At 59.5% G+C, this 69,579-nt stretch overlaps 1 protein-coding gene across 2 annotated transcripts; it reads right to left on the reverse strand.

Moving 5' to 3' along the window:
• Positions 1–29,771: 29,771 nt before the first annotated feature.
• On the reverse strand, positions 29,772–55,234 carry THBS2 (thrombospondin 2). Of its 2 annotated transcripts, none has more exons than XM_045843932.1 (22): positions 55,186–55,234; positions 52,653–52,801; positions 50,646–51,202; positions 49,338–49,422; positions 46,660–46,856; positions 45,619–45,759; positions 44,867–44,963; positions 43,367–43,534; positions 42,975–43,151; positions 42,180–42,353; positions 41,508–41,635; positions 41,283–41,438; positions 40,626–40,844; positions 38,568–38,675; positions 37,739–37,898; positions 36,925–37,043; positions 35,967–36,201; positions 34,846–35,073; positions 34,167–34,438; positions 33,606–33,703; positions 32,467–32,606; positions 29,772–31,525 (listed from the first exon to the last, which is right to left on the reverse strand). In XM_045843932.1, exons 2-22 carry the CDS (start codon positions 52,717–52,719, stop codon positions 31,518–31,520), a joined length of 3,534 nt encoding a protein of 1,177 aa, XP_045699888.1. In that variant the 5' UTR covers positions 52,720–52,801; positions 55,186–55,234; the 3' UTR covers positions 29,772–31,517. The 2 variants fall into 2 exon arrangements, with proteins under 2 accessions (XP_045699888.1, XP_045699889.1); XM_045843933.1 differs by lacking the exon at positions 55,186–55,234 and adding an exon at positions 53,769–53,894.
• Positions 55,235–69,579: the final 14,345 nt, after the last annotated feature.

The raw sequence follows: 69,579 nt of genomic DNA on the forward strand, positions 1-69,579 counted from the left end.
TCCGCTCGCTGCCTTCTGCCTGCCCGCCCTGCGCCGGGCATCACCTGCGCTGACCGCACGAGAACGACGCGTGTGCTCGGCTCCCCGCCCGTGTGGACGCGTCTTCTCGGCAAATGCCGGCGTCCAAAGGCTCCCGGGGACTCAGCACCACCGACCCGTACGCAAGCGCCCTTCCTCCGCACGTCCGCGCTGGGCCGAGGCCGCTGCCTGTCTGGGAAGGTGCTGACGCTGGCGAACCCACAGCCGCGTCTGTGCTGCACACTCGAATACTCGTCCGTTCTGCAGACAGGGCCGAAACTCAAACCGTTCCGAGCTCACCACGTCCAGGAGCTGGAGAGTGTGTTAACGGCACGACAGCCATGCTTACATCAAGGTGTCCCCGGAAACAACCCTTGTGTGGCCTGTGCGGTCTCCCTAGAGCGCAGGCCAATGCTCGAGCCGTCTTTTATCTCATTCATGGCGATGGGAGGTGCCTGTGTTGAAACATCAAGAATTAGGAAGAGGAAACCCGTTGTTTGTTAGTGTCGCTGAAGTTTACTTACGTGACAAAAATATGGGAATCACTTTGAACACACTGGCGGAGGGTGCAGCTCAGAGAAACTACGAAGGCAGAAAGGGCGCTGCCACTCAGGGCCCGAAGTGATGTATGAGAAGCCGCGCACACCGGCATGCGGACACCGGGAGCCCCGGCGCCCCCCGGGCGGGAGGGACACGGGGCAGCACCCAGCTGCCTCCAATTACCGCCCAGCAGCAGGGCCTCTCGCGACTGCCAGACCGGCTTTGTGCCCGAGTTCAGGTTCCTCCCAAGCCCCTTTCCAGCTACCACCCCCCCCCCCACCAAATACCTTGGACAAAGCAGCATTCCATGAAGTCTAAAAACACACAGAGGGAAGGAGCGTTCTGGGAACGGGCGGCGGACGGAATGTGAGAGCTCCTTCATGTGGTCCCCAGCGAGCGTGGAGCGCGAAGTTTCCACTGGAACGCTCACACTCCCGGTCCCTCCCAGCCGGCGCTTCTGGCGGAACTGCCGTATAAACATACATGCTGACTGGGCTCTTTCCGAAGCCCCCGGGGCAGGGCTGTATTTCCACGTAAAAGGAAGACCACGAAGAGAAAGTTTGCTTAACCCACTACAGATTCCCGGCCCCCAGAGCATCTGGTCCGAATTCACTTGAAGAGGTGGAGGTCGGCGGCGCCCCGGGAAGCAGCTGTGACTTACTTTTGTTTGTAGCGTGTTGTCCGGAAAAGTGAGCAGCTGTTTTCCGATGCCGACTTCCATTCCCAGCACCACGGTCTTCTGAAAAACTGAGACAGCAAACTGTTGGGAACAAGGAAATTAAGAACTAAATGTGACCTTAGTAAACAGAAACGGCATTGTAGCCAAAAGGAACTAACAAGGGAGACAGAGTGTAGGATGTAGTTGAGCAAACGTCCTGTGTCCTGCAGATATTCTCCCCTGGGGCTGCTAGATAGGCAATGCTTTGTTTAGTTTTAAAAAATTGAATTTTACCCTGTTCCGGCGCGCGTGCGGTCTCTGTAAGCAAATAGCTAACTGCCACATCAGCTTCTGTGAAACGCTTGCTTGCTTGCTCGCGCCAAAACCCCTATATAAGAACCTAGCTGTGAGCGCTCGGGGCGACTCTCTGGTCTGCAGCCCCTGTGGGTACCGTGTCTCCGGACACTTTGAGAGTTCGCCCCTGTGCAGGTTAAACTTGGCCAATAAAGCAACATCTTTGATACCCTGAAAGTCTCCGACATTTGTTTTCGCGTTTGCTGAATGCAACACAAACGGGGTAAGAAATATGTGTACTTTCAACACTGACATAATTGCTTAGACTATATTTAAGTTTCCCAGCAAGAACAGGCTCTGGAAATGGCTTATTTAAGGGGTGAACTGCTAAGAGCCATCACCCCACACACTGGTCTTCCTCATCAACTTGATTATAATTTAGGTCAGAACAACGTTGCGGGGGCTGGGGAAGCCGGCAGACCCTGCAGCAGCAACCAGACACAGACGCGCCCCCCCCCCGCCCCCCGCCAGGCCGCGGTGCGAGGTGTCGGCCGGGAGGGCCCCGGACACTCGCTGAGCAGGAGGGAAGGGGTAGGAACAAATAATGAGACCTTGGCGGGGTGGTAGGTGAAAGTGTATCTTCAAGAATAATTTATAACATAAACATCAGCACAACACACAGCTTTTCCACCAAATTAAACAAAGAAGTATGTGCGAGACTATGCCGTCAATACTTCAAGAACTCTTAAAATTTTTCAGAACGTTCAGACGACATTTCCCCCCAAATCAATGGGAAATCGCACTCCCACTGGGGACTGAGACTCACGGGCAGTTGCGGAGGTTGGCGGGACGTGGGGGCGTGTCCTGGAGGAGTCTGGGAAAACCGGCGCAGGCCCAGTGAACACAGTGCCCCCTCCGCAGGCGTCCTCCGGCTGTCACCGGGACACCTGGAAGGCAGGGGCTCCGTGACCCCCCGTGACCCCCTCGACCCGCCAGGGTGACCCCCACTTTCACTGAGCTCAAAGGCGTTCCTCTAAACCCTAAACCTCCACGTGCTGGGACGGGCTGCGCCTGGGAGGCAGCAGAGCGGAGGCCCCGCCCCCGCCGCGCCCCAGGCCCCGCCCCCTCGGTCGCGCCGGGGCCTCCTCTCTGCACCCACGCATCTCCGTCTCCCTCTGCTTCAAGTCCCTCTGCACCCGGGAGGGTTTCCTTCGCAGAGCTGTTGGGTGACGGGCCGGAACTCCAGACGAGGAACGGATGTGCGTCCCCGGACACCCCGCGTGGAGCTCGGCTGCGTTTTCCTGGAGGCTTGGTTTCAGATTCTTCCCCAGAGGAAGCCCAGAGCTCCGACGGCAGCGGCCTCGGGGCCGGTTCTGGTGACGGTTCATGTCTCAGTTTGGAAGCGCCACCGAGGTCAGTGGCGCTGAGGTCAGCGCCGCCTTGGGCTGCTGGAAAAACCAGCTTGCGCGCTGTTCCGCCGCGCTCCCTCTGCTCCACGTGGGGCGGAGGTGACGACTAGCACCTGCTCTGGGACCGGCGGTGACGGCCTTCTGCGTCACTCACGGTGACACCCACCGAGGAAGAGGGGGCGGCGCGAGCTGCCTGACCCGGGCACGTGACCGGCCAGGAGGCGCTGACGCCTCGCCAGGACGGGTGGTTTTCAAAAGCTCGTCCCAGCCCAGAAGTGGGGACCCAGCCAGCTGTGCCGCCCAGGGCACCGGCCTCCTTTTCTCCTGCTGTGCGCTGTGGGGAGACAACGGGAGTGATAAAAAAAAACCACCCCTGTGTATTGTTTCTTCTGTTTATTACTGGGGCCCAAAATGGGGGGGATTATACTTGATTATGTTTCCATAGGAATTTCTTCAATTCAGATCTTTCACAAAGAGCACATATTGAATTTATTTTCCACTATGCTGATGCTGTGTAATACAGATTAATTTCACAACCTTTGGCAATAGTTTAAATAGTTTACATTTTATTTAATTCGCTTTTTGAAAAAGTAGGACCCACGGGGCTCATCAGAACAAGCATACTTCCATTGGCGAACGTCTCTGCCACCATGAAAGGCGCCTCCGGGGGCTGCGAGGCTGGCAAAGGTCACGCAGGCTGCCTGCCAGGGTGGCTGGGGCCGGCCGGGGGTCGCGGGTTCTCGGAAAGGCCGTTTAACCCTGGAGATGATGGGGGAAGTGAAGACAGAACGGGAACCACCTTCCCTACAGCACAGAGTCAGAACACCCCGAAGCCGGGGCCTCCTCCTCCTCAGCCCCTCCGTGTGTGAACTCGGGACCGCAGCCCAGGGGATGCAGCCCTCCGTCCAGGCCCGCCAGCGTGGCTTCTCCGCGTGTCTCTGTGCGCCGTCCTCCAGGTCTGCTCCCCCGCAGGCCGGCCGGGCCGAGTGCTGGGGGGGACGTGTCCTGCGGCCAGGGGGCTGCGTGTGGGGGCCACTCCCCTCGCTCTCTGAGAGAGTTTCACAGGGGGGACCGGCACCGTGGCTCCTGAGGGCACTCGGAAGTTTTACAATGCCGGTTCTCTAAACTAGATCTCGGGTTTTTTATTTGCTGGCGAAAACGAATTTGCTCCCCGGGCCGGACCCCGTGTTGTGTTAGGTGGAGAGTCATCGCCGTGCATTCAGAAGTAGGGATATCGTAGGAAACAGGAATTAAATCCCACGAGGACGGCTCACGCGCAGGACAGGCTGGCAGTAAGACACCCCCCCCCCCCCCGCCGTGCGTTCACTCCGGCACCCTCCGCTGCAGCCTGAGCTCAGCCCGGGGGGCGCACTCGCTGGGCCGGGTGGTCCTGCGGGGGCCGGGCTCCCACCCCCCTTCGGTGCAGGGACCACACGCCCTTCCTTCCCGGCCATCGCCGCCCCCGCCCCCGGGTTTTCCTCTTTCGTTGTGGGCGCCCCTTGCAGGCTGTGTGTGTGGTTCCATTGCTCTCCCCCCGACTGGAACGCAGGCTGTGGTGGCAGGAGTTTGCCCGATTTGTTCATGGCTGCAGCCCACTTCCGAGAACAAATACACGTTAATTGAAACACTGAGGTTCTCCGTGGTCTGCTACACCACAGGCGGCCAACACAGGGCCCGAGGCCGTGTCCGGCCCTCCACCTTGTTGTATCCGGCCCGGCACCTGGTTTCTACCGGGCGACAGCGCTGAGCTCTTGCTTAACTGTTAAGGAGCAGTTACATGTATGTAGTCCTAAAATTACATTCGGCCCTTGGAAGGCAACCTCGAGGCTGATGTGGCCCCCGGTGACCATGAGTTTGACGCCCCTGCGCTAACCCATCATTTCAGGCTCCCGGCAGGCAGTTCATGGGGGGACGGTGCCGCCCACACGTGTGTGGGAAAGCTCCGGGCTGAGCTTCATGCTGAGCCACGTAAGTGAGTCACCAGCAACTGAGCAGGCGAGCTGTGCTTTTCCCCATTTAAAAGGACACACAGCACCACAGGCCCTGCACGCAGGAATGAGTCCCGAGCTGCGTCAGCATGGCAGGGGTCACGAGCCCCATTCGATGGCAGCTGCGTCTCCAAACGCTTCAGAGCCAGGGACACGGAACAAGCAGATGGTTTCCAGACATCAATCAGAGGAGCCGGCGCTCCGCAGGCACAGCTGTTCTCTCTCGTGCTCTGACACGCACACACGTCAGAGGGACTCATCGCCACGCGGCGTGGGGCGTCTGGGACGCCCCACCCCTCACGCCTGCAGCGACACCTTCCCCGCCGGAAGAGAGCACCCCTGCGCCGGGCGGCAGCACCGGGTCGCCCACCGCGGGCGAGGTCAGAGCCGACAGGGGGCGGTGTGGTTGCCAGGGTCAGAGAGGCACAGCCACCCCAAGCAAGTCCCGCCCCCACCCCACGCCTCTGGCAGAAACTGATACGTAAACAAGACGTGTTTTTAAGCAACCAGGCTCGGAACTGTTTGTTTTATTCCCCGAAGAGTGGAAGGCTCATCGGTTTCGTGCAAACCCCACGATGACTCTCCTGCGGGGAGAGTGACACAGCCCGTTGTCCCCCGCCATGGCCGTGAGCTGTCCGCTCATCTCCTGAGCTGGCCCCGCCGCAAGGCCGCCGCACAGCTCCGCACCGGCTGTGAGGCCCGGCCAGACAGCTCGCGGGACAAGCCCTTGGAAGGGTCTTCGAGGGTGCGACCCAGGGAGGAAAGGGGGTTCAGACTCAGGGAACAGGGCGGGCAAGGGACTCCAAAACTGTGTCCAACAGACGCCACAGCCTCACACGCCTTGACTATCGGCAGGAACATGGCGGTTGGTGCCTGATGTGGCCGTGAGATCTTTCCCACAGGACGACATCTGTCACTCGGCCCCCCTCGCGTCTGTGGCTGCTGCCGAGGTTCCTTCAGGGCCATCGACAGCCCTGCACTCCTCCTGCAGGGACAGCCCCTCTGCACCCCGGGCACATTTGGGGGATGCCCGCCCTGCTGCCCCCATGTCCTCAAGTTTGGGGTCACGTTCTGTCCCTCGTGTCTCTCTCTATAGCGGCTAGACGGTCGTTCACGTCTCAGGCTCTCTGCCCTTTTGCTCCCGACCAGCCCGACCTTCCCTCCATCTGACCAGCCCAGCAGCTCAGCCACGAGCTTGGGCGAGCGAAGGCAGAGCACCACGGGGGCCCACTGCACGTGGGGATGGGGCCGCCCTGCGTGGGGCCACTGCCCTGGGGCCCCTGGGAGCGGCGGGAGTCAGGGCAATCCGAAGAAGTGATGGGGACAGCAAGAAAGTGGCTCGTGCTGCGGAGTCACCGTTTCGAGAATGAGACACAGACCCCTGGGCTAACCTTGCCCGGCTCCTCTAGTTTAAAGACAGGTTCAAGACTCCGGCCAAGATGGAGGCATAGGTAGACACACTGTGCCTCCTCGCACAACCAAGATAGAGACAACAAAAATTTAGAAGCAGAGTAACAACCAGAACTGACCGAAAATTGATCTGAATGGAAGTCAGACAACTAAGAAGTTAAAATAGACCCATTCATCCAGACGGATAGGAGGGGTGGAGTCGGGCAGCTGGGTGTGGGTCGAGGTGTGGAGAGCAGAGAGCATTGGGACCGGGCACGTAAGGCATCCGGGGCACGCAAGACCGCAGCGGGTGGACCCTGAGCACGCAAGCGGCAGCTGGCAGACCCAGCGAGGCGGTGATTGTGAAGCAAGGCACTGCGCGCAACCCAGGATCACAGCGCCGGGAAATAGAGCCTCAGGGCGCTGATGAAAACACCTGTGGGGGTTGAGGCAGCAGTGGGAGAGACCCCCAGCCTCACAGGAGAGGTCGTTGGAAAGTCCCACGGGGTGCACAAGCACACCCACACGGGAATTGGCACCAGAGGGGCCCAGTTTGCTCTGGGGAAGCAGTGGAAGGGATTGAGGTCCCATGGAGAGCGGAGCAAGTGCCATTGTTCCCTCTTGGACCCCGCCCCCACATACAATGTCACAACCCAGCAACTGGGGTGCCCCGCCCTGGGGAACACCTAAGGCTTCCCCCTCAAAGTAACAGGTGCGACCAGACCAAAGGGGGGGACGGCAGATGGCTCAAACAGAATTAAAAGCCCTGCAGCCAGTTTTTTTAAGCGACCGAGAAATAGCCAACCTATCAGATGCACAGTTCAAAGCACTGATGATCAGATGCTCACAGAACTGGTTGATTTTGGTTGCAAATGAGATGAACAAATGCAGGCTACAGTAAGTGAAATGAAGGAAAATGCACAGGGAACCAATAGTGATGGAATGTAAGCTGGGTCTCACATCAATGGAGTGGACCAGAAGGAAGAAAAAACATACAACCAGAAAAGAATGAATAAATAAGAATTCAAAAAAATGAGGAGAGGCTTAGGAACCTCCAGGACATCTTTAAACATTCCAACATCCGAATTATAGGGGTACCAGAAGGAGAAGAGGAAGAGCAACCAGTGGAAAAGGTATTTAAACAAATAATAAAGGAGAACTTCCCCAATCTAACAAACGAAATAGACTTCCAGGAAGTCCAGGAAGCTCAGAGAGTCCCAAAGAAGTTGGACCCAGGGAGGAACACACCAAGGCACGTCATAATTACATGACCCAAGGTAAAAATAAAGGAGAGAATCCTAGAAGCAGCAAGAGAAAAAGAGACAGTAACCTACAAAGGAGTTCCCATCAGACTGTCAGCTGATTTCTCCAAAGAGACCTTACAGGCAAGAAGGGGCTGGAAAGAAGTATTCCAGGTCATGAAAGACAAGGACCTACATCCCAGATTACTCTATCCAGCAAAGCTATCATTTAGAATGGGAGGGCAGATAAAGTGCTTCTCAGATAAGGTCAAGTTCAAGGAGTTCATCACCACCAAGCCCTTATTTTATGAATGTTCAAGGGACTTATCTAAGAAAAAGAAGATAAAAAACATGGATAGTAAAAGGACAGCAAACTCACAATTATTAACAACCACACCTAAAACAAAAACAAAAACCAACTAAGCAAACAACTAGAACAGGAACAGAACCATGGAGATGGAGATCACATGGAGGGTTAGCAACAGGGGAGTGGGAGGAGGAGAGGGGAAAAGCTACAGGGAATTAAGTAGCATGGACAGTAGGGAGAAAGTAGACAGGGGGAGGGTAAGAATAGTGTGGGAAATGTAGAAGCTAAACAACTTATGACCCATGGACGTGAATTAAAATGGGAGAAGGCGGGTGGGAGAGGGTGTGCAGGGTGGAGGGGAGTGAAGGGGGGAATGGGACAACTGTAATAGTATAATCAATAAAATATATTTTAAGATAACTAAATAAGTAAATAAAAACGGGTTCACGGTGGAGCGAGGCCTGTCTGAAGGCCCACGGGAGAAAAAGTCACGTGTGAGCCTGAGGCCGATGCGGACAGTGTCGCCGGGACCTTGGGAAGCAGGCCTGTGCCCGACGCCCCAAAGCAGGAACAGGCTCTGAGATTCACTTGAGTCTTCGCCGAGTGCGCCACCAGCCAAGCCCCACGCCACACCTGGACTGTGCGTGAGGGTGCGCAGGACAGATCCCGGCTTCTCAGGGCATCCGGGGGAGGGGCAGGGAGAGGGAGGGAGGGGAGACTGAGAGAGACCAGGTGGGGGTGGCTGGGCAGGGGGGGCAGTCGCGACTCTCAGGAATGGGCCTAAAACCAGGGCGGGCGGGGCTGCCAGAGGATGGGCTGGGGGCGGTAGCTTAACCAGGGTGTAGTTTTTTTCTCCTACTTTTTCACTTCTGGTGGCTTTAAGTGTTGCCTATATCTGTTAAACATCCATTTACTTAAAAAGTACTTCTGCTGTAGTTGTTCTCGGCAAGAACGTTGGTCTGATGCAAACTACGTCATCAGACTCAGAAGGAACGATGCTCCAACCAAACTGTGATTCTCATCTTCTCGTTACTGAAGAAAGTGTCAGTATTCTCACACACACACACACACACGACTGAGTCTCACACACGCACACACATGACTGAGTGACAGAGAGTCTCATGCACACATGACTAACAGAATCTCACACACACACATGACTGAGTGACAGAGAGTCTCACGCACACACGACTGAGAGACAGAGAGTCTCACGCACACACGACTGAGGGACAGAGAGTCTCACACACACACAACTGAGGGACAGAGTCTCACGCGCACACACGACTGAGGGACAGAGAGTCTCACACACACACACGACTGAGGGACAGAGACATGGCCAACGAGTGGCGTTGCCTGGTCATGGCGATAAGCACGTGTGATGCAGGTTTACGTGAACTGATGGGGGAAGAGAATCTACCTGGCTCATTAAGGATGTATTTCCCATCAATTTTTACTTTTATACTTAATAATCAGTAAAATAGGTGCTACTTTGTTTCCCTAAGCAATTAAAAATAATAGTATTTGTAATAACATTAGACACTTTTAAAATATGTCATCATAATGGCATTATATTCTTTTACATTATATTTTTGTATTTACATGTATTTCTCTTGAAGAGGAGTGTGGTGCAGTATCTACAAAATAATTTCTATTCTCAACTTATTACATCAGGATAAAAACTGAATAAGGAAATAGAATGGAAATGGAAATTTTAAAACGTACGATAATTAAAGTTTTGACAGTAAAAGAAAAGCCTTTCCTCGTGTTTCTTAACGCGAATATTGTGATACCAAGTTGCTATGGCATTTAAATGTGCCTGTATGTATTTCCAAGCGATGTGCTAGCTTAATTTAAAAAATCAGTATCATTTATTTGCCACTGTTTAAATTCACGAAGCAGAACTTACACACGACCTACGAGTGCCGTTTTGTGACACCCTGCTAGGTCGGCTGTGAGCCCGGGGCTTGGAGGAGCTTCCGCCGGCGCTCCGCCCCCGGCGGGCCGACGCGGGTACCGCGGCTCCTTCTCGGAACGCGGGGTCACCGCCGCAGGTGGCGCGGGCCACGCGCCAGGTGCCGTGCCGTCCAGCCGTCCAGCCGCCCGCCCGAATGACTGCACGCCCACCTGCCTTTCTCTCCCCCTTGCTTTCTTTAAAACCAACTATTTTTGCTGCAATACATCCTTGAAAAAGGCCTCAGGAAGGTCCAGCGGCGGAACGAGGTTCTGTTCCGTTCTCACCCGCCGGGCGGTCGGCCGGCCCCGGGGTTCTGGGCTCGCGACCGCCGCCCTGGGGACCTCTTCCAGCAGACGCCACCCGCGGGAAGCGTGGCGGGAGTGCGCTCTGTACCTGTTCTGGCGTTCTCCCCCCACTCTCCGTTTTGGGGGCTTCTCTCTTCTCTTTTTGTTGTGTAAACTCACGCCGATGCGCTAGGCTTGCGGCACTGTCTGTGTTAAATGTCCGCACAGTTCCTCGGGTCCGTGAACTTCCTCCTGCCTCCTCGCCGCGGCCCCTCTCCTCTGCCCCGCTCTCTGCGGCGCCCGCTGCAAAGACGGCGGCCTTCCTCAGTGAGTCCCGTGGGGTCTGCTGTCTTCCACTGAACTCTCATGCATTGTTTCTTTTCCCTCCACTTCTGAAATGCTTCCCTAGAATATTCAGTTAATTTTTAAGTGTATTTCTTTCCTGTGTCCTTGCCACGGGGGCACCTACACAGACGCTCCAGTCTTTGGGGGACTTCGGTCACGTGAGGGACCCCGTCTAGCGCGAGTTTTGTTCGGTCGCCAGGACCGCCCTACGGGCAGCTGCCTACGCCCCCTCTGGGCCAGGAGCGAGGCCAAGGGCTTCTGGAGTCACCCGGGGTCCAGACCGCCCATTTCCTCTCTGAGGAAGCCGGGATGAGTTAAGGAAAGCAACACCGATAACTGACCCCTGCAGCCCCTTCACGCTCCACGAACGGCCCTCTGGCGGGCGGTCGGCTGCGAAACCCGGGAGGCTGCAGAGCTTGTCCGGAGTCCAGGCCGCAGACCGTGGGCTCGTCGAGGACAAGCGAGCGGGACAAGCTACAGGCTGTGCCCCTGCACCCACCAGCAGAGCCCGCGGCGCCTGTCGGAGGTGCAGACAGGAGGGAGGCCACAGCCCCAGGGCCCTGCTGCCAAGGCGCCCCCTCCCGGGGGGCCTTTCCCTGCTCTCACCCAGCGAGGCCTGCGGGCTGGAGCCCGAGGGGAGGGGTCCACGGGTGGAGGGACGCCAGCGCCTCGCCGGGCGGAGCCTGGGAAGAAGGCAAGGAGAGCGAGCCGGGCCGGCTTTCCCAGGCCCCGCCGCCCCCTGACCCCAGAAGAAAAGCGGTCACCCCGGCCGGCCCTGTCCATCGGCCGGAGGCGCGGGGAAGAACATTCGTTTTTTGTTACAGAGCCGACCGTGCCAGCGTGTGATGTGCTCCGTCTGGCTCCTTCTGCTTCGACTATTTCCTTTTCCAGTTTTCAAGAAGAAAATAAAAATCTCTCATACTAAGTTCTCACACTGTAATTCCTGGAAGTCATTCTGGACTCAAGATTCCTTTGTCTGTTAAAAAAAAAAAAAGAAAAGAACATTTAGATATTTCCTGCAGCTCCGGGACCAGCTCCAGCAGCCGGGGGTTTCAACCGCCTCCTGCCAAGAGTCCCAGCGACGTGGCAGCCGCCGGAGACCCGCGCCGTGTGGGCTGGGCCCGCCCGGCTCCCGGAGGCCTGCGGCCCCCAAAGAGAAAGGGGAAGCAGCCGCCAGCTTTAACAGTGCGAGGCCTGATGAACCCACATGCAGACAGCACCCAACTGGACACGTTTCACCAGAGAGATCAAGTTGGGTCTGCAGCTCCCCGGGCCCCAGGTTAACCCGCAGCCATTGTCCAGTGACCCTCACTGCAGGCTGGCCTGGGAGCTTTCCCTGCGGCCGCCTCCAAGCGGCAGTGGTTGTTCAGGGCTGTCATGGTTTATGACAACCAACCCCACTCTCCCAAGGCCAAGGTCGCAGTTGGTGAGGAGCTTGCAGACCACGCGGCACAGACACGCAGCCCCGCAGGCGCTCAGGCCCCCCTTGGCCACGCCCTCTCCCTCACCTGCTCCTCTGGCCTACATGACCCTTCACCCCTTCTCCCTCCTCAGCCAGCCCGGGCCTCCCCCTGCCCCCTCTCAGCTCTTCACTGCACTACCCTGCTTCCTGAGATAGTCTCCGCCCTCTGAAGGAGGCACTCCCCGCAGGTCTCCCCCATCCTCCAGCACTGGTGCCTCGAACCTGCTCCATCCCGGGACCATGGATGGCCCCCGTGCACCGCCCCCCAACAGCAAAGCCCTCTGTGTGCAGAGCCTGTTCCGTCAGCCACCCGGCAGGGTCCCTCCCGTGTCTTTGTTTTCCTGCAGGCCCGGGAACCTGGGGCAGGCAGCCTGCAGGGGTGGCAAAGGCAGAAAGGGGCCTGGTTCCGGGCGGCTCAGGAGCCTGAGCATGAGAGCCGGGTCCCAGGAGGACGAGGACACCTACAGTGACCACAGAGTGGCCCAGTTTTGCCGCAGGTCACAGAGTGGGGGGTGTTTTACGGTGAGTACAGCCACCTGGTGAGGGATTTGCACCCAGGGCTTGCCCCGGGCCAGGCTCCCTGGGGAACCACCTCAGGCAGAGGATCCCCGGCGCCATCCTCACCACTTCCCTGATGACAGACTGGTGCCCAGAGCAGGAAGGGACTTCCCCAGAACCCCACAGTGAGTGAGGGCCAGAGTGCGGCCCCCACCCAGAGAAGCAGCGGGGTCCCCGGGCACCACAGTGGAGCCCGTCGGCAGCAGGAGACTGTGTCATAGCCGTGGGTGATGGGGTCCCTGTTCCTGCCATTAAAACGCCCCCTGGAGCGCTTACGGATGGGAGCTGCGGCCAAGCTGTCCCGCCAGCACACGGCTCCCAGGAGGACGGGGCTGCAGAACGACCGCTGCTCTTTTGTTGGGTCGGTCACGGCGAGCCTGGTGGCGTTTACAGTTCTGAATAAGCCCCTCTCCGCTTCCAGCCTAGGGGATGCGAGCTCATTGTCACCGCTCTCCAGCCACAGCCCCAGCGTGCCCGCACCTGCTCCTGAGCTGATAAAATGCTCGTGTAAAGCAGCGTGGCTGCCCACGAACTGCCCATCCAGATGTGCCGGGAACAAGAAGGAACAAGAATTTAAAATAAAAGGGGGTCAGAGAGAAAAGAATAGACACTTCCCACCAGGAACTGCCCATTTACGGCGCGTTCCTTCCCGAACAGCCAATAGGACTGGGGCATTCCCCATCCAATCAGAGAGATGCAGCTGTGACCAATCAGAGCAGCTCCATTCTGGCCAATAAGGGCAGTGCCTTTTGGGCGTGCTCTGCGGTGCTCTGGGCAATCCCCCCCGTGGGGGCTCCGTTAGGTGAGTTTCCCAGACGCAGTGACAACGTAGTGACACCGAAAGCCTCCAGGATGCGCCCAGGTGGCCCTGGACCCGAGCCAGGAGCAGACCTCACCCCATCCCCCAGGAATCATGGAGCGTCTTGCACCAAACATCCCCATTGCAGCTACTTCTTTCTCTTGAGAAAAGCAAAACGTTGGACAATTTCAATTGGAAATTCAAAGCTGCCTCTTCCAACTTTGCTGAGAGCCCGGCGCCTTCGGATTCTGCGCTCCCGGGTTCTGCGTGGTGGGGCGCGCCTGACCTCGTGCCGGCCCCTGCCGCGCGCTCACAGTCCCCGGAAGACCCGACGGGGACCGCACTGCACGGGACCCCTCAGAAGCATCGGATGGCCATCCTCTGGGACCGGGGAGGGCGGAGCCCAGACCGGAGGGGGCTCCCATCGCGCTTTCGCCTGCAAGTTCACCGCGGGGCCACTGTCCACGCTGTTCTCCGTCCCTGCGGCTCCTCCCCCTCCACGTCAGACGCCATCTCCTGGTGGGGCCTTCGCTGTCGCCTCCTCCACCCTGGCTCACCCCCACCTCCTCACTGGGCTTTCTTTTCTTCGTGGATTTGACCGCCCTGGAGTTCCCGCTGCTTGCACAGCCCCGGCGCTGTCACCCAGCTCCCCTGTCTCACTTCCCAGTGGCATGAGGACGGGGACCCCGAGGGCCTTGCTCACGGCTGCACCTGCGACCCTCACCTGGCAGCACCCGGCACAGCAGGGTGGTCAATGGGTCTCCCTGGAGTGAGCGACTCTCCACAGACATGCGGCCACGCAGGGCGCCGTGCTGAGGCCCGCAGAGCGGTGGCCAGAAGCGGCGCCCAACCCCAGCGCCGCAGACCTGGGACAACTGGACCAGCCGCCGCACTGCTAGGCGGCATTGCCACGGCGTCTCAGGAGGCCGTCCTGGCGCGGAAGGTGGGCTTGGGGGAGGGGTGTCGGCATGACCGGTTTCACCAGAAGAACGGGGCCGGCGTGGGTTCGTGTAAAGAGACTGGAAGGAAGTGGTGGCTGTGCAACCTGATGTCAGATTGGCGGGCGCCAACCAAGGGTCGTTGGTGCCAATTCAACGCCGGCAGGAGTCCCCGGCTTGGAGTGCAGCGAGGAAGAACACCTTATTCCGTACGAACCAGCACGGCTGGGAGGAGGCCCTGGGGCCAGGCCCCTCTCCAACCAGCCCGCTCTGCGCTGCGCTGGTGAGTCAGCTGGGGACGCGCTGGCTTCCGCCTCGGATGGAGAGGGAGAGTGCGCTCAGAGTCAGCGGGGAGCTGACTCCCACCGACGGAAGTCCCCGCTCCTAGGCCCTGATTGATCCGAGCTCATGCAAATGAGGACTCCGAATCCTCACAGTTTGATTGGCCCAAAAGGTACTGTCCTCATTGGTGAGAACGCAGCTGCTCTGATTGGTCATAGCTGCATATTTCTGGATGGGATGAGGAAAGCCCCAGTCCTGTAGGCTGACACAGGATCCTCCGCCCCCGGGAACAGCGCGGGCAGGCGGCTCAGTGCCGGCTGCTCCCCAGCGCAGGTTGTGTGCGGGTTCCCTGCGCAGAAATGGCCGCGAGGCTGTGTTCTCATGTTTGAGCCCCGTGGGCCACCAGGAGCCCCTTCCTAGTCGGCATCTTCTTCCTCCGCGTGCACATGCGCATCTCTGGTGTCTGTGGGTTTCCTGAAGGCTCCGCCCCGAGCCCCTCTCGAGAGAGAGCACCGCAGGCACGTTCCCCTGCCCTGGCGTCAGCACCGGGCGAGGAAAGCGTGGCAGCCCGGCCGTGCGACGGAGGAAGGCGAGGTCGGTCGGTTCTGTTGCAAAGTGAGTTAAGAACGGGCAGATGCTCAGCAGTTTTCTCTGGACAAATTACACGGTTAGGTGCATGCCTGTACCCCGCATTTTGTAATTTCCTGAGAATACATCATGTTGCCATCTGTTTTCAATACCGTATCTGTAACCTTTCATAACATTTAAAAAATGTTTCCCCCTTTGGATGAAAAAATGAAATAAATACTATTCAGTTAAGACAAATTACTGGATTATTTTATGTATCTCCTTGGAAAACAGCTTTCTGTGGGAAGAGGACCTCACGGTGACGTGGCCGTCTGGACCGAGCTGTGGCCTGTGGGTGCATCGCTCGTGCGCACAGCGTCCCTGGGGACAGATGTGGGGCCCGGGCTCTGGGGACTGGAGCTCAGGACTGTCAGCAGCGAGTGACAAGCCACTCTCCACACTCGAGTCTCCAAAACACAGTCTCCCCCCGAGAGACAGGCTCTTCTGGGACCCCCTTTTAACTGGAGCTGCTGACCACAGCAGGGTGTGACCACGGAGCTCTGAGAGGTGACCCCACGCCCATCTGTGGTCAGATTGGCTAGAATCACATGGTCTCGTGGAGACAGCCGCTCGGAACCATGCGTTTCCATCTGTTTAGGACTTTGGTGTTGCTCGGTGCTGAGGAAGACGCAACGGTCTTTCACACTCGTTTCCCCACGAGACCTGGGAAGCCCGGAGCGCGTGACAGCAGCACTCGGCGGCATGCGTGTGCGGTCATGGGTGGACTTGGGTCCGTGGCCTTGTTCACTGGCTGGGGCCATGGGCTTCCCAATGTGTCGCCTCCCCGAGAGCGCGCGATCGGACCCTGTTTCAGTGACATTTTGTGATGCTGACGAACAATTCTCTTTCTTTCCCCATCAGTTAAAAGCTACTATGTTGTCATCTGTTGGGCTGCTCCCTCCCACTCTCTCCAGTGATAGAAGTGTCCCCGGGGCATGTCCTCACCTGCGGGCAAACCCTTGCCGCACCCTCGGCCACCGCCTCCCTCCCCTGTCCCCAGCACCTGCCATAGTTGCTCCGCTGCGCTGGAATTTCTGGGGGTCTCTCCCTGTGCAGGATCCCACCTGGGGTCCCAGAGAAGAAAAGAAGGCAGCAAAAACAGAAGAGAAGAAACACTCTGTGATGGAAGATTTTTCCACAACAAAGAATTAAGCTACGGAGAAAAACATGACTCTGTTCTCCAGGAAACAGAACAATATCGTTGGATCTACATCAAGACGTAGTCTCATGAAGTCACTGAAATTCCAGGGGAAAGGAACCCTGGAGGGATCTGTGAGTTTTCAAAGAAGGCCGTGCACAGGCTGGCCTCAGACTTCCGTCTGGGAACCCTCAGCTCCGGGAGAAAACACTGCCAAAGGTGAAGAAGAACAACTGGTCCACAACTTTTGCCTCCCGCTTTCCCTCCCGTGCAAGGCTACAGCCCCCGGGCTCACCATTTCCTACCTGGCACTCTCGGCAGGTGACAGCATCCACTGTCTAACCTGGAAGACAGGGCACCCAGGGAAGCCCCCTGCCCCATGTGCCCCCCAGCTCACTGCTCCCCTCCCCTCACTGTGCAGGGACCCCAAACCCAGTGACCCCCTCCCCCGGTCCCGACACCCCCTAGACCCCTGTGTCTGGAAACACTGTGCAGGGTGCTAGAATTTGGAAAAGCTCCTAAATCAAGTCATAGAGAGAATGAAAAGCCTATGTCACATGTAGACCAGCAATAACTGTCACGCACATGGGCAAAAAGTGAATGGATGAGCCCTGGCTGGTGTGTCCCAGTGGATTGAGTGCTGGCCTGTGAACCAAAGGGTCGCCGGTTCGATTCCCAGTCAGGGCACATGCCTGTGGGCCAGGTCCCCATCAGGGGGCCCACAAAAGGCAACCACACATTGATGTGTCTCTCCCTTTCTTTTTCCTTCCCTTCCCCTCTTTCTAATAATAAAGAAATAAAATCTTTTTAAAAATTTTATATTAAAAAAAGTGAGTCGATGAATGAGCACAGGGATGAGTGTCTGAATAACTACATGAGAAATGTGCGGAGGTCTCAATGGAAGATTTCACAATTTGTGCTTTTTATTTTTGTCTTTTCTGCTTCTAATTATTGTGCATATTTTAGTAAGTACCGCATACAACAGTTACTGGGCATGGTGTGCACAGACCGCAAGAGAAAACCCCAAGCCCTATAACTCAGCATGGGTTTGACAAACAGTACGGACCTGAAAATCTCCATGCGAAAGTGTTGGGAACTTGACTGATCGTTGGAGGAGCAGACCTGTCGCCGGGGGTCCCCACAGATGTGCAGAGAACACAGCTCAGGGCGTGACGGCTCATGCTCTAGACCTGGCGACCTTTGTCCTCGGCCTGGGACTGAAGGACGGTTTGCTTCTTTGTCGGCTCTCCCCTTCCTGCCAGCGAGGAAGATGAACATACCCAGATGACATAATGCAGAGCAGCCCCTCGAGTTCAGATAGTGTGAGTTTTCAGAGACGCTGGCTCCATTTTAATTCGATTAACGCAGAAATGACAACGTGAACATTTGAGAATCTTCAAGAATCCTCTTTCAGCCAAAAAATCTGTCTCACAGAAGATAATTTCCAACCCAGACCAAAGCAGCGAATGCTTGCTTATTCTAGAAAGAATGCATCGTGTGGAGATGGGACATTTGGCATGTTCTGGTGCGCATTCACCTCACAGACCCACTGGCCCTGCTGCACCAGCATGCGGGTTCAGGACAACCTCTCCCTGGGGGCCGGGAGGTCGGAAAGCACAGCCCCCAGCCCCGCAGAGGCAGGCCGGGGCCCCACAGCCGCGGATGGCTTTTCGGGATATTCCGGGATATTTGTAGGAGAGTCTCTCTGAGTGCCGTCTGTGCTTCCTTGGCACTTCCCAGATCGTGGGTCAGCTCACACGTGGGTCGGCTCACAGGCAGGGAGAGGGGGCCCTGAGGCCCGAGACGGCCACAATTCACGTCCTTGTAGGTGTGACTCTCGGTGCCTTACTGGGGACTGCCGCTGCTCACGCAGTAACGCCTGTGACGGTGCGCCCCACGCTCATTCTCCAGCTCCCTCCCTCACCATTTATTAGTCGCCTGCTCAGTGTCAGCTCTTTGAGGGGCCTGGAGGGTGGGCGGGCAGACAGCTCATGCCCAGGAGCCCAGTTCTCCAAGTAGCCAGGACGATTTGGGAATGAGGGATGACAGTCCTAAACAGGGACCAGTGCTCAGGACCCTTCTCTACACAGGGGCAGAGGCCAGGCCAGGATCCTGAGCTGGGGGCCTTTCTGTGGCCATGGAAACACCGACCCTGAGCCCTGACCCGCACGCAGGAGGCCTGGTAGGAGGGCTCTGCTTTTGGAGACACACTTTGTTTGCTTCGAAACCTCTAGTGGCGATGAGATTAGGGTGCAGGGCCTCACACTGTCAGGTCAAAGCTCTGCATGCCCCCAGCTTGCCACGGGGACCTCAGGAGGGTGTGGCCAGTACCGAATGACAAAGGGGATGGGCTCTGCAGGGTCCGTCCGTGTCCCAGTGACACCTCGAACGTCGTGCGTGGACATGTTTCTGCTGGTTTTCCTCTCCGTGGGGTACTGTGCCCTCCCCACCCCCACCCCGTGCTCACACACACCAATGTAGGCTTTCCTGGGACAAGGTCAGGGTCAGGTCTTCGGTCACCCCGCCTGCATGTCCACAGGCGTGCAGACCTGTGTGCACCGGGTCCTGCCCAGCCTCGTGGGCCGGAGCTGTGCTGGCCATGACCACAGTGGCGAATGTCTCCCGGGCGCTGCGACGGGCCAGCTCTCAGCCACGTCACCAGTCTCAGGAGGGACTCGGTGTGCTGGGTGAGGGGCCGAGATGACCAGCCCCGGACACCCGGGTCCTCCTGAGCTTGAGTCATCCCAACCGCACGTCTCCGGGAGCCTTGGAATTTGGTGTCTGACAAAGCTACTGTGAGGGATTTAAGGTAAATGTTGAAACTTGCCATTGCATAATGTAGTAAAACCTAGATATTTTCCCAGTAGCCATTAAGACAACCACAGACGATTTGCTGACTTGTCTTGGCGAGCCGCAGCACAGCTATTCCCGGCTCTGCGCTCGTCCTGACCAGCAATCTGGACTGACAAAGTGGGGCCGCTTCCTTCTGAAACCTAAGAAGCATACAAGACACTGGAGAGGCGATGCTGCATCGTTGTCGTTAAAATGCGCAAAGTTTGCCATTTATTCGGCCACAAAGGAAACCTGAACTCAAAATACACTCAAAATGGTGGCAGCTATCACTGAAGGTGCCCCAATAAGGAAAAAACAGCAAAACCTAAAACTTTGAACGCCTGGCTGCAGAAAAAGCGGGGGGTGGGGGTCGGGGGGAGGGGTCTCTGAAAGCCTGCTGTCCCCACGCCGCCAGCAACGGTCAGTGTGACTTCAGCGCAGACAGGACTGCGGAGGAGGAAGGCCAGGGAAGCGGCGCCTCCATCGCCGGCCGGCCCACGGGCATCACCTGCGCGGCGCAGACCAGAGAGCTGAGTCTCCGTCATGACCAGTGACGTGGCCGGGGTCACACGGAGGGGAGGTGGCCGACCTGTGCTCCTTACTACAAAACTGCTGGCCTCCTGCAGACGCGGACTTTTGTTCGTGTGAGGTAACAGCCCCAGAGTCTCAGGGTGCACGTGCAGGGTCCTGGCCCCTCGCACATTCGCTTCACAATGTTCCAGCTGCTGACCCCCTTCCAGGGCCTGTATCTGCAGAGCGGGGTGGTTCCACCCACCCGGACCGGCTCCGCTGCCACCCGGGCACAGTCGGAGCCAACCCCTGGCTCCGACTTTTACAATCAGATTGCGTTTGAACTGCCATCTCACGCCGCCTGGAGTGGGTTCGAGAGCAGCTGCCTCCTCACCGTTTTGCTGCTAAACTTCGAAGCAACCAGCAAACTGCGGAGGGAGGAGCGCGGACACCAGAGGCGGAGGCTGGCGAGGCCCCGAGCCCAGGCCCGGAGGACCGCTGGCTTCTGACCCCACGTTTGCTCGGAACCCGCTCGCCCTCGGGTTTCACGGTACGGTTGGGTCCCCCTGCCCTCCAGCCCGCCCCCATCACCCCAGGACGGGCCCCCGAGACTCGGGTCACGATGCCCCTGAGAGAGACAGGATGGAGGGGCTGCGGGTGCCGTCCTGGGCGACGCTGAGGTTGGGAACGTCCTCGAGTCGCCCTCCTGGGTTTCGACAGGTTTTCTCTGCCCGGGGACCCAGGCTGCCTTCCTGTCTCCGGGCTCGGGCACCCCCACTGCTCCCAGCGCAGCCCGTCGGCTGCGCCCTCTGAGTCCCACCAGGGCTCTCTCTCCTCGTGTCGGTCTCCCGCTCTCGGGCCCTCCTCCATCCCTCCCCTCACGGCACCCCGTCCTCGTGTGCCATCGGCTTCCTAGGTTCCTACCTAAGGAACCGCCTTGCTTTTCTCCTTCTCTCCGTGACCGACCTTCCTGAGAACAGGTGGTCCACTCTGGCTGCCTCCCCCCGCCCCGCCGCTCCCCTCAGCTCTCAGTCGTGGGTGTCCACTCCTGGCACCCCACTGGAAGTGCCCTTGGCCCTGCCGCCTTCAGCTCCGAGGGCTCCGAGGGCCACCTCACTTTCGTTGGCAAAGAGAAGCCGGGGCTGGAGCTGCCCCACGCTCCTGCCTCACTGCAGCCCGGAGTCAGCCTTCACGACGGCCCGGCCCGGTGGGAGCCTCTGGGGAAGATGCCGGAGCCAAGGAGGAGGGCACCAGGGGCCTCGGAGGAAGAGGAGGGAGCAATGGGGCCCTGACTCGGTTCAGCAAAAGGTCCTGAGCTCCTTTTCTCCTTAGAATGAGTCAGACCGGGTTGGGCCACACCCGCCTCTCCCTGACACAGGCGGTGCACACTCCCTGGGCTCAGGCTGGGGCTTGGCGGGGACACACGTGCATGTGGCATCTGCTCCTGCTCCGGCTCTGGCTGTCGCCTCCCTCGAGCAGCGATGCAGGGCCTTCCCCAGGAACCCGGGACCCTCATGCAGGCTCCAGGGCATCCCGCTTGGTCCTCTGCATTTCAGGATCACGAAGCCCTTTGGCATGGAGCGAAGCAGCAGGCCCGCCAGCAGGAGGACAACTCACCCAGTGCACACGGCTCATCTGTGTGAGCAAATGCCGGGGGTCTGGACACCAGCCCCCGGTTTCCCAGGGTGGTGAGAGATGACACCTCTGGCCACACAGGGCGGGCTCGGGCTGCCCGCTCGGGGGAGGCTGGGCCAGCCAGGGAGAATGCAGAGGCCTAACCCGGGGCCCCGCCCTGCCCCCTCAGTCCTTCCTGAGACAGGGTGGCCCAGGCAGCCCCAGCTCTGTCCCCCTTGCTCCCCGCACCCTCGTCCTGCCGTCATCCCCCCATCGTCCCGCCACGGAGCCCGGAGGCACTGTCGTCCCATCTCACAGGCGGGGAAAGCGACGCCCCCAGTGTGGAAACTGCTGGCGTCACAGCACAGCCGCCCCGACTCCGAGTCTGTGATCCACAGGAGCCCGGGCCGGGCTGCCCTCCGGTGCGAGGGCCGCCCCGGGGCTGGCGGGCAGGAGACAGACATGAAGACAAACCCGAGAGGACGAGGGAGGCTCAGCCTCTCGGGTCGTTTCTCCACGCCCTGCTGTCTGCTCTGAACCTGACCCAGTCCGCCAGTCTGTCCGACCAGCGTGTTTACGAGCGCGCAGGTCCCACTCTCTGTTTCTTTGATTAAGACGGAATGTCTGTAACATAACATTCACCATTTTATTTTTTTAACAGTTTGATGTGTTTTAATAGCAAACTTACAGAAACAGCACAGAAGACAGACAACGTTAAAAGCGTGCTTGCATGTAGGGCCACTCAGCTGGGAAAGTAGAGGGAATGATGGAATCTGCTGTGCCATAAAAATGCTACAAACACCATCTAGTTGCCGTCGATAAGAAATCTACTTGTTTTTAAAATTGCAAAAGTTGGCATTGTCTAGAAAAATTTATATTTTTCTAGGGTTATTTATATTGTTATTTATATTGTTATAAAGCCGAACTCCTTGAAATGTGTTCACTGAAACATCTTGACTTACATTATTGCTTTATGTCCCCGCATTTATGTTAAAAACAATCACACACAAATGAAAATGGAAAAACCGCCAACGCCTGATTTCTGTCCCCTGTTTTTCCACTTGCAATCATATACTTAGTTACCTTTCAACCCCATGGAAAAAAGTATCTAACATTCGGAACTACCAATAACAGGAAGAAGGGAATTTTTTTTTAAGAATGAAATGTTTCCCATCATAGTGGACTCTTAAGCACTCTCTCCATGTCTGTGGCGTGCCAGCTGGGTGTCTGCTGGCACACGTGTTCCACGTTTGGCACGGACAGCACACAGGTTGGTGTCTTCGTAGAGGCCAACCAGGTAGGCTTCGCTTGCCTCCTGCAAAGCCCCGATAGCTGCACTCCAGAAGCGCAGATCTGTTTTGAAGTCCTGAGCAATTTCTCCCACCAGATGCTGGAAGGGAAGTTTTCAAGTAAGTTCAGTCGACATCTGATAACATCTAATTTCACCATGTGCCAGTTTCAGGCCTGTAATGATGAGGTTTCTTCACCCCTCCAGTAGAGGGCGCACTTTTGCAAGCGGCTTTGGTAGCCAGTTGCTACCCCGGTGCTTTACCACTTTCGGGCAGTCTGCTTTGTAGGAACCATGGCATAGAGACCTCTTTACTTACTCCTCCTCCTAGGCTGAGGCTCACCTGGGGCTCAGCTGGAGCGGGGGAGGCGCTGGTGTTAGAGTGACAGCAGCTGTGAACGCAGAGATTCACCGTTTCAAGGTGGACAACTCAGTGGCGGTCCATTCGCTCACAACGTTGTAGAACCATCAAGCTTCGATCTAGTTTCAAAATGCTCTTATCGCCCCGAATAAACTCCCGTGCCATCAAACCCGGGGTGTCAAACTCATTCTCACTGGGGGCCTCATCAGCCTTGTGATTGCCGTCAGAGTGCCGACTGTAATGTCAGGACTGTGTACATGTAGCTCCTCCTTAACTAGCAGCGAGGAGCTCGGCGCTGCTGCGGGGTGGAAGGTGCAGGGCCGGATAAAACCAGGTGGAGAGCCGGGCTCGCCTGCAGGCCTTGTGTTTGCCACCTGTGAGGTAAACGACCATCCGCATCCGCCTGCCCAGGCCCTGGACCCCCGTCCACGCTGTGACCTGCAGATGCGCCAGTTCAGATGTTTCAAACCGAGGCCGTGACATTGAGCAGGTCCGTCACTCTGGTCCATGCAGGATTTCCTCCTGTGACGGCTCAGTGACGTTTCACTAGGTGGACCCACCACCACTGGTCTGTCCCTTCCCCTGCTGAGGATGCTCCCCGCGTCTCCACCTGCGCCCGTCCGAGCGCTGCCGTTGAGAATAAGCGCTTGTGGGAGCGACTCTTTCCGACTCTCTGTGCTCCCCTGGGGGCCGGACTGCTGGGTCATGGGGTCCAGCGTTTCTCCACGTTCAACCTGTAGCTTCAGGAGGCTCCGTGGGACTGGTTCCATGGCAGCTGAGCTCCTTCCCGTCCCCGCCGCGATCTGGTCCAGTCTCCACGTCCTCGCTCACATGGGTTTACTTGGCTTTAATTGTAGCTGTCCCAGTGGGTGTGAGGGGGTATCTCACTGTGGTTTCTACTTGCGTTTCCCTGGTGGCCAGTGATGTTGAGCATATTCTCATGTGCTTACTGTCTGCTTGAACAATGTATCTTCCTGGGGAGAATGTCTGTTTAAGTCCACTGCCCATTTTTTAAATGGGGTTTTGGCTTTTTTGTCCTTGGGTTGTCAGAGTTGTTCATATGTTCTGGACCCCAGACGCTCCTCCCACACGTGATTTGTAGGCATTTCCTGCTGTTCAGTAACGTGTCCCTTGCTGTCTTGGCCACGCCCTTTGACACACAGAGTTCTTTTTATCCTGAGAGAGCCCAACTGTCTCCTGCTTCTTTGAAGCTCGTGCTTCTGTGCCCTACTTGAGAGCCCACTGTCAAATCCAAGTTGTGAAGATTTACCCATGTTTTTATTTACGCCTTTAATTAATTTACTTTTCGCACTTTTGTAATTGTTCAAGTACAGTTTTCTGCCTTTCCCCCCACCCCAGCCCAACCCCCAGCCCTCCCCACTCCCTCCCGCCTCCACCTGCCTTATTGTCCATGTGTCCTCTATAATTGTTCCTGCAAACCCTTCACCCTTTTCCCCTGAAACACCAACCCAAAAGAACCTCTGCACCCCGATGTTCATAGCAGCACCATTCACAACAGCCAAGTGCTGGAAGCAACCTAGATGCCCATCAGTGAATGAATGGATCAAAAAACTGTGGCCCATTTACACAGTGGAATTCTATGCAGCAGAGAGAAAGAAGGAGCTCCTACCCTTCGCGACAGCATGGATGGGGCTGGAAAACATGATGCTAAGTGAAGTAAGTCAGGTGGTGAGGGACAAATACCACATGATCTCACCTTTAACAGGAACCTAAACAACAAAACAAAGAAACAAGCAAAATACAACCAAAGACACTGAAATAGAGAACCTACATGATCTCACCTTTAACAGGAACCTCAACAACAAAACAAAGAAACAAGCAAAATACAACCAAAGACACTGAAATAGAGAACAGGCTGACAGTGACCAGAGGGGAGAGGGGAGGGAATTTAAAGATTTACCCATGTTTTTAGCTGAGTTTATAGTTTTACTCTTGCATTGAGGTGGCTTATTTTATGTTAATTCGTATGCAGTGTGAAGTAGGGGTCAACTTTATTCTTGTGCAAGTGGAAATGTTGCCCTGGGGGGTCAACTGTGGTTGACAAGGAAGGGAGTAAAGGGAATCTGACTCTGAGCTCAGTGGACTGGGGGGCAGGAGCCTGCTGGCCTCGCTGGGAAGCCGCAGCGCTTACAGGCTCGTTCCCACATGGCAGGGGACCACCACCGAGGGGACGGAACCCTGAGAGTGCAGGACACCTGCCTGGGGCCCTGTCCATCCTCCGGTACCAGTACCAGCCTGCTGGGGGCACCGCAGGGGGAGGGCCCTGACCACAGAGGCCTGCCAGTCCAACTGGGGGGGGGGTCTGGTCCGAAGCCCACAGAAGCGTGGGACGCTGACAGGTTATTTTGTAAAAGCCCTTGGTCCTTCCCAGGCCCAAGGTGGTGTAATTCCAGGGACCCCTACTCTTGCCTCATTGGTCCGTGTGTTCTCTCGTCCAGGAAAACACTCAACCACGTGGGGCCAGCAGCCGTGGGGGCCGCAGCAGATGGTGTGGGGTCCACAGGACTCAGCTTTAATATGAAACAGAAGCTCCAGCCTTTGGCTTGGCCTCGCTGAGGGCACAGTTGGACTTTTCCATGGCAGACGGAGGGAGATGGGGCCCTGGAAACCCAGGGGCCTCCTTCCACATGGACAAACCACCCCAGCACACCACAGTCTCCCACGCATGCGTCCTCGGACTGCTTCCCTCGTGACCCCGCGGAAGAGCTCGGTCTCCACCGGCAGCAGAGAGAGGCCCCTCCTTCCTCACGGAATGGCCTTGGGACCACTCAAGACAGTGACTCAGCCACAGTGCGGGGTTTCTTTTGGATTCTGTGTCTTGTTTCATCAGCTCCAACACCACCCTGCCCCAAATACTGTAGCTTTGTAGGAAGTTTTGAAATCAGGAAGTGTGAGTCCTCCCAGTTTGTTTTTATTTTCCAGTATCGTTGTGGCTTTCTAGAGCTCTTGGACTGCACATGAACCTGAGGGCCATCTTTTCCATTCCTGCACCGAGGCTGTCGGGAGTGTGATAAAAGTTGCCCCACATCTGTGGCTCCCACCGGGCAGCACTCCACCCTGATGATGTTAAATCCGCCAACCTACAAACACGAGAGGGCTTTCCACTTATTTTGCTTTTTGTTAATTTTCTTCAGCTGTTCTACATTATGCATTTCAGAAGTCTTTCACCTTTTGCTAGGTATTTTATGATTTTGGGTGCTATCATAAATGGAACTGTTTTCTTAATTTCACTTCTCACTCCTTAGCGAAAGTGCACAGAAACACAGCTGCTTGTTTTCATGCTGACCTTGCCTCCTTCGACTCTGCTGAATCCTCCCTTTTCTCAGCTCTGTTGACACATATAATTGACATCTAACACTGTGTAAGTTTAAGGGTTACACCCATGTCTTTAGTCCCAGAAAGATATGGCATTTGAAAAGAGCTTGGGAACTAAAATAAGTTGCTTACGAAGCTCTTTGAATGAGAGGAGATTCTGCATTGTCATGAAGGATTTGAGAACAGTCAGATGTCATGCTCTTTATCAAACCTCATGTGACAGCCTGAAAGATCACTCGCTGCAAGAATGTGCTTCGGGGTGGGAGGTGGGGGTGGCTGGGGTTGGGGGAGTGGTGGGGGGAAAGTGGACACATCTGTACTTGAACAACAGTAAAAAAAAAAAGAGAGAAAATGAATGGGATTTGAAGAAAATAAACCTGCATTTATACCACACACACACACACACACACACGCACACACACGAATGTGCTTCAGGAGCTGCCGGCCGGAGCCCCGACATGCCTCCCTGTGCATGGGCTCAGGACCTGGCCCCAGTGGGGCCGCCAGCCCCTCCCCAGGGCTGATCCAGGCTCCCTGCGGCAGGCGTAGCAGAAACTCCGAGGCTGACAGAACCTGAGGCTGACCCCCCTTTTCCCCATCCTGGGTAGCCGGACACTTCAACTCAAGTGCAACTTTCTGATCTGCAAGACAAGACCCTCCCAGGAAATTGTTCCTAACGACAAAGTTGTGTCTCCAGGCGGCATGTATGTAGTATGTGTGAGTGTGCATAACATTCAATGCCATGTCAAGTATAAATCCCTGAACCATCCATGGTAGATATGCAAGTATAGTTACCACATTTCTTTTTCATCATTACATTTATGGTGGCGATATTGATAATAAAATTGAGTTTCAAGTGTACAGTCCTAGGATACATCACCTGGATGTTGCACTGGGCATCCCCCACCCAAAGTCAAGTCCCCTCCGACACCACATACTGGACCCCCTCTGCCCTTTGCTGCCCTCTTCCCTCTGGTTGCCTCCACACTGCTGCCTGTGTCTGCGTTTGTTTGTTTGTGTGTCCATTTCAGTTTTATGCCCCACACCCCAGCAAAATCAGGGGTTCCTGACTGACTGTCTGCGCTCGGCGTGCGAGTCCCAAGGCCCCTCCCAGTTGTCACAGGAGGCAGCATGTCACCTCTTCTGACAGCCGAGTAGCACTGCATTGTATCTATGTACCACAGATTTTTAACAGTGCAATTTGTTCCTGAAATCATATAAAAAATAAAAACAACTCCACTTTCTAAATAGGAAAAACCAAATGTGATCTGTCCCAACCAAGGCGAACTAAACAATTTTCACAAATAGAAAAGTAAATTCACTGAACAGCAAAACAAGCTTGTGTGTATAATAAATAGCAATTTTGAAAGTAAAGAAACGGTATATAAAATTAAGTGCAACGAACATTCATCGTACTAACACTTTTTCCTCTTTCTGTACTCGTTTCCTTTACGTTTTCATTTTCCCAAATCACCCCTTTGGATGACTGCCCCATAGCCTGAAGTCAAGGCCCAGAAAAACCCTGTGGGCAAAAGGAAAGTGGGGAGCTGGCGGCACCGCAGGCTTGGGGGCCGGGCGGGCTGAGTGTCCACACCCTGCACACAGGCCTTGCTTCACAGGGGCCCCGTGTGATGTCCTCTCACTGAGGCTGTGTCACGCACGGTGGGAAGAGGGTGTAACTGGGCTGGAAGCTACAATCACACACTGGGGTCACTCATAATGCTTTGGGCGTGTTTGGGTGACCAAGTCATTCTCTGGAAAAAGCAAAGTAAGTTTTTGGGCATCAGTATGGCTGAGAGACATGGAGTGAGTCGCCCTGGGAGGCAGCTGTGGTCACAGCCCTGCCTTGGCTCTCGGGGCCCAAGTGGCCACCAAGGGGTCAGGTTGACACGTGGCCCTCAGGGGGCCTGGCAGGCGCGCTGCCTGGAGTCAGTGAGGGTCAGAGGCAGCCGAGTGGCCGAGCGCCCAGACTGCTGGCAGGAATGCCTGGGAGTCCCCAGGGCTGGTGTCCTTGGGCTGCACTGGCAGTGACCTGCTCTGGTCCTCAAACCTCAGGCTGCCTGCCAAGGGGCTGCCCCGGAAGCTGGGGCTGGGAGTGGCTGGGCTCAGGACTGTCCCCAGGAAGGCCCGGTTGTCCCCTGCTCCTGCCCCGGATACCAGGGCCTGGCTCCCCTGAACCTCCATAGACTCTTTCCACCCTTGGAAGACCCCACTGTGCAGGCGTCTGTGTCCCTACTCCATGGGCCGGCCACCTGAGCGGAGCCAGGGAGCCATTTCCCTCCAGGCCACGCCGCTGCTGTGGCCAAAGCACCAGCCGGTGAAACGCAGACTGACGGAGGAAACCTGAGTGAGATGCTAAAGTGCACTGAGACCCTGGGAGGGACCCCCGTCCACCTGTGGGGGGCAGGGTACAGGCTGCAGCAAGCCCCTCCTGGACCCCCAACCCTCCCGGGTCACAGACGCCTCGGGTCCGTGAACGAGTGTTCCATCGTTTCATCACCGGCTCCTGGGCCTGACAGCGTGATTGCCCTGAGGACTGGCTGGCTTGTCCTCCGGGGGACTCCACACCTGAGTCCCCGCTGTCCCCGCCACTGCTGCCTGTCTGGGCAGCTGGCTTGTAGGCCACACTGAAGGCTGCAGCTTGAGGGAGCACCCTGCACAGAGACGGGGAGGAGCCAGAGCAGCCCCTGCGACCGAAGTCATCACAGGCCCGGAGACCCTCGTTCCTGGGTCAGGCCCCAGACACGCTGACGGAGAGCCCTGGAAGGCAGCGGTCCTGACATGGCCCTCCCGGGCCCCGGGGCCCAGCAGTCAGGGAACGAGCACATTACAGCGAACGACAGAGAGTGCCGAGTGTGTGGAAGGACGCACCCCGTTTTCACGCCTGACGGCCAAGCATCACTGTTAAACACATTCTTGATGCATGAGTAAAATGGCCATTACGCCCCTCCTTGCAGCTGCTCTAGTCCCCCTGAGTGACTCCCCCTACTCTCACCTCTGAATTTTTGGGGGGGCTCCTCAATTGACAGCAGAAGGAGGTCCAGCTTCTTCCTCCCTCTTAATGTCAGCAATCCAACCACATCAGACGGCCTTTCCTGGCCTTGTTGCTTCCCTGACTCGCTTGAGAATCTCGGCCAGACATGCATGTTTGTCCCAGAATCCCTCTCTCCCTGAGCTGCCCTCATGTTCTCAGATGTCCCCGGAGCCATTGGGCCTGCGGAGACCCCCGGACGCCGGTGCTGTCCAGCCTCCTCCTCGGGACCGGGCTGGTTTCCACACCACGTCGCAGTTCGACGTGTGTCCATCCAGTGGCCTCTGGCGGGACAAGGGGCTGGGGTGCAGCAGGTGCCAATGAGAGGGCCCCTCCTGCTGCCACGTTTTTCTGGACCTCTCCCGGGCTGCCTGCTAACGTTCTGGGCATAGTTCTGGGCTCCTCTGACAGCCGGACGCGGCGGGAGGACCCGAAACCCGAGTCACCCCGAGAGTGGCAGCCGGGCATGCTCGCAACCCAGGACGGGAAACCGCAGGCCTCCCGCTGGGGCTTCTCCTTCCCCGCACGCCCAGGGAGAGACCCCTCTTAAAAAAAAAAAGGAGAGAGATTCATTTATAGAAAATCTTTTTACAATTTATTTTCTGTTTTTAATCTTTGAAGTATAAACATGAGGCTCTAGCTGAATGCAGGGTGTCTGCGGCGAAATGTTGACCAAGTGAACAAATAAATAAATATTTACAGTCTTTGGCAAAACAGATGGCGTTTCATCAATCTGTATGAGAAGTCTGTTTAAAAAAACATAAATAATTTACAAAAACTATGGTACATTCTAAATATTCACATCACCCCACACCCTGTGTCCTTCGGCCCACGCCACCGACGTGGAGAACGTGTGCCCTCGCCGCCCTCGCGTGGCACGGCGTCTCCGACCCTGCTGTCTCGGGAAGGCAGGTCCACGCAAAAAGCAGCAAGTGCAGCAAAACGAAGAAAACCTCAAAAAAGGCAGCAAACATATCTTTAGCGAATGACATGTGCGCGCTCAGGCAAAAGCTATGGATTCTCTCTGACTGACACCAAAAGCAGATCACTACCGGTAGAAAGGAAAGAGCTGCCCCAGCCGGCCGAGCCCGGCCCCGCGGATGAACGCCCGTGGAGGGCATCCCGCGACTGAAAGCGACCAGTGGCCCTGCGGACCGCGGGGAGAGGGCGCATGCGCATCGGGAGGGCCGGCCGACCACGCAGCCGCAGATCCAGCCCCGCACTGCAGACCGCGCGGGGGAGGTGCGCGGCGGAAGGGGGGAGGGCGCCCGCGGAGGCAGCGCACGCTCAGGGTCCCCCCCGAACTCCCGCTCTTCCTCGCGTACCCCGCCCCGCCACGCAGCGAGCTGCCCCGACAACGCGGATGACAACGCCCCGGGTTTCTGACGGGAAGGCCTTCTGCGGTGACGACCGTCTGGTGTCACTGTGCACTGGGCGCGCGTCCGTGCGCCCCTCGGCAGATGGAAGAGAAGTTCCCGGGGAACGGAGCTGCGGTCTCGTTCTTCCCGCAAACGGCAGCCCGGCACCTGTGACTGGAGCCTTTCAGGTCGCGAAGCGCGATACCAGGTCGGGGCGGGCGCCCACGGGCGCGGCCCGCGGGGCCGTGTATGAGACAGCCCGAGGGAGAGCACCGCGCTCCGTCACACTGTCGCCCAGAGGCAGCCTCGCCGGGCCCCGTCTGGCCCGCGTCCGAGCCCTTCGGCAGGACATCCCTCCGCAGAGGACACCCCTCTCGGGATCGTTTCCAAAGACCCACGGAGCTGGCCCCTGGCGCCCGCACCCGCGCTGGCCCGGCCTCGTCCCTGCCGGCGTCACTCCCACTCGCGTGCGCCTGGTTCCGAAGGGACCGCACAGGACCCGTTCCCACGGGGCTGCCCCCACCCACCAGCGGCGGCTGCAGGCAAAGCAAGCCGTGTGCCGTGTCCTTCCGCGTAGGGTCCGACGGCGCCCCACGCACCGCGCGTCCCCACGCACCGCGTCCCCGTCAGGCGCACGCGCGCGCCGGCACAGAGAGGAACCGCGTTTTACACGTAAGCGTCAGGCCTGTGAGGCCAACGAGCAGCAGCAGCACCCTGTCGGCGGTCCCCGCACCCGAAGTCTGCGGCACCGTCGCTGTTTCCAGCGCCGGGTCGGAGTTCATCTCCGGGTCCCACTGGTGTGCGCCCTCGGGGCTGACGACGGCAGGGGAAGAGCCCCCCGGAGTGAAGGTCAAGGACAGAAGAGGTGCTGAAGCGAGAGAAGCCGCAGGACCGGGGTGGCCGAGGCGTCGGGGCGCCGGCATCTGCAGTGCGTGCGGGAAATGCGGCCGGTCCGGTCACGCATCTGCGGAAGACAGCGAGTGGTTAGGGGGCGGGGCCGTGGCGCTGCGGCGTTTCAGTTTAGCTGCAACCTCAAATATCATGATTTTGATGTAAAAAAAAGACATCACGACACGGCTGGATGGACGTGTGGATGCAGGGAAGGAGGGAGGGAGCCTGCCCAGCGGGAGAAGAAAATCACCAGGTGCGCGAAGGTAAATCGAGTTTGTGCTTTCTGCCTGCACCTGGCATTTGGCTTTAACTGCCGGGTGGGAGCGGCGTCTCCCAGCCCCCTGACCTCCTCTGTTCGACGGGGTGTGTCCGGCCCGCAGGAGGGCGGGGATTAGACCAGAGAGCCGCCAGCTCCCTCCTGGGTGTGCCGCATTTTGGTTCTGGCACCCCAGTGGAGAGATAACCACCTCCCCTCCCTCTCTCTCTCTCTCTCCCTTTCTTTCACGGGCCAGCCTTCTAAAGCTCCCCTAAGGGCCCAACTGTGTAGAGCAGGGTGTCAGACTCATTCTCACCGGGGGCCACATCAGCCTCACAGTTGCCTTCTAAGGGCCAGATGTGACTTTAGGTCTGTGTACATGTAACTGCTCCTTAACAGTTCAGCAAGAGCTTGGCACTGCCGCGGGTAGAAACCAGGTGCCGGGCCAGATAAGACACGGTGGAGGGCTGGACTCGGCCCAGGGGCCGTGTGTCTGCCGCCTGTGGCACAGCGTGTCCAGGAAGCCATGGAGCAGAGCAACAGGGGGACGGGCGGCCCGTGAGGAGCTGCCAAGCGTGTGTCTCACCACAGACATCGCACTTGACCCAAAACGGACGAACAGCAGCAGCTCAAGCCGCCCAGACGCACCTCCACTCACCACGAGCCATCAGCGTGTTGCCTGGCCCTGGCGTCTCCATGAGGGGACAGGCTCAGGGGCCCCTCCCCACTCTCTCCGCTGGGCGTGCGCTCACACCCACCTCTGCACTCGTACTTGAGGTCTGAGAAGTAGACCATTTCTTGAGAGAAGACAAACAGGCCCAGCCGCCCACCAGCGTAGGTGTGGTCGTAGATGGGTCCCGAGTCCGCCATGACCTGCTTCCCTTCATGCACGAGGACCCTGTGGGCCGGGAAACGGGGCGGAGGAGACCATGGGCTCCGGGAAGCACACTCAGAAAAGGACAAGCCACGGGGACTCCGCATTGTCCCAGCCCCCTTCCCGTGACTCCCTGTCACCCAGTCCGAATGCAGGTGGCTTCACCGTCACCTCCGCCCTCCAGGCACCCACCCCCCACCAGCTGGGGACACTCCCTCTACCGAGACAGGGGCATCAGCCACGTGCTCACCGCTGTGTCCCCACTAACTAGGGGCCCCAGGAAAGCCAGAAGAGGCTCCACCCACCCACCACGACGGGGCTGGTGCCCCCGGCCTCCCGGACTGGAGGGAGGGAGGGAGGAAGGGAGGAAGCAGGGATGTGCCGTGGAAACACCGCCCCGGGCGCCCAGCCGGCACGCTGCACCCGTCGCTGGTTATGGGGAGACCTCTACGTTGACCGCATCGTGTGCTTGTCGGCTAGGCTTAACTCTGCAAGGACAGCTACACTTAAACTGTCATGTTTTGCTTCACTCAAAATCCACTGCCGCTGCTGTCACGCCAAGGGAACCAGAGTCAGTCGGACTGATACTCGTGAGCGTTCTGTGCACAGGTGTGTTTTCCTCGGAGCCACTGACGTATCAGAAACACACGTGACTGCCCTCCAAGCACCCGTGACTGCGCAGGCTCACTCTGCAGCAACGGGGCCCCTAACTGCCCACTGTCCCCTCGCTGGGGGCGTGTGTCCTCAGAGGACAGGTGCCGAGCACCCTCCTTGTCATTTTAACGGGACGAGTCTGACTGGAACAGCTTTGTTTTCCTTTTTGCTTTTCGTCCTGATTAGTGAGCAGCAGCAGCAGCAGATCCGGGACAGGAAAGAGAAGGTGTTTAAGGGCAGGGCATCCAGAACGACGCGCAGGCTAGGGTCCGCCGGGCTTGCCCACAACCGCGTGCACATGTGGCCGATGGAAACACGGCCTCCCCCGTGAGAGCTGCCGGGGAAAGCACGGCAACTCGGAGCGCTCACCGTATGTACCCCGTCTTGGGCCGGTGGGTCAGGTGCCACCTGTAGGCTGTGTAGTCTTTCCAGCCGATGTTCTTGGGGTCGTGCCACAGCGTCCGAACCTGGGGGGAGACACCCTCGTGAGCGCAGCCGGCACCCTCAGGCCTGAGCACAGTTTCACGACACCACGCGGGAACTAGTTGGTTTGCTCTGCCACGAACCCCGGGGACTCACGCCCGTGGTGCAGACGGCTGGCGTGGAGAAACCCCCTGACGGGGTGGGGTGCTCGGCGCTGGGGGCACAGTCACTGAGCCGGACGCACGGCTCTGAGCACTGGGCCCTCTGCCTCCTGAGTGAGACCCCGGGGCAACCCCTACACTTGCTGAGGGCAGCCCCTCGTCTCTAGCAGAAGCCAGAGGCCGTTTAGCTGGCGAGAGGACTGCCAGTCCTGTCCACAGAAGGACCAGCACGGTGTGTTCGTCAGGGGGAGACCCAGTCCTCTGGGTTACTCCGGGCCAAACCCCGGGCGGGCGGGGGCTGCTCCCCCAGAGCAGGGCCCGGGGCCCCAGCAGCACCACCCCTCACCTGGCCCGCCGTGTTCCCGGTGTGCCACAGCGCGTTCCGCAGGTGCTCGCCGGTGCCCGTGGTGGAGTTGACCACCTTGAGGGACACGCCCGAGTAGCCGTAGGCGCGGGTGGGCTCGTTCTCCCAGTACGTCTGGGTCACCTGCTTCCACATGACCACGTAGAAGCGGCTGCTGGACTGGTAGCCGAAGACAAAGCCAGCGTAGTCGTCGTCCCGGTCGGTGTTGACATAGAACGTGCCGCTGAAGTCCACAGACACAAACTCGTCGAAACCTGGGCGCCAGAGGGAACGGCGACTGTGAGACACGGGCGGCCGGGACCACCCCTCGGCGCCCCATGGAGCTCTGGGGGCCCACTGAGCTGAGCTCTCCACCCAACTCGGGAGCTGTCGCTGTAAAAGGATTCCACCTCTCCAGGTCCCACCTAAAGAGCTACGGCAGAGTACCCCTGCCTCATGTGCGAGTTTGCGCTCGAGTTCTAAAACAGCATGGCAGGTGGCTTCCTGCAAACAACACGTCAGAGGCTTAGGAGAGGCCAGCGTGTGCTCAGGCAGGGGGGTTGCATGCCGTGAAGGGACGGGGCCCCTAGAAGGACCCACTTCATCCCATCCCTGTGGCTCAAAGCCCAGCCGGGGCCCCTGGCCCAGCAGCAGGATGGGCGCACGGGCTTGAGGGGCTCACCCACGGCGATGCCAGGGTCGGAGTTCGCCGTCTGCACCAGCTCCTTGCCCTGGTGGCGGATGACCCAGTTGGGGTCAATCTGCGTGGTGCCCTTGGGGTCCAAGTGGACCATCTGGAAGTTCCTGAAGTCCGTCTCACTGATGGCGTGGTTCTCGGGACACACGTCGTCGATGTCCGGGATGCTGTCGTTGTCGAAGTCGTCCTTGCAAGCGTCTCCCCGCCCGTCACCTGTCACCACGGACAAGCAGGAAACAAGAAAACGGGACACGGCTTGCCACCCGCCCCGTGTCTGAGAGAACAGCTGCGGCTCTGCGGCAGCCCAGGGAAGCGCCTGAGCTTCACGGGTTGATGCCGTCATCTCTGCGATACTCGGCCCGATAGCTGCAGCCAGGCCTGCCTGCGTCACCGTCCCCTGGGGAGACGGGGCGCCGTCGGCTCCCGGCTGGTTCTGCAGGACACCTGGGCGGCAAGTCATTGGCCCGAACACCAGCATTTGTTTTCCGGAACATCTCTCTCCGCCGCTCGCAGTGTCCCTGCCTGCGTCTCTGGACACCTGTCTCCCCCTGCACTCACAGCTGCGCTCAGAGCAGCTGTCCCCGGGGAGATGTGGGCTCCCCTTTTCCAGAAGCCTCTTATCAAGTTTTCCAGTGAGGTGGTGGGAGGGGTCAGGTGGGCCAAAGCCCCCTGGTGAACAGGGGACAGGATGCCGCCCCCGCACAGTGCCCAGTCCCTGGTCCTGACGACCCATGTGAGTGCCTGCTGCTTCAGAAGGAGGCAGAGATGCCGAGCTCCCCTCGCAGACTTCAGCCACCGTCCATCCTCCTCAGCAGCACACGCCTGTGAACATGAACCTCAGACACCACAGACAGTCTCCCACGCAGGTCAGCGCAGCCCCCGCTCCCCCGGGACACTGAACATGCTTCCCTCCTGCAGCTCCTGGGGGGTCCCCAGGCTGCGCCGGGTCAGCGGGCCTGTTTCAGCCTGTCTGTCCCTGGCCGCTCTGCACAGAGAGTGGCAAAAGTGTCGAACATCCTGCCGAGGGGGGGCACACATGGACCCACACCTGAGCGGGATGATGCCCAGAGGAAGCCGCCGCTCTGGCGTCTGGACCCCCCACCTACCGTCGGCATCCTCCTGGCCGGGGTTGGGGACGAGCCGGCAGTTGTCCCTGTCGTCAGGCACCCCATCGTTGTCGTCATCTGAGTCGCAGGCGTCACCCCTGCCGTCGTGGTCGTGGTCAGCCTGGTTGGCGTTGGCGATGTAGGGGCAGTTGTCCTGGCTGTTCTGGTGGCCGTCCTCGTCGATGTCCTCGTTGTTGTCACACTGGTCTCCCACGAGGTCGTTGTCCACGTCGGTCTGAGGGCAGATCATGGGGGAGCAGCACTGAGCCTCCGTCCAGGGAGCGGGTGCCAGACAGGGTCACCCACGGTGTTCGGGCCAGACCAGCTCCTCCCATGCAAGCGGCCGCACTGTGGACAGGGTTGGCCCCCCAGGTCGCACCTCGGCCTACACACGGCGGGGGGCCAAGGACCCAGCTCCATCCTCTGCACCCTCCCTGCAGCTCCCGCCCCGAAGGGAGACTGGAGCGAACCAGCCAGGATCCAGTCCCTTTCTGACATCGTTGGGGACAGCACACAGGGGCAAGCGGGGTTACCGCTGTGGGGGCGGGAAACGGCACAGCAGCTAACACATCACAGCCCGAGGACAAGCTCTGTCTCTCATGCTCACGGCTGCAAGCCCACCCCTGCCCACCCTGGGCCATGTGAGCTGCGGCCACGCCATGTTCTCCCCCGTGTCCCCCAAAGGCAACGCCGGGCCGAGTCAGGGACACGCAGAGACGATGAGACGGACACACAGCACCCCCAGGACCACACAGCGGAGCCTCTGCGCACTCGGCCGGGGGCCACCGAGATGCGCGAGTCGTGTGTAGAGTTCAGTTCAGTGAATGTTTCCAATTACAATGAGTGGAGAGCCCGTGCCGCCACGTGTGGGCAGAGCTGATGGAGACCCACGAGGGCATGCGGGTCTGCAGCGGATGAAGCCCCGTCCCCGCCCACCCACGGACGCCCGGCCCCTCACCTGGTCGGGGTTGTGCACCAGGGGGCAGTTGTCGCAGTGGTCGCCCACGCCGTCGCCATCCGTGTCTCTCTGGTCCGTGTTGTAGACGTAGGGACAGTTGTCTCGCTCGTTGAAGACATCTGCAGGATGCGGGGGGGGGGGGGACAGGAGGTGGCAGCGGTCAGCGGAGCACACTGCTTCCCTGCGGCGGGCAGCAGCTCACCGCTGAGCGCGCTCTCAGTAGAAACCATCTGGGAATGCGGCCCAGCAGGGACAGTATTGGGTTCGTGGGAGAACGTACGTACGTACATACATATGTACAAGAGCTTTGCCATTAACATTGACACCTCCTCTGTTTAAACTAGAGCCCACCCTGACAGTTTTCCGGACAAGGCCTCCGAGGGGGCTACGGAGCGTCGGCGGGCGAGTCTGAGTCTGCTGGCCGCCTCTTCGGACGGCTGTCCGGTGCCCGGAGAGAGGCAGACGCTGGCCCTGGACCCGCCCCAGTGCGGCGTGGTGAGGAGAGAGCTGGGCTCCAGGAGCTCTGGACCAGCGTGCTTTGGAGCAGGCGCCGGGACAGACACCAGAGCCCGCGTCCACGAGGCGGGCAGCGGGCTGTCAGGGTCTGAGGGTGGCCCTGGGGCGGGCGCGGCGGCCCCTTCACCGCCCCTTGGAGAAAGGCGGGCGGGTGGACGGGCTCTATGGGACCCTCAGAGGATCACCGTCTGTTGGGGTGTCAGTGAAGCTGAGCGCGCCCCACAAACACCGAACAGAAGTCCGCCGACCCTCCCCACTGAGCCTGAAACGCGTCCACTGAGGGCGGAGCCGCACTGACCGTCCCCGTCGATGTCCACGGAGCAGGCGTCGCCCTCGCCGTTGTGGTCCGTGTCGATCTGGGCCGGGTTGTGCACGTACGGGCAGTTGTCGCAGCGGTCCCCCACCTCGTCCTTGTCGTAGTCGGACTGGCGAGGGTTGAAGAGCAGTTGGCAGTTGTCCTAGCGGGGCAGCGAGAAGAGAGTTTAGGTCACAGCACAGGGACGCCGGCCGGGTGGGCCGACGGGCGACAGACGCCCTCGGAGCGGCTGAGCGCGAGCCCGCCCTGCGCGCCCCCGACGTCGGGTTCCGTGCGAGGACGCATGCGCCCGCCCAGTCCGGGGCATGCGCGGTCCACAGCGGAGACGACGCGCCCTGCGCCTCACGGTGGAGACGGGCCTGTGCACGTCCAGCGGGGGAGCGAGCGCCGGACGGGGCGAGAGAGTCAGAGCGCGAGCCTGACCCTGCGGGGCCCGGGCACCGACGCCGAATCGTTTACCGTCCAAACAAGTTTCCCCAGAAATGGTGCCGCCTGAACCCTGCCACCGGGCAGTCTGCCGCGGTCTCGGGGACAGCCCCGCCCACCGGGAGGAGGGCCCGCAGGCCCCTCCCCTTTGGGCAGTGAGACGCAGACCGCTCGAGGGTTTCTCGCTGAGCGCCCCGACGGCGGCGGCGCTCCGGCTGCCCCCTGTCCTCCCGCGCAGGGCCAGCGTCCTCTGACCGGGACTGGGCAGGCGCGCCCATCGGGACAGCTCGCGGCGACTGTTCCGTCCGAGCACCCATCCGCTGAGCCCTCCCGCCTGAGCCCCAGGGCGGCAGCTCGATGGCCCGGCCCGGCCCGGCCCACTGACCTTCTCGTCGCTAACACCGTCGTTGTCGTCGTCGTCGTCGCAGGCGTCACCAACGCCGTCCTTGTCAAAATCTTCTTGCCCGGAGTTGGGCAGCAGGGGGCAGTTGTCCTGCGGTCGGAGGAAGCACGCAGTTACGGAAATGTCCCCGGGAGCCCTGCGCTCGGGAGGGTGGGCATCTGAAGGGGGGGGCGCCCACAGCGGAGAGGTCGGGGTCACACACCTGTCCTCCCTGAGCACACAGCAAGAAGGCCAGAGAGCTCCCTCTCCGGGGCTGCCCGGGAAGTTATGTCACGACTCCCACCGGGTCGAGACGAAGATGGGAGCCCAGGACCCTGGGAGGCTGCCAAACACCTGATCAGGGGCCACTGTCTCAGAAAACGTGGACAAGGACAGAGGCTTCGGCGTCCCTTCTCCTTCGGGCGATCTTCGCCTCATCCACCAGAAAGCCAGAGCTCCCAGCGCATCAGCCCTCCTGAGCCTGGAGGACCGGACCAGGGACCGGGTGGCGGCTGCTCAGAGCCGGAGGCTCAGACTCCAGGTCACTGCCCCCAGCCCCGCTCGTCCAGGGCAGCAGGGGACTCACGGAACAAGTCCAACCATGTCACGTGTCAAACTGAGCTGCCCGGACAGCAGCCCATGAGGGACCGGAAACCCCGGAGAGGGTGCACGGGAGAGCCTGTGTTTCAGCTGCGGAGACGCTCGCTGCCGGCCACCGGAAGGGTCAGCATGCCCCCGCCAGTCCACGTCCGAGCCAAGTTCCACACCAGCCCTGAGCGCAAGGGGGCTGCCCAGGCACCGCGGCGGAAGACACGCAAGGGGCCTCTGGGATCGGGTGCAAGGCTTCCGTTCACAGTCTGCCTTTGGCACCTGTTCACTCTCATAAAGGTATTTATAGCTGGGCCCTGGCTGGTGTGGCTCAGTGGACTGAGCGCCAGCCTGTGAACCAAAGGGTCACCAGTTCGATTCCCAGTCGGAGCACATGCCTGAGTTTCGGACCAGGTCCCCAGTGGGGCCATGTGAGAGGCCATCACACACTGATGTTTCTCTCCCTCTCTTTCTCCCTCCTTTCCCCTCTAAAACTAACTAAATAAAAACTTCCCTAAAAATATATATTTATAGCTAGGAATTGTAAGGTGCCATTTTTTAAGTGACTAAATTCCTGTCTGAAATTCTGCAAAAGTGAAAAGAACGCAGGGTGTCCAGCGAGCGTCTTCGCGTCGCGGCCCACCCGTTATCCATGCCGTGACGCCCAGGCGGTGGCCGGCCCTTCACAGAAACTCTGCCACAGTCACGTGCACAGCACCCCTCCCCAGCGGGACCGCCCGGCTGCACACCCGTGCTCGCAGGGAGGGCACGGGGGCAGGGAGAGGGGACGCTCTGGCCCCTCAGAGCCAGCGCCTGGGCTGCCGTCAACACCTGCCACCTTTCACCAAGATGGGCCGAAAGAGAAGACCGCGTGGAAACTTGACTGCTCGAGTCACGAGCACGAGCCAGCGTGGATGTCACATGGACGGATGTTTGCGAAGGATGCTTTGGCACCTTGGTATCGTCCATGTTTGTAGAGCCGGTAAAACACCAATGGCACCAAAACCTTCTGGGATGCCTCGTGCAGCGGACCGAGCGGTGGGTCCCCAGCCACGGGCCATACCCTGATCTCTGGAACCTGCGAGTGGTACTTCGTCTGGCAGACAAGTGAGTGTCACCCCAGACGGCACAACCTGTGCGGGGTTCAGGGTCTTCTGAGGAGGAGCTTCTCGGAGTGTCCAGGTGGGCTCAGGGCACATGCACGTGTGTCCTTGCCAAAGCGAGTCGGGGGCTGGGACAAACACCCAGAGTCCCGAGCCGGGGGTGCGGGGGGCAGCCACCATCGAGGAAGCCGTGGCTGGAGGCGGCTCCGGAGGGAGCGAGCCACTGCCGACAGTGCGACCTCAGACCCCCGGCCCCCGGCTGTGCGAGGCCAGGCCCCACCTGTGGTCACTCTCTCCTGCCCCCCCAGACGGCGACCGTGGGCCAGAGACGGTGAGGAGGCCCGTCCCAGTGGCCTGACCGCGCCCTCACCTTGATGCAGTGGTGGGTGGTGTTGGTGGCGCAGACCAGGTTCTTGTTGGGCCACCCGTCCAGGTCCGAGTCCTCCCCGCAGATGAGCCCGTCGCCCGCGTACCCCGTCTGGCACTCGCACTTGTACATGGGGTCGCTGAAGTGGCCCAGGTAGATGCACTCCGCGTGCCGGTGGCAGCTGTGGGTCTTGTCCTTGCAGGGGTTCTCGGGCTCACACACCTGGGAGGAAGGGTCGCACCTGTCGGCAGGTCTGAGGCGGAGCACGCAGGGCTGTGGCGTGGGAGCGGGGGAGGGGGTGGGGGGTACTTTCCCAAGCAGGGACCCTCCCTAGGGATGTGCTCAGGGACTCAGGACTCGGTTCCTTCTGGAGCCACTGGAGGCAGCTCAGTGGCTCTTGAGTGTGGCCAGCATGTGTCCGAGCCCCCGCTGACCACAGGGAGCCGTAGATTCATGAGGACCTGAGACCTGGCCCTCAGGATCTTGTGTGTGACCCCTGAGTGTGTCACCCTGACAAGGTCAGCTCCTGACAGCAGACAGCAGCTCACCCAGCCTTCGCCTGTCCCCAGAATGTCGCCCTTTTCCTCCCATCTCCCACCCTCCATGTTCCCAGATTCCGGCTGATGGGAGCCGGACATCACGCAAGGGGCCACTGCTCACCTGCTTTTCTGTCTGAGCCGCCTCCAGGCCGACCCCAAAGGGCTGGGTCCCTTTGTACCGCGGGGGGCAGGGCAGGCAGTGGAACCCGGGGTCGGTGTTGACGCAGCGGGAGGACTTGCTGGCCGTGAAGAAGCAGACGTCGGCGACCAGGGCGCACTGCGGGGAGAGCAGACGTGAGCCCACTGCCCCTGGTCCCGCCACACCCCCTGCCAGCCGGGCACCCACCTCGTCCAGATCCTCACAGTGGGTCCCGTTGCCCAGGAAGCCCACTGGGCAGGCACCGCAGGACCAGGAGCCATCAGGGAAGCTGTTGCACGCGGCTCCCGGGAAGCAGGGGCTGGACAAGCAGCCATCTGTGTGGGGAGGCGGAGAGGTCAGGACCACGGCTGGCCAGCCAGGCAGCCGGCCTGGGTGCAGGACCACAGCGCCGCCGTGACCCAGGACGGCCCCTGGCCGTGCCCCAAGGCCTCCGGGCCCCTCAGGCACTGCGGGTGGCTGCAGAGAACCGGAGGGAATGAGGGACGTCGATCGCACGGGGTCCCGGCATGCAGACGCCGGGGTCCCCGTCCCCAGGGGACGGCCCGGGACTCAGCTCCGCTGGGCTCCCTGCTCGGACAGTCCGTGTGCCCCTCGCGGTGGCAGCCGGCGCGTAAAAACGCGGAGGGACCCGGCACGGCTGGCTCTGCCCGCCCACAGTCCCTCTTTCTTTCCCGCTGGGGTTGCATTTCCCATCTTGGACAGGAAGGAAAGCCCAGGGGCTGCTTCCCGGACCCCCGCCACGGCAGGCATCCAGGGTGGGGACTGCCGGAGCCTCAGGGTCTGGGGAGTCTGGGGGGGTCTGGGGGGTCTGGGGGGTCTGGGGGGTCTGGGGGGGCCGGGGGGGGGCCCAGCACAAACCGACGGGGCAGCTCCTCTTGTTGCACATCTGCAGGTCCTTGGCCTCCCCCACGCAGGCCTTGCCCCCATGCCGGGGCTCCGGGCTGTTGCAGGCACGCGTGCGCTCCCGGACGCCCCCGGCGCAGGTGACCGTGCAGGCCGACCACGGGGACCAGGGGCTCCACCGGCCGTCCACTGCAGGGAGAGGGCAGGGGCCGTGTCAGGCGGGGGCAGGGGCGGGGGAGGGGCTGCCGGCGGGAGTGGGGGTGGGGGGAAGGCCCGGGGACTTGGGGTCGCCAGCGTGGCCGGAGAAAGTGGCAGGAAGCCCGTTCACGGCCCGAGGCCGGGAGGTGATGGAGTGGACGGAATCTCAGTGGTTTGTCTTCACCTCAGGGAGGAAAAGTCACACCACCTTGGTGTCTAGACACCGAGGACTGGTGACCGGGGGCTGTAGGTGACCTCTGTCACACACACGAGGGTGTGGGTCATTGAAGTTCATTGTGAACGCCCCCTCTTCCCCTTCGGGACAGATGGGTGGCACGTTGGGAAAGCGTTCATCCCACACACGCCCGGGCGTGGGGCCAGCCGTGTCCTGACCCACTGCATTCTGGGCCACCTGCTGCTCCTGGTCTGGTCGTTTGCCAGATGGCCAGGTGGCAGATGAAGCGTAGCTCGCGTGCACTGGGCAGGGGGCCAGCAAGGGGCCGGGACACCCTTCACCGCCCGGGCCCGCGAGGCCTTCTCGGATTGAACAGGGCCGTGGGCCCTGGGCCCAGCCGCCCCGCAGGCCCACCCCCACCCACCTTGCCCACTCACCTGGGCATGGGACACCCTGGCAGCCTTTGGTCTCCCGGCCGCCACCCTTGCAGCCCTTGCCCCCCATCTGGGGCACCGGCGAGTTGCAGAGCCGTATCCGGGTGATGTTGCCAGGCCCGCAGGTCACGGAGCAGGAGGACCACGGTGACCAGTGGCTCCAGCCACCGTCCTGCCGGACTGGCGCAGGGAAACAAGGGGCATCAGGGGCAGGCCACCCGGCCCGAGTCCGAGTGTTGCCCAGGTGGGGTGGGGGAGGGGCCCAGCCAGAGCCGTTGGACGGAGCCGGCTGCCTCCCCCAAAGGGCAGCGAGCGGCTGTCCTCCACACCCAAAGGCCCAGGGCCCAGGGCCACCGACCCACCCGCACGGGGACGGCCAGCGGCCGGACACTCACTGCGGTGGTCACACTTGCCCAGGCTGCACGCCCGTGTCTGGATGGACGGGCCCAGGCAGGTGTTGCTGGTGACATCGCAGGACCGTCCTCTCTGCTGGGTGCCGGGCCCGCAGGTGGCAGAGCACTGGGTCCACTCGGCCCACGGGGACCAGCCCTCCTCACCGTCCACTGCTGGGCACGAAACACAGGCCAATCAGGCCTCTGCCCAGTGACGGGCGCGGGAGCGACAGGCACGTGACCTGGGCGGGCGTTACCCTCCGAGGGAGGCGGCGGCCCCAGCGATGGGCACCGGCCCCGTGGGCAAACACAGGGCTCCCGGGTCTGGTCCCAGGTGGGAGTCAGGGGCTGCGTGCTGGGACAAGACGGGAAAGGCCGTGGGTGGGGCCGGCCTCCGTGGGGACTCGAGGGGACCAGACTCCACGGACCCTCCGTCTGAGTGCTGGGATCGGGGGCGGCATCGGGCCCTGCCAGGCTTTGTCTCGGGCATCCCGTCTTAACGACCTCCACTCACTGGCTGACACTCGGGGAAAACTGTCAATTTTTAGTTGGAATTGCAGGTCGCTAAATTTAGTTACAAAGAGTTTCAACTGGGACAAGTTGCATAAAAAGGCAATTCCCTGCAAGGAAATTTTTCAGATAAGGTTTCAGCCCCTGAATGGGAGAAAAGGCAGTGACTTAGGGCGAGAGTCTTTCCGGGAAACAGTGGAGACACAGTTCACGGAACCGCCCCGGGTGGGGGGCCCGCAAAATGCTGAGGTCAGAGGTCCCGCAGGGCAGCCGCCGGAGGCTGCGCAGCTGCAACACAGCCTGCATCGGGGCCCATCACCCCCAGTCCCTGCGCGGGGAGCACCCCTCTGGACTTTACGGGGAACACGCCCTGAGACCCTAAAAGCTACATATTGCTCCAAACTGTCGTGTGACAGAGCTGGGCCTCTCTGAGCCCATCCCCTGTCCGCCCAGCAGGGGACACACGTGCTGGCCTCCAGCGGGAGGGAGGCCCTCCGGCCGGCCGCCGGCCCCCCACCAGGCCCCGCAGCTGCCCTGCGTGGAGGGACAGAAGGGCCTGGGGGTTTTGCCTTGTCCAAGTGTCCCTCCCACGGGCGCGTTTCTGTCACTAGGGCAACGGTCTTCGGCTCTTGCTTGTTTTACTTCAAATCGTCTTTTCTCCAAAGGGGTGTGTTCGCCAAGATTGCCCATCCTCCTGGCGACACGCCCAGAGCAGCAGGTGCACCTGACTCAGGGGCAGCGACTCTCTCTCAGAGCGAAGGTGGGGTGCTCTGTGCCCAGTGGTCCCAGGGCTCTGTCAAGAGGGGACCGGCCCTGGGCCCGCAATTCAAGGGCTCGCAGACGCGTGCCTGTCCCCGAGCAGCGAGTGTGGACAGCCGGGCGAAGCGTCCCTGGGCGGGCACGGCCTGACCTCACCCTCCCTGACAAAAAGGCTGAGGGAGCAGGAGGCGGCCGTGGGGACCCCAAGGCTGAGGCCGCCGTGGCCGCACTTACGGGGGAAGCAGGACGGGCAGCAGGCCCCTTCCAGCAGCGACGGGTTGGCGCAGGTCGCCGGCGGGCAGGAGATCTGGTGGCAGACGGTTTTAAATTTCTGCAGTAAAGAAAGTCACTCGTGTGATACTCGCTCGAAAATGAGCCTCGGCTCCAAGCGGGACTGCAAGCGTCCGCAGGGACCCGCGCCCCGCGGACCAGACAGCCACCGGGTCGGGATCGCTCCCGTCCTTGGCGCCCAGAGCCGGCCCCTGCGTCCCCACCTGCTCCCCGCACTGAGCCTTCCCTGCAGCGGGCGGTCGGCCAGCCGAGGGGCTGGCAGGGTCGGAGGTCACCACCAGTGGGGACCCAGTGACATGAACCACGGGGGAGGAGCTGAGTGAGCCGGCGGCCGGTGTGTGGGCAGTGACTGGCCGTCCCCAGACGCCCCCGCCGAGCCCCGCGGCCCTCACAGAGCTGCGTGGACCTCCACACCACCCCAAGGGGCTCTGGCGGCTCCAGCCCCGCTGCCTGTGGCTGCCCAGTGACGGCGGCCCCATCGCTTGCCCTCCTTGGGACTTGGTTTCCCTGTGTGCAGAGCACGAGGCTGAGGGCAGCCCTGTCTGCAGCGGGCTCCCCGCGGCTCTGGCGCTCGGCCGCCCCGCATCCCCATGGCCAGCCGAGGGCGCCCTGGCCTCCGCGGGCTGGCAGCGCCTCAGGGCTGAGGGGGGTGGCCCGTCCCCACATCCCCCAGAGCACAGGCGCCGAGGCCTCACCTTGCAGGTGCACTGGGTGCAGCTGTCCACGACCCAGGTCTCGTTCTCCGCGAAGAAGCGGCCATCCTGCCAGCAGGCGGACACGTTCCGGGTCTTGGGGGGCCCACCGACCAGCTCCCAGAGCACCTGGTTGTCGTTCGACTGGAAGACCGGAGCAGGGCTCGAGGGCGGGCGGCGCACTCGCCTCGCCCACAGCGCCGCCCGCCCAGGTAGGGGCCCCCGGCGGCGGGGAGGACAGCAGGGCCGGGGCGCGCAGCCCGTGAAGGGAGCGGGTGTGAGGTCCCCGCGGAGCCTCCGCAGGCCGACTCTCGCCCGAGGCCTCGCCGCATGCACAGCCTCACGGACGTCCCTTCCCACGGCCGCTCCGCCCGCTCACGGGCCCCCAGGTGACACGGGCTACCCGCTGGCTGCCCATGCGTGCTCCCGCCCCCACCCCACCCACGCTCATGATGGAAGGCTCCAGAAAGTGCCCTTCGTCTTGGGTACTTCCCCAGCCAGCGCCCTGGCCCGTGCTGTGGGGCAGAGCTGGGCGCGGGCTGTGTCCCTGCATGGGACCGAAGGGGGCCCCACACCCCTCCCCCCGCTTCCTTCCTTACGTCCCCTGGGCCACCAGCTGCCCTCACGTCCTGGGGCCTAAGTGTGGTGGTGGGGTGGACAGTAGTGTGAGGCCTTGTTACCGCTGGCCACCTGTCTCAACCTGAGGCCCCAGGTCCTGAAGCCCTTGAGATGCTTTCCTCCGCCCTGACGCGCCGGGGGACACGCTGGGCTGTGGTCACGTCCTACGTGTCGAGACAGGCCTGCTCGTCAAACGCCTGTGGCCCCCCTCCCCCACACTTCGGCCCCTAATAAAACTGTCATCTTCTAAACAAAACTGGTTTTTCCACTGGGGGGAGGAACGGTCCCTGGGGGGAGGCCCAGTTGGGAGAACGTGTTGCCCACGACTCCCTCTCCCGTTCTGGACCCGCGGGCCGTCCGCCCAGGGTCCTCGAGCCACACTGGGCTCCGACCGACGCCCGGGGCCCCGCGCGCCCCGACACCCACCACCTTCCGCAGGCTCTCGTGCAGCTGGTTGACCACGGCCCGCAGCCCCGACAGCTCGCTGGCCATGCTGCCCAGCTCCTCGCAGGACTGCTCGCACACCCCGGGCCGCCTCTCTGCGCCGAGGCCCACGTACTCCGTGGTGACCGCGGGGCTCAGGTGCAGCGTCTCCGTGTCCTCGCTGATGGCGTTGGCTTCCGCTGAGGGGACACACACAGAGCCTGGTCAGAACCGGCCTCGGGCTGCACACGGGCCACCAGCGTGCGTCTCCGAGGGGACGTCACGCCCCCCACGGGCACCGGGGGCGCTGGGCACAGTTACAGCTGGTGTGTTTCGCAGGGGGACCGCCCCCTCGCAACCCCGCTCTGAAGCCACCCACCCGCCCGCTGAGCAGACACGCATGGCCCACCCCGGAGACCCCCACTCGCGGCCTCGCCTCCCGTGCGCACGGGGAGCTTCCCGGTTCCAGTCGCACCTCCTCTGCACGCTGTGACCGCCCTCGGCTCCCCACCCACCCGTCTGCCCCCCTGAAACATGGTTTCTTTTGTCTGCTTTTCTGCGTCCGTGGATCCGACGTCCTTGTGCTAAATGAGTGACTTCCTCGGGACTCCCTTGCCCCTGACACTCACACAGTTTCTCTGCTGTGGCCCCAGCCCAGGGGACTCTCCTCTCTGCCCAGGAGTCCTCGTCCACGGTCCAGGACACAGACGCAGCCCTAGGTGGAGCCGAGGCAGCAGCCGACCCCAGGCGCAGCCAGCGTGGCTATACCCAGGGGTCCGGGCGGGACGGCCCCTCGGCCACTGCCACGTCTACTCCGCAGCCACTGTCCCTGTTTGCAGTGCCCTCCCCCGGCCCCACCCCGCCACAGAGCGTGACGGGTAAATGCCTCAGCTCCGTGGGGACGGCCGTCATACCGGTTCCCCCCTCGGCTGTGAAGGCCCGATGCCGTTCACACTGGTGGGGGGGCATGTGCTGCCCCTCCCCGTCCTAGAACCACCCGGAGCCCCAGGACCCACCCTCGGCAGTCACTGTGGGATCAGACGGACAGTGCCATGCTGCCACCAGGAGCAGGCCCCGGGGGGGCCTACCACAGCGCCCCCAGCAGCCTCAGAAGGGCACAGCAGGCAGCCTCGGGCTGGTGCTGGCGCAGGGATGGGACCAGAGTTGGGGCCACGTCCCCTCTCCTGCCCTTGCGGGTGGCGGTCTCTCTGTCCTTTCGTGTCAGGACACTGTGCCCACCTGGCGGGCACCCCGTTTCTGAGGCCACTCAGCTTCACTCAGCACCGGGAGGCCCCCAGCAGGGCCCCCTGCCCGCCCCAGAGGGACTGGTGTCACTTCACTGTCTTAGCCTTGCAGTGTTTTGCTCTGTAATGGCCACACGCCCAAAGAGATGATGACCTAATTCACAGGGACAGAGTGTTGGCATCTCAGCCGGGGCCAGACAAGGGACACAATTCAGTCTGAGCTCTAGTGTCCCCGGGAAATGGGGACCCGGGAGCTGAGCACCCGCGCCTCAGGAGGCCCAGGGGGTCCTCCTCGCCACTCACTGGCTGAGAACCTGTGTTGAATCCCTGCCCCACCGCCTGCTTCACCCAGCCAGCCGCTGACAGACGTGCAGACGGGGAGGTCCAGGCCTCGGTCGGGAACCTGGAACAGCGGGCGCCCGGGGGCGAAGTCACCTGCTCAGCACGCTGATGCCCAGGGGCCGGAGCACCCCGTCTCACACAGCGACCCGCAGACACCACAGTGTGTCTGCCACAATTTCGGGTTTATGGGGGACACAGTCTCAGTGGGGATGGCTCATGGCAGGGAAGAGCCTCCTCTCTGGGGCTCTCAGACCAGGTGCTGGCCAGACCAGCCACTCACAGGTGGGGGCCTCCGGGCACCGCAGCGTCTCCTCTCCAGGACAAGCAGCGAGCACGCGCCTGGATCACACGCGCCTGGCTCACACAGGTGTTTGCAAGACCGCGCAACAGGACGCGCTGTGTGGAAAGGGCTGGCAGGGTCACCCCTGCAGAGTAAATGCTGGGGGGAGGCTGGCCGGTGGCTGGGTGTGACCTGCAAACTCGACCAGCAGATGGGCTGGGAGAGCAGGCTGGCACGGCACCGTGTCGGCAGCCGTGGCCACTTGAGGACGCGCCACAGAGCCCGTGACCCACGTCTGCTGCTCCTCGGGGTGACCCCACCCGTTCCCAGGCTGGCAGCTTCACGTATGTTTACAATCTTGTTAGATGCCAGCGATCTGTTTTTTGGCTTCTAAAGGGGTCATTTTGGATTAAAATGTATTCAACATCAGTCCTTCGAGCGATGCGTGATTTGATGGTGGCAGCCTGTCTAGCACGACCCGCTAAATTTATTCCAATGCGGGGTCCAGCACAAATATCACCCCTTTCTAATTACATAGAAACCTTTTATACAAAATCATAAGCATGCAATTCTGTAACATAGTAACGTCACGCTCAAGCAGGCGGTATGACACTTTCAGTGGAATGTTTCCATTGCTGTCCATCTCATGAAAGACATCCCATACCCTCCCGTCGACACTCAGCAGCATTGCTTCTGCCGGACCCTGCATTTCTGTTTAAATTCTCACTAATCCACATTCCCACACACTCACACACACACTCTCCACAGCAGAAATCCATCCAAGACGGGAAACATGCTGTTCAAAACACACCTACCTCCCTGGTTTTGCTGACAACCTTTCCTGCTAAGAACATCTTCCACAGAGTTTTCAAACACCAGGTAGATGTTCTGCAGCAAGCCCTGGAGATGTAACAAGGAGAGAGACGCAGCAGTGAGCAAGCCGCAAGGGTCCGAGCCCGGGTGGAGAGAACAGAGTGAAAGCACAAGAGGGAAACTTGAAACGGGAGAGCGTTTTCTATGTGCTCTCACCTGCAGCAGCTGCCACCCTGCACCTGTCACCTGTGAGACTGTTTGAGGCAGGACCCAGGCCATGCAGATGACAAAAGAAGCAGGTGCTCCCCAGGGAAGGGAGGGGGGCCCAGGCGGACAGGTGACTGTGTCTCCTGACCATGTTACGGGCTGTTCTTCTCTTGCAGGAGACCCACATGGCTATTGCATTTGGCAAAGGTCTTGGAAACCTCCACTAGCCCAACCACGGGCGTGGCAATGGGAGATGAGAGTGTCTCCCACCGCCCAGATGGGATGGGTCACCCGTGGGCCACAGGGGCTTCCCTGGCCCTTGACCCTAACCCTGGCCTCCAGAGATGGACTCAGTAACAGGTGGTGCATCTGCACACCTTCCACTCCAATACCCGAGTCTAAACACACACTTGTTTCCAAAGAAGTCACAGGTATCTGGACGGAAGCAAGGCGCTGACCCTCCACTGAGGACTCCAAACGCCTGTGGTCTTAAAAAGATTTTCCTCCAGAAGCCATTTCAACAAAGATGCACCCGAAGCTATCAGTAACCTTTCCTGAGAAAAACAGTTGTTCTTGCGTTCTGCATAATTTCAGTAAGAAAGCGGGGTTCGGGGGTGGGTTCACAGCCTGGGGTTAGAGGAGCAGGTGAACAGGGCAGGTGAACACGGTTGATTCCTTGGTCACCAAGTCTGTCTTCCTCCTGAAAATTCAGGGACCATTTGTGCCCCTGCAACAACTGGTTCTGCTTAGTCCTGGTGCTGCCTGCGCATTGCGTGTGCACGTGTGTGCGCCTAAGAGGTATCCGTGCGTGAACACGTGTGTATGTGTGTGGCACTGGTGTGTGGGCTTGTGTGGGCATAGGTAGGCATCATTGGGCATCATTGTGCATCGTGTGAATGTGTGTGTGTGGCGTGGTGTCTGTGTGTGATATATACATGTGTACAAACGGGCGGGCATGAGCACACACATGGTGCGTGTGCGGGAATGTGACGTGTGTGCATGTGTGCAGATGTGCGCATGCGTGAGCCTGACCCGCGCACCCCCCCATCCCGCCCCGTCCCTAGGCCCCACCCACCCCCGGGCCCCGCCCCCGCCATACGCACCCGGAAGTGGCTCTCGCGGGCGGAGCCCTTGGCCACGTACATCCTGCTCTTCTCCGCCTTCAGCTGCTCGTAGAAAGGCTCGTCCAGCGCGAAGCTGTCGATCAGGTCGCAGCCCACGTACAAGCTGAAGGTCTCGCCCATCACCTGCACCGTGATGTTCTTCCACTGGGCGTCGGCCAGGCCCACGTCCTCCAGGGACAGGACGTGCTGGGCGCCGTCCAGCCAGTAGGTGAGGTCCAGCGTGTCGGCCGGCCCGTTGGACACGATCTCGAACTGCCGGTGCTCAGCGCCGGGGCCCTCCAGGGCCAGCAGCGTGCCGCGGGACTTGCGGTCCTGCTTCAGCGTGGCCGTGAGGAAGAAGCCCTCCTTCTGCCGCATGAGGCGGGCGATCTGGCCCAGGTACGCCACGCCCACCGGCGGGATGTAGTCAAACCGCACAAAGCGGTAGGCCGGCCCACGGGGGTCGGGACCCCGGAACTGCTTGGCCCCGATGGTCTTCCGGTTGATGTTGCTGATGCTGAAAAGGTCAAAGGCCGTGTCCTCGTCCTGGTCGCCAGCTGCGCAGGGGTACAGAGCAGGGGTTACAGGAGGCGGGCGCGGCCCGCAGGGACGTCCTCGCCCCCTGGCAGCGGCAGACGTGGACTCCTGCGCCAGGAAGTGAGCAAGGCCACCCAGTACCCAAGTCCCCTTCCCTTCCCACCGGGTGCAATGCTGCAGCCCTCGGTGTGCAGCCACTCCCCTCTCCCCTGGCTGCAGCTCGGAGAGCGGTCCCCGAAACAGGGGCTGGTCCCCTAGACAAGTTGGGGAGCGCCGGCCAGAGTATCAACCACCCCACCACCCCACCACCCACCGCTTGCTCTGCTCGGCTGACACTCTCTCCAGCAGGCCTCCCGGAGGAAGGGAGCAGGTCCTGTGTTCCGCGGGACCGGCGCTCTGGACCTCATCCCCAGCTGCACCCTGAGCACCCCCACTCCCATTCCTGCCTCCCAGATCCGGACATCATACACCCGTCTCCCCGCTGAGTGATGCCAGGAAAACATCCTAGAGGCGAAATGCACCCCAGCCTGTCTCCCTGCGTTTGCAGGAAGGACTGGGCTGTCTGTCTCTTTCTCGTGGAGACAGAGTTCAGCGGCACTGGCCTCGCTCCGGTCTGTGGAAAACCGCTGGTGCGCTTGCCACGCACCCTCCAGGCAAGAGTCTGAGACCGCCGCGGGCCTCGGAGCTCTAAACGCGTAGTGGTAGGTCGCCGTCTGGAAAGGGAAGCCGTCAGGCCTACCAAAGTTGTAAACGTTCAGAAAATCCAAGATAGTTGACGGAGCGGAGAGTTTAAACGAAGCGTGACCTCGCGTGCGTCTGACGCGGTAAATGAGAACGGCATGCCGCACCGGCTGCGCCCAGAGGGCGGGGTGCACGCCCGCAGTGGGGCTGCTCCACGGGACAGCCAAAGTCCTTAAAGTAATTAGAACCTCTGACTCGATTTTATCTTGGAACTCCTCCTCCAGTGTAATCAGAAATGCTGGTGAAGATTTTATGTACGAAAGCATTCCTTGTGGCATCGTTCATACTAGTAAAAATAAAGTAACCACGTAGACGGGAATTGGTCAAAAAATTTAGAGTTTAGCTTCTGACAGAATATTATGCAGGCACTGAAAATTATGCTATAAAAGAATAAAGACATAGGAAAATATAATAGTTTTAAGTAGGAAGTAAGGTAGAATGAAAAGTTACAAAATACCAAAACTTCAAGTGTTGCAAGTATGACTTGTAGAAAAAAAGGGCTGAAGTGTGCCCAGAAAAAATATATTTCTAGGTGTAAAGGTATTTTTCTCTAATACCTGAATGTTCCAAAAATATGTTATTCCTTTTGTGTGGACTCAGAAGTAAACAAGAATTTATTCACAACGAAGTTAAAAGGGCCAAGAGGTCAGACACTCCGACCACAAACCTTGCATTGTGTACCCTCGTCCTTCCCCGACCTTCCCCCCGCCCGGCCGGGGCCCCGCTCACCCTGAGCGCCGCACAAGGCCCAGAGGGCCGGCAGGACCAGCGTCCAGAGCATCCCGTCTCCCAGCATGGGGCTGCGGGCGGTCAGAGCCTGGTGGTGCCGAGCACACGCAGCCTCCGGGGCGGAAGGGAATTCTCGCTGTGTGCCACCACTGAAAAGAAGTTTGTGTTTAAAAGCCGGAACAGAGGGATCTGCGGGGATCGAAAGCTTGACGATGAGAAGTGTGCTTCTCGGTCGGCATTCGTTGGGTCGCTGCGAGTGCTGACTGGTGTTACCAGGCAGCTCTGTGCGAATCCCCTTCGAAGACCTACACCACTTCGTCGTCCTGAGGACCCCGGAGGGAGATGCTGCTCTCGTTACTTTCTCCAGCTTATGGGGGGGAGGGGAAGCGGGGCTCCCCCCGCCCCGCCCGCACCCCGGCAGGGCTGCACAGAGAAGCACGGTGGGGACTGGAACCAGGAGTCCGAGTCAGGGAAACACAGCATGGGGGAGCGATTCCTGGGGGCGTTTCGTGTGAATGGCCGGGAAAAGAAATAGCTGTGCATAACTTAAATAGAATAAACATTAACTGTATATTTAGTTAGAAATGAGCTTAATTTGGAGAATCGTAATTACAAAAAGCACAGCATTCCACTGAGGAGTTTTAGTCTGCCTGGCTCTTTTCCTGCAGGCCTGTTTTTCCGTTCTCGGGATTTTCAGTTGGCTCAGCAGAGGCTGGACCAGAAGTCAGGAGGCCTGGCGGGCGGCCGGCTGCACGTTAACCCCTGCGGGGCCTCCCTGCCAGGGCCCGGGCTCCCCGGGCCCCTCTGGTGCAGGCACCGAGGCCCAGGTCCTCCCCCATTCGGGACACGAAAGCGTGTCAGGGGCTCGGCGCTGCAGAAGCCCAGGGAGCAGCCTCTCCCGAAGGGTGTGCTGGCGTGGCAGAGCGGGCTCCTGCATGGAAACTCCCCAGAAGGCCAGGAGCCCAGATGCCTGCTTTGCAGCAGAGGGGGCCGAGAACGAGCTGTGGCAGCTGACACCTCCGGCGGCAGCCGCCCTGGGTGAGCCCGGACCTCAGACTGCAGCGCACTCTGGGCTTCCCCAGCTGGGGCAGGAGCCTCGGCCCTGAAAACACCCACCTCCGGGGGCAGCGAGGACCAGAGGGAACTGTCAGCGCTGGCGAGGGCTCGTCCAGCCCAGTGAGCCCAGTGAGCCCACAGGCTCGGTCACGCGCCTCGGCGGAGCTCCCACCCAGAAGGCTCCCAGCGGGACTCCTCGTGGGCATCAGTGACAGATGATGTCAGCGGGGTTCTCACGAGGACCAGGGGCCGTGAGGAGGCATTTCTGTCCGCAAGCTCCACAGTGTGGCCCCCATGCCCTGGGCCCGCCCTGCACTCTGGTGCGCCCACCCGGTGTGGCCTTCTGCCCTGCGGACGGCAGGCAAGGCTGACCCTGGCGAAGACAGCCTCCGCCCGAACACGGATGTCCGGTTTCCCGTGCCCGGCTCCCGGAGCGTGGCTTCAGCAGAGCGAGTGAACGCTGCCCGGACCGTCCCACCTGTGCCTCCCAGAGCAGAGGTGCCCAGGGCTCGTCTCTGCCACTGGCCAAGTGAGCGGGAGGGTCCCCTCTGATCTCAGGGGGTCGATTGGCCGCACAGCCTCACTGCATCCCGTGTTGCCTGGCTGCAGGGCTCATCACACGCATGACCTAATGAATGCCACACACCACAGTGCCTGGCGCACAGGCTCCGGCGTCGTGGGTGCCACAGCCCCACACTCTGTTCATGGTGCAGGTTTTGCCAAAGGAGATTTTCCCAAAGATCTTCTGCCATTGAGTGTCCTGAGAACATCTGAAGATCTTTTAAAATTCTTTTTGTATCAGGCACCACAGCAAAAACAACTTTCAGACAGAAAACTGCTTCCCCCACCGAGTGACAGGGTCAGAGCCAGGCCCCTCAGGCTGAGGCAGCCCCGAGGGAGAGGGGGTACCTGCCTCCACCTTCCACATGCTAATCACCCCAGCCCTGCGCCTGCAGCCCAGCCTTTCCATATGCTAATTCCGCCACCTGTGAGGCTGCATTCCGGGGACTTCCCGAGGACTTACTCCTTCCTACCCACGTATTATTTATTATTCATTTTCAGCGATCAGTAATGTTTACCGTTGGAGTCTCTACAATCTCTCTTGATTAGTTTCTCAAGTTCTCAGGAACTTCCTCCTAATTCCTTCATCGTGGCTCCCTCCCCTCGCATCACAAACACTAACCTGCAAACTTCAGCAGCGGACGCATAAGCATTCACCCGGCCCCCGGCAGGGACGTTTGTGAAGCAACCCGTCCTGAGTGGGTCGCAGGAGCCAAGGAAGGGCTCGGCATTCCCACCACCCGTGGCAGTCACGGGGCGCCCGGCGGGGACAGTGCCGTGTGGCTGTCACCAGCATGGGACAGCCCTCCATGATAAAGCTGCGTTCACGATTTCCTCTTCTTAGAAATCAGAACACACTTCTCCAAAAATTAAACTACAATGAAATGATGTGGTGAAGTTTTAAAAAAAGTCTTACCAGTCAGCGAGAAAGCTGCAGAGGGCTGCTCAGGGCTGGGACGGAGTGGGGGGCAGCGGTAGGGTGGGCTGGGCTGGGGGCGAGGGCGGCCCTCTGCAGGCGAGCAGGCGGGTGGGCGGCAGGCAGGCAGGCAGGCTCACTGGCCTCTGGCCGCGACCACGGCTTTATATTCTGCTCCTGTCTCCAGCGCGCTCAATTCATTCCCTCGAAGGAATGACATAATCCCTCCTCCTCGCGGGAGGACCACAGAGGAGGAGCCAGACAGGGGAAAATCGCTTTTCTCCTCTCAGGAAATAAACGCTATAAATAAAACCGGCCAAAGAAAGAATGTGAGCTCTGCACTGAAACTGTGCCTCCCGCTGCCCGAAACGAGGCCGGCCTTTCCAAACCAGGGCTGCCCGCCCGGGGGACGTGGAGGGGCAAGGGACACACACGACCAGGCTGCAGCCAGTGATGCTTTACACAGATGAGTTAACTTGTCACGTGCAAAAAGCATTTAATCCCAAAGCAAGCGGACGTGTTCCCATTCCTGCCGCTGAAGGACTGGGAAGTGGGTTTGGGAGCACCTACTTGCACCCACACCCTTCTTTTGCTCAGTCTGGCCCCTTCCTCTGGGGGTCCTGACTTCGACAGAGCCACGTGGCCCCCACTTTCCAGGGGCAGGAGCCACCGTCAGGGAATCAGCTTCCACCACGGGCCCAGCAGGCAGCCTGGTGTGCAGTGGCGCAGAGCAAACGCTGGGGAAGGAGACGGTGGCAGCAGCCGACTCCTGCCCTCGCCTGGGCTCACGCAGGGCAGAGCTGGGGTGGAGGGGGCAGAGGGCAGGCACAGGCTGGCCGCTCGGGCTGCTCCTGTGCCAAGGGCACGGGGGTGGTCAGACACACACGGCCCCACACAGGTCAGGTTGCGTGTCAAGGATGTGTCAGAGCATGTGTGTGTGTAGTTCGCTCTCAGCCAGCCTGGGACCTGGCCCTGTGGCCTCGCTAAGGACCTGGCGTTCCCCACACCCGGCCCGGCTGCACCTGCCAAGGAGGAGGAGAGTCCTGTTTCCTGTTCGTGGTGTTGGAAGCCTTTTTGTCACGGGAACCATAGATTGTATCAATTCCCGATGACAGAGAGAACACACTGGACTCAGACTCAGAGGGGTGCGTCTTCCCTCCGGTCAGCAAGTTGGTGGTAACACCCTCATCTGAATGAAAAAACCTGAACTCCAACTGAGGCTGCGTTTCCTCACGTCCCAGAGAAGACGGTGTAACCCGTTTCCCTTGAAGACTTTGCAGCCAACAACTGCCGGTTCGCCGCTGCACCTTCACTTGCTCGTGGGTCTGTTGTCCCTGTGGCCAGAGGTCGGCCCCTCTCTCAGGGGCCAGTGAAGGGACTTGAGTGCGTGTCTCCACCTGCTTGTCCTCTGCCCGCACGCGCCGAGCAGAGCCACAGACGTTTCTGGAGGGCCCGGGAAGGACGACAGGGGCACCGCCTCCACTGAGGAGCGGGAATGAGCCAGAAGGAAGGGAGCCCGCGCTGGGAGGAGCGCCTGGCCTCAGGACGCCTTGCCAGGCCCCACAGGGGAAGGATCTGCCCGGCCTCTCCCAGAGGGGACGTCGGAAAGGGCTTCTTGCGGAGGCAGAACCTGAGAGCACCAGCGGGCCGTGCCACGTGGGAGGGCGAGCACCCTGGGCAGAGGGGACATCCCAGGGAAGACGCTGGGGAAATGGGGGCGGGCCCTCGAAGGCAGAGGCTGCTCGCAGAGGTGGGCGGGCTCCAGGCCCATAGGTGAGGGACTCAAGGACGCTTGGGTGGGATGAGGCCGGTACCCCTGCCCGCCCCACTGCGCAGAGAGAGGGGCTGGCCAGAGGGGACAAGCAGGGAGGGTCCTGGCCAAGTTCCAAGGGACAGAGAGGACGTGTGACAAAAACCACAAAGCAAAGTGGGAGGCACGATGGGCCAGACCAGGGAGTCCTGCGAAGTCCAGAGGCTGGAGAAACACCGCAGCCTGCCTGGAGGGCCAGCTGTGTCTGAGGAGGGGGGGGGAAACGACCACCGTGGGGCCACGAGAGGCCGGTGCTGCAGGTTCAACCACGTCCCCCTGGAACCTGTGAGGTGGGAAGGAGCTAGCAGCCAGCCAAAGCTGCAGCCGCCTGGGGGCCAGTAGAGGCGGGGGACCCAGAGCCCCGGCCCAGAGTTCTGGTCACCTGAGTGATGAGACGCCTTTCTGGTTTCAACGCACCCTGCATGCCGGCCTCCTCCACAGCAGCCCAGGGAGCTCATGCGGATGGACTGGCCGGTCCAAAAACTTCTGGCGTCCCAGGCACCGCATCGTCATGCGGTCGATGCAGTGCCGTGACCCCTGCCCAGTGAGAGATGGTGTCCTCCGGCCTGTCGTGGAGACGAGCTTGTGCAGGCGAACAGACTGATGTCGAGGACGCAGCCAGGACAGACACGGAGACTCTCCTGGCAAGGATGGCACGGGGACACCGCCAGCCTGACTGTGAGCACCTCCATCAGCACCCAGAGGGGACGAGAGCAGACCCCCAGCTGTGGCTGAGCTGGGGCAGCTACATGGGAGAGGACGGCAGCCTGTCAGACAGCCTGACCCAGCCACCCAGACAGGTCACTGTCAGAGCCAGAGGTCAGCTTGCTGTCCCTGGCCCCAGCCTGGCCCCAGCCAGCCTTTGTAGAACCTGGCAGTCAAACACCCACACTGGGTGGGAAGTAGAGCGGGAGGAGGAGGAGACTCGGAGTGCCCAGGCAGAGGACAGGCCACGACCAGGACAGAGCGGGAGCCGGCCGGGCCTCACCCCTGCGCAGAGAGCAGCAGGCCCGGGGTGGAGGAGCGGGAGGAGCCTGCAGTGGCCAGTGGGGCCAGGGGAGCGGAGCGACGGAGGGCCAGATGCAGGCAGGACGTGGAGGGTGGCTCCCGAGTGCCCCAGGTGGACAGTGTCATCGAAGCCGAGGCACTGGGAGGACGTGCAGAGCCCTCCTGACACCCCCAACGTGTGACCCTGCACGCCCCGCAGGTGCCGTCAGGCTGGCGTGCCTGCTCCTTGGGGCCAGAAGTTGCTGCACCCACAGGGCAGCGAGAGTGTTCCTGGTCTGGCTCGAAACTGTGCGACGTGGGGGGCCACTGGGTGTGGGGCAGAGGATGCCCAGGCCGAGACTGGGCACGCCACGGCAGAGGGTGCGGGACTCGGCACACAAGGTCCCCCAGGGAGGGGCTCTGCAGTGGGCACCCAAGCTGGGCGCTCACATCAGCTGCACTGTAGACGGGGCGGGGGAACTGGGATCATCCCTGAGGCTGGAGGTGGGGTCGCTGTGCTGTGTGGGGGGCCAGGAGGAGCCGTGGGGACGCTGGACGGGCTTCAGGACCTGAGGGCTGGAGCGGAGAGCTGGGAGCTGCAGGGGTGTGAGGCTTCCCGGTTCGGGGCATCTGCTCCCTCTTCGCCTCCCCGGAGACTGTGAGTAAGCAGAAGGGCGTTCTGGCCCCTCCTCTGGGAGGGGGGTTCGGGAACGCATGCGGTCATAACTGAAAACAGAGGAACAGCAGCGTGTGACTCCCGGGCCAGCGCGTCGGGGCCGGTGGCAACAGGAAGGGGACATTCCTGAACAGAGCCCATAGGGACAGAGGCCAGCGGGTGAGGTCACGGGACGTCCACGTTTGGTGGGAACTCGGCTCGCACATGGAGGCTGGCAGCTGGGACCAGGGAGGGCGAGGCACCAGCCAGCAGGGTCCCCAGTGGGGAGGGTGACGTGGGGACAGCCCACCCAGAGGATGGGTGTTCGTGGTGGGGTGAGCCAGCTGTGGCGCTGCCCGTCCCCTCTGGGCCTGGTGCTCGTTCTCTCCTGTGAAATGGGTATAATTATTGGCACAAACCCCACCCTGGAGCCTGGCCCAGGCCAGCGCACGCAGCACCCTGGGGCCCTGCCCCAGGGCCTGTCCCTCTGCGCCTCCAATCCCTTAGCGAGCCCAGCACAGTCCCACCTCCTGGGAGCCAAAACTTGGCTCCCCAGAACCCTGGTCCCCGGCCTGCAAGGCTGTGGGGCAGCCCCCCCAACCCCCATCACAGGCTTACCATTGTCCACTGCCCTACACAGGGTGACCACCAACTCCATCCCTCTCTGGGCTGCGGTGGGGCAGTCCCTGGGACAGCAAGCTCCAGGCCCACGGCTCCTGTCCTGCTCAGACCCCAGGAGCTGGCCAAGTCCTCCTGCCCAGGAAGGCAGGGGACCCAGAGTGTCTTCTCACTGGCACACGGGGGAGCCACAGGGCCCGTGCAGGGCAAGCTGGCCAAGTCCTCCTGCCCAGGAAGGCAGGGGACCCAGAGTGTCTTCTCACTGGCACACGGGGGAGCCACAGGGCCCGTGCAGGGCAAGCTGGCCAAGTCCTCCTGCCCAGGAAGGCAGGGGACCCAGAGTGTCTTCTCACTGGCACACGGGGGAGCCACAGGGCCCGTGCAGGGCAAGCGCTCTGGAAGTGCGTGGCCCACGCTGTGGGGCACCCAGTCACCACAAGCTGCCCGTCCCTCCCCACAGTGCCCAGAGGTCACTACAGGGATGGCAGTGTGGGATGGCCCTGCTGGGGACCCCAGGGACGCCCCCGTCCTGAGAGTACACCCACTCCCAGCACCCTCATGGCTGGTCCCTGCCTGCCCCCCACTCTGTCTGCACACTGCCAGATGCTGTGGGAGGCAGCAGGTTGCTCTGGCTGTCCCTCAGCTGGGGGCAGTGGCACTGAGAGTGCAGAGACCATAGGTGTGCTTTCTACCCATCTGATGTCTCGGGAGGACGGATAGTTCTGGTCGGGGCCAGGCTGCAGGTCCCCATCAGCTTTCACGAGGAAGAGGAGGTTGGGCCTGCACAAGCCAATGTGGACAGTGGCCTGGGGTGCTGTGGGTGCCCACGCCCCTCCCCCACGGCCCTCCCCCAAGCACACGGCATGGGGGTCATCTCAGCAAGCGTGACGCAAGGCTGGGGAAGTTAGGGCAGGAGTCACAGCTGGACAAATCAGCCACAGCACAGGGACCGCATGCTGGGAGAGGCGGGGTGTCCCATCCTGCACTGGGGGGGGGGGGGTGACTGAGGGGAGCCGGGCAGGGTACAGGGGTCCTGGGAGGACATCAATGCGTGGTTTCCTCTCTTGCACCCCCTACTGGGGACCTGGCCCACAATCCAGACATGTGCCCTGACTGGGAGTCAAACTGGCGACTGTTTGGTTTGCAGGCAGGAACTCAATCCACTGAGCCACACCAGTGAGGGCTATTTTTTATTTTATTTTTAATCTTTTTATTCAATAGGGCTGAGTACAAATAGATTTGCAGTTGTTCATACAGAAAATGCAATTAAGAAATACTACAAGAAAAAACTGTCACATACTCCCAACTATAAATCCACTTTTGCCCACCTCTGTATTATAAATGGGGCTTTATTCATAATTTCCTTTTCAAATAATTTCTTGTGTGATTTTTATATGCTTATTTTGTATCCTGAAATTACACTTTTAACTGATTAGTTCTAACAGGTTTCTTTGTGTGTGCGCAGAGTTCTCAGGGCTTTCTACACATAAGATCATGCCATCTGCAGACGTAATTTTACTTCTTCCTTTCTGCTTCAGGTGATCTTTTTTCTTGACAACGTGCTCTGGCTTGACTTCCAAGTATTCTGTTAAACAGGTGTGAGAAGCGTGAAAACGTTTGCTGTAGGCTTCTTACACGTACCCCCATTGTGCTGAGGTCAAGTTCTTCTATACCTAACTGAGGGGCTTGACATGGAAACCCACTGAATTTTATCACCTGCTTTTCCTGCTTAGTGGGACACTCATGTGATCTTTATCCTTCACCCTGTCTATGGGTTTACCACCTGGATTTGTGCGTGCTGAGCCACGCTTGGGTCCCGGGTCAAATTCCACCTGGTCAGGATGTATGATCCTTTCGCCATGCTCAAGAATTCAGTCTGCTAATATTTTGTTGAAGGACCTCGGTTTGAAGTTGTTCTCATTTGTGGCGTCTCCGCCTGTTTGGGTGTTGGGGTGATGGTGCCGTCGGCATTGAGAGTGTTTCCTCTTCCGTTCTGGGAGAGTTTACGGAGCAGGTGTGTCAATTCTTCACCAAACATTTGCTCAAATTCACCTGTGATGTCGCACAGTCCAGGGCTTTTGTCGTTGGAAGGTTTAGATTAATTCAATCTTATTTGTTATCCATCAGTTCAGGAATCCTACGTCGTCTTTATTGAGGCTGAGAGAGTTGTCCATTGCAATGAACTGTTCCACCCCTAGATTATCCAGTTCACTGGTGTGTAACCGCTCATAATGGTCCCTTATGGTCTTCTGTTTTTACTTGCTGTGGCACTGAGTTGTATCTCCTCCTCCATTTCTGATTTTATTTGATTCTTCTCTCTCTCATCTGCCAAAATGCTGGGACAGCCCTCCTCTCTGCATCCCCCACCCCATGGGAAAGAGGGTGGCAAAGGTGGGGAGGACAACGATCCTTTCAAGGGGATGACACTCCCAGCTGTGGACTGGGGCCGACAGGGTCAGGCCTGGGGCCGATTCTGGAAGGGCAGCTGGGCTTGGGTCCCTGGAGTCCCCAGCAAAGAGAGAAGAGGGGACTTTTGCTCCAGTGTGTCATTCAAGTGGATGTGGTGATGTGCACCAGCATCAACACCAAGCTTTTGGAAAACCCAGTCATGAAACTCTATCTGTAAAACAAGCACCAGACACTTCCATCTTAGTGGCTTCACGTCGGAGTCTCTCTGGGAACCAGTGCGCTGCCTCCTGGGGCGCCCCAGAGCCCGTAGCAGCCCCCCTTCCACACCTGACCCTGACCCTGGTTCTGGGCCTGTAAAACCTTCCTGGCTCTCCCTCAATCAAGAAGCTATAAAAAATTATGGTTTGATTTTTTCATCTGTTTATTAATTTTGCAACTTCCTATGCGACCCCAAATTTGATGCCTAATCCAAACATCGTGGAATGACTCATCAGCTTTACCCATTGTCACGAACCCAGTATCTAGATGTGAGTTTACATCAAAGGTTTAAATTCCCACAATGCCGTTACTTGTTTTGCTCGGCAAGGTTTATGCTGTTCATGCTCAGGATAAACTTTTCATGCCAGATAAGCAGGGAAAGTCTGAACAACTTCCCTCTCTAGTTCTTTATTTCCCAACTGATAAGCAGTGAGCAGCGTTGCAGAGCTTCAGACCTGTGGGCTGGAGACGGACTCGGCCCAACCCAGGACCAGCTGTGCAGTCCGGGCCGAGCCACACTGACCGCCAGGTGAGGCTGAGTAAATCAACACATGAGAACCACCCCACCTAACAGACATCATTTGAGGTTATATAAAATAACTTATATCAAGCCACCAGGTGTAATGAGATTTCAGGGAACGGTGCTGCTCAAATTGCCACATCTAATGGCATTAATGACCCGTGGGACAGCGACCAAGGGGCCTGGGATCCGAGTGTGAGCTCTGCCGTGTCTGATAAGCAGGTGTGGCCCCGTGGAGTGAGGCGGGCCCAGCACACAGAACCTCCCCCAACGTGCACCTGCCAGTACCCCATCACCCACCTGAATGTCTCCTGCTAACAGTTATGCCCAGTTCCCTCCAATGAGAAGGGCGACAGCCTAGTGGGTGTTTCTGAGATGCCTGCGTGGTACTGCCCCGCGAGAAATGGCTGTCAGAGCCAGTCCAGTGCAGGCCCGGCTTGGGGGACCCCCGCAAAGGAAGCAGAGAGAGGCAGCAAGGAGTTCAGAATCTCTGCGAGTTGGGAAATAGTTTTTTTTTGTTTGTTTCTTTGAATTAACATGTAAGACGTCTGTTTAGTGTGAAACCTCCACCAGGTCCCTGAACGTGGGGCTGCGGGACTCGGTTTGTGCAGCCAGCCCAGGAAGTCTTGGCGCTCCCGTCCCACCACTGTCACTGAGGGGGACAGCGTGGTACCAGGTGGACGTCCTGTTTGAGCCACCATGGAGAATGGTGTTTTCAGTAAGAGGAAATAACCGTTCCCCTGAAGTTTGGAGGGAACACTGGTCTCTGGAATCAACACTTGATTTTGCCACTGACCTTGGATGGACGAGTCACATGAGAGGCAGATGGTCACCATCACTTTTGATCTTGTAAGCCTCAAAAAGGCCTAGGGCAAAGCAGGTCTGAGCCAAATGACAGGGAAGCAAAAAGTGTCACTGTGGTTAGAAGTCAGACCATCAATGCCCCCGCCCTGCCTCAGCCAGTGGGAAGGAGGGGTCCTTGTCCTGGACCCTCCCCTCCTGCACTGAGCGGCAGCCTCGGACCACCAGGCAGCCAGTGCCAGTGCTCACGGCCCACCGGCTGGCTGAGCGGGGGCTACCTCCATGCGCAGAAGCCCCCACCCGGCGTGGAGCTGCCTCTTTCACCCTGGGGGATACTTCTGTGACACTCACTTCACTCTCAACAGCCTCTAGCCTTGTTCCCTCTTCCCTTTCACGAGATGTCAGTGTGCCCGTCACACCTGAGTGTCCCACAGAACGGAGCCGGCTGGCCGCAGTGAAGCCCTGAGTCTGGGCGCAGGGGGCAGGATCCGGAGAGAGGCTGGAGGCAACACACGTGTTCAGTGTGCCTCCAGCCAGACATCCAGTGTCCTTTGGAAACTGTGTGTCCTCGGAAACGGCAGAGAGCCACAGGGCTCAGGCCTCACAGCAGCCCAGCCATGCCACGGAATCTGCCGGCGTGCCCGCCAGCCCAAGGCCAAAATGAGGAGGACATTCTAACAGCGTGGGACTCGTTTCTGTCCCTGACTCCGCAGACAGCAGTGAGCCGTCCAGCCTCAGCGTGAGTCCTCATTCCCCCGGGCCCCTGAGCAACGGTGCCGCCGCCGCCTCTGCAGAGGTGGGGCTACGGCAGGCGTGAACAGCCCTGTCCTCCCACAGGGGCTCCGCCTGCACGGCCCACACCCCAACGCCACGCGCCTGCTCATCACCTGTTCAGCATCAACAGCCTTCCAAAGGGCTTTCACAACGTGGGGCACCCCAATAAAGCGGCCGGAGGCAGGTGTGGCCGCAGGGAGGGACGCCCACCATGGGTCAGGCCTTCTTCCTCGTCACCCTGAGGCCTGCGGAGACGTCAAGTTTTCCTCTGTTGCACGCCCACACACGAACCAAGTGTCCTGAGGGTGACAAATGTGTACAACGTGTCTTGGACTTTTGAAATGTGCAACTCGAAGTGACTTCTGAAACTGACTCCTCCTAGTCAAAATATGCAGCTAACGAAGCACCTCTGGATTCCAGTTCACGAAGCTCCCTTCCAACAATAAACCTTGCAGGACATTTGAAGATATAGTTAAACCTTCTTTTAAAGGAACAGAGTCTCAAAAGAACAGTATATGTCTAAAAAAAAGCAAAAAACCTTTCCTCCACTGAAAATGCAAATAGCAAATGTGCTCGAAAACACTGGCCCCCTGCACCATATTTCTGCAGGGTCACCTCCAGTTAACCGGCTCATGTGACTGCACCAGGAAACACGGCAGGGACAAGATCCAGTCGTCTCCACAAGGCAGCCAACAAGCCTGCTGAAACCCTTCTGATAAAAACATCTGAGCAGAATATTTACTTCCACATTCAAGCCAGCCCACGTGCAGGATTAACCTCCTGTCCTCATGGCCCTTCTCGATCCTCTCTGCACGTCCAGATTTTGGCTGGAGCTGGAGCGATGTTGGCGAGAAGCTGAGAGAAGGAACAGGACCTGACTTTGGCTCGTTAAGGACAGGAAGGCACAGACCAAGCCACAGAGCCTGTTCGCACCAGCTTCCCAGTGTGTTTGCCGACATGTGTTGATAAGCCGTACGTGATCAAACATTCCTCTTGTCGTCAATACCCCTCTCAAAAGCTTTTCCTGGAGCCACCTTCCAGGTCCAACTCCCTCTTTCCACCCCAGGCGGGCAGGACGAGTGCCACCAGGTCCCTGGCCAGACACGCCACCCTTTATGCCCCAGCTCTACCCGCTGAGCAGTGGCAGCATGTTGGGAAACCACTGTACAGAAGCTGTGGAGCGCTCCGACACACAAACAGGTGGAACGAGGGACGCCGGTGTGTGAACTCGGTGAGTCTCACCACAGCCCACAGGAGGTCAGTCAGTCCCCGGCATTTGCTCCCATAAGATACTGTGCGGGAAGGGATGTAGGACGTTTGGATGTAGACAGAAAGAGAAAGCCCTGGCTTCCACAAGTTAGAGTGAAGCAAACCCAACTGAATCTGAAGTGGAACCACCACGAACCTTGAAAACATGAAAGAAGCAAAGGAACCTGTCCTGTGCGAGTCCCCAGGGGCCAAAGCTTGGGAGACACTGAAGATGGAGCGTGTTCAGTGGGGTCAGGGGAGCAGCTTCACCTCTCACTCCATTAATCTCGTCCTAGAGCCTGCAACGTACCACCTAGGAGTGGCGCACAATAACAAATGTGTTTATTCTTCCAACAAACAGATTTTTTTTTAGATTTTATTTATTTTGAGAAAGGGGAAGGAAGAAAGGGAAAAACATCAATGTGTAGTTGCCTCTCGAGCGCCCCCTACTGGGGACCTGGCCGGGAACCCAGGCATGTGCCCTGACTGAAAATCAAATTGGTGAGCCTTTGGTTTGCAGGCCAGTACTCCATCCACTGAGCCACACCAGCCAGAGCAGAAAGTTCTTAATGTAAATCCATCTCATCAGACTCTTTCCTTCCTATCAATTATGACCCATAGGGTGCTAAAGGTTCTAGTGAGCAAGAAACAGAAGCACGAATTAATCGACAGGACCGTCTGGAGGCGGTGGACAGGGAAACACTCTGGCCCGTGATTTGTTCTTGTGGCTGCGAGCAAATGAGGCTGCCAGCAGCACTCTGGCTGAGACAGGACCCCACTTCTGCATCCTTCACACCCAACCCTGGGTGGGAGCCAGGCTGGGGGGGCCCCAAGGCTCCGCTCCAGGCTCACACGCTCCCGTTGACCCACCATGTGTGGACTCAACTCCCCAATTCATCTGGGATCCAGGATGGCTGCTGGCGCCCAGAGAACGTCGGCTCCGCCCAGGAAGGAAGGGGATAGAGAAACAGACAAACCCTTTTCTAGAAGAGGAAGCCATGCTTTCACATGTAGCCCGTCGATGAGAACCCCGCACTGCGGCCACACGCAGCCCAGAAGGAGCTGAGAAACATGATCTTTCTCCTCAGCAGACATCCATCCACCATATTCGTTTTCTGTGGTTTCTATAAAAATGACTTTGGGGGCACAAAGCTGTGCCCGTGTGTTCTCTTGTAGCCCTGGAAGCCAGCGGTCCGAAACAATCATCCCTGGGCTGAAATTGAACTCTCCCTGTGGGACTGATGGAGAATCTGTTTCCTTCCCTCTCCAGCCCCCCAGCCCCTGGGTGCCAGCCAGTCCTCCGGCCCCTTACCCAGCGCATGGGTCTTGCTTCAGGGGACACGCCCCTTCCTCCCTGTCAGGTGTCTCCACCTCCATCTGGTAAGGCGCTGAGATGGCACCCAGGGCTGGCAGGGATGCTCCAGAATAACCTCATCTCAGGACCTGTCCTTCCACGTCACCTGCTGTGCAAGGTAACAGCTCCAGGTGTTAGGACCTGCCTGCCTTTGGGGCTGTCATTTGCCCCACAATGTCTGCTAAAACTATCTGGGAACTGGATTCCTGGGGAGCAAAGATAGAATGACCCTGAACAACCAGGGTCTCCCCAGAGAACAGAGGCCCAGCTGCATGGGGCAAGAGGGATGCAGATGCTGCCCCTGCAAAGGGAGCATGGACTCTCCCAGAGGGAGAGGCGTGGAGGCCTTGGGGATGAGTGAGGGAAGGGAACTCATCCCAGTTCACATTTCTCCAGGGCAGGGCCGCCTCCCACCCACCCTCTACACATCCATTCAAAACAGCCGTGGGGGGTAGGCTGTCTCTCAGAAGCCTGAGAAGCAGCTGGAATCCAAAGCAAGCCTGTCAGCCTCCCTGTGGTTTCAGTGTGGTGACAGGGGTGTTCCCAGTGGAGAGGGGCCACCAGTGGGTAGGCCTTCCCTTTCATCCCCCTCCAGGACAGTGATAACAGCATCCCCACTCCCCACACCCCACAATGCTAAGGGACATTTCAGCCCCAGGGGCCGGCGACCCTGGATGCGGGGGCCCCCCCAAGAACTTGCCTGCAACTCAGAGCCAAGTTCAAGAAACAAATGGTTGGGACGCTCCTAAGAAACATTTTCTGAGTGCTTCGCTGTCTTGGGGCATAAAACTATTTAGCGTATTTAGGGCTGATCTAAAGGTCACACTCAGCTATGACATCTGACTTCCTGTGTTGCAAAGACCCAGGTTTCTTTCTGTTCCTGAGAATCGCAAAGCTAGCAAGTCAGCCAACCCACAGGTGCAAAACCCGAGGTGAGGTGCGCCCCAGGTACCCGCCTCGCTGCTCATGTTCCAAGGAGAGGGCAGAGGCTGCACCAATCCGTGCGCAGTTCCGCCTGCTCCCCGAGGAGAGATGTCCTTCCCCGCGGAGCATCTGGAGCCCTCAGTCGAGGACAGGGTCTCTACGGGAAGTTTGTTTTCTCCAGCAGCACAGTTAGTCTGGGCTTCTGGGGCCAAATGAGGATGCTTTTAGCTGCTGAATTCCAAAACAATCACAAGGGTGGACTCACTGCTGTGGGCCACATCACATTGAAGTTGGAGGAGAGGGGACCTCTGGGTCCAGTGGCACCTCCAGCAGCCCAGTGGCTCATGTGCTGGCTCCCGTCCTCCCAGCGAGCCCATGTGCAGACCCCACGCATCCATCCTCGGCCCGGCTCTGTCCTCACTTCTCATGCCTGTAATGCCAGGGCCCCCGTGAGCCCTGCTCTGTGCACTTCCAGATCCACGTATCCAGCCTCCAGCTCTTCTGCGTCCATGTTCCTGATCACAAACACCACCATGGAGAAAACCAAGGCATCTATCTTCTCCGAAACCTTCCCTTGGTGTCCTGGGACAGATGATGGCAGCATGAATGTCACTTCTTCCCTCAATGGACCTCACAACAAAGTGCATCCCAGTCCCGACCCTGCAACCTTGTCCCCAGGCTGCCCTGGGGGGCCTCAGTCCTCACAGAGACACAAGACGAGGGCACACACATGTGAGGCGAGAACTCACCAACACTACCTCTTTTCCGTATACCCAGGCTTAACCCTTAACTGCAGCAGTGAAGGTTGTTATTCCAACCAAATAGCTAAGGAAACTGAACCTTTGTGCAGACCATGCAGCTCAGGGGGTTGGCTGTCCTGCAAATCAAGGTTGCCTGTTCGATTCCCAGTCAGGACACAGGCCTGGGTTACAGGTTTGGTCCCCAGTCGGAGTGCATACAAAATCAACGGACATGTTTCTCTTTTTCTCCTCTTCTTCTCCAAAAATAAATCAAGTCTTTAAAAATAAGACAAACTCCAAGAGATTAACCCAACTGATCAAACCAGAGCTAGAGGACATAGCACCACGTGGGAATGTAGCCTGTCTGGCTGCAAAGCCCAGACTCCTGTGACTGACCCTTCTATGGCACGCGGTCAGTGAAGACAAGAGGATCAAAACCAATGATAGGATAGTCACCCTAAGTCTCTGTGACCGTCCCTGGGTCCGGGTGAGCTCTGCCCACTCTGGTTCCAGAGTTATTTATTGTCCTAAAACATCCAGTTCAAACTAGCCCCGGCCACTTCAACGCCTGCACACCCTGAATGGCTCCTCACTGGCCACTAGATGAGCGTCAGCTTCCTTAGAAAACACCAGGTCTCTTCACAACCCACTGCCCCTGGAGCACCAGCCTTCCCTTCAGCTTCCCCTCAGTGTGCCCCAAGTGCCACTGCAGGCCACACTCTCCCGGGGCGCTCCACTCCACCCACGTCTGTCTTCCTGGCTCTCACTTTCTCATCCTTCAAGGCTCAGCTCAAAGCACATTCCCCTGGGAAACCACTCTCTCCTCCCAGGGAGAAAGACACACCGGCTCAGCTCCCACGACCCCACCGGTCTCAACAGCTCACCTGCACCGAGGGCTGGGCCAGCAGGTGGTGATGTCCCTCATTTCTGCCACACTAGCATCTCACCCCACCGACCCAAAATCCTCATGCAAAGCCCATACCACGCTCTCCCACACCTCCCCTCCCCCACTCCGAGAACTCACAGGCTTTTCCCGGCGTGTGTCAGGCCATTGTTCACCTGCAGTGTGACCTTCTTTCTAGAGCGTAGTCACCACCAATTACAACAGTCACAGCTGGTTATTTCTGCCACTGGCACGAAGATGTCCCAGGACTGGCCAACCCTCCACTGTTGGGCGACAATTCAAGGTTGAGTGCAGGAAACAGTGCGAGCAGTTTAGTCAGACTTCAGAAAACAAATGCTTCAAGGAGACGGCGGAGTGTCAACTGATGGCGTGTCAACTGACTGCCGGTGGCA

The sequence above is a fragment of the Phyllostomus hastatus genome, unplaced genomic scaffold (assembly GCF_019186645.2).
Source record: "Phyllostomus hastatus isolate PE091 unplaced genomic scaffold, TTU_PhHast_1.1 phas_contig_40, whole genome shotgun sequence".
Lineage (NCBI taxonomy): Eukaryota > Metazoa > Chordata > Mammalia > Chiroptera > Phyllostomidae > Phyllostomus > Phyllostomus hastatus.

What these genes read in the sequence shown, in the direction of transcription:
- THBS2 (XM_045843932.1), bottom strand. Translation starts at nt 52,719, where the DNA reads ATGCTGGGAGACGGGATGCTCTGGACGCTGGTCCTGCCGGCCCTCTGG. An exon ending in CCAGGGTGTCCCATGCCCAG is followed by an intron (nt 42,354 to 42,974) that starts GTGAGTGGGCAA and finishes CTCTCCCTGCAG; the next exon opens with TGGACGGCCGGTGGAGCCCC. An exon ending in CCGGGAACACGGCGGGCCAG is followed by an intron (nt 33,704 to 34,166) that starts GTGAGGGGTGGT and finishes GTCTCCCCCCAG; the next exon opens with GTTCGGACGCTGTGGCACGA.